General features: G+C 44.1%; 3 protein-coding genes and 1 long non-coding RNA gene across 7 annotated transcripts; 1 reads left to right on the plus strand and 3 right to left on the minus strand.

Moving 5' to 3' along the window:
• Positions 1 to 14,255: 14,255 nt before the first annotated feature.
• LOC116330497 lies at positions 14,256 to 16,533 on the minus strand. 2 transcript variants are annotated; one of them, XR_005608381.1, is made up of 3 exons: positions 16,292 to 16,533; positions 14,963 to 15,488; positions 14,256 to 14,868 (listed from the first exon to the last, which is right to left on the minus strand). It is a non-coding gene; the product is annotated as an uncharacterized LOC116330497 (long non-coding RNA). The 2 variants fall into 2 exon arrangements; XR_004200240.2 differs by lacking the exon at positions 16,292 to 16,533 and having other exon boundaries at positions 14,963 to 15,847.
• A 931-nt stretch (positions 16,534 to 17,464) lies between these two features.
• zbtb1 (zinc finger and BTB domain containing 1) lies at positions 17,465 to 28,276 on the minus strand. The gene is made up of 2 exons (XM_031752839.2): positions 27,848 to 28,276; positions 17,465 to 21,867 (listed from the first exon to the last, which is right to left on the minus strand). Exons 1-2 carry the CDS (start codon positions 28,015 to 28,017, stop codon positions 19,845 to 19,847), a joined length of 2,193 nt encoding a protein of 730 aa, XP_031608699.2. The 5' UTR covers positions 28,018 to 28,276; the 3' UTR covers positions 17,465 to 19,844.
• Positions 28,277 to 28,800: 524 nt separating this feature from the next.
• On the plus strand, positions 28,801 to 33,625 carry zbtb25 (zinc finger and BTB domain containing 25). 3 transcript variants are annotated; one of them, XM_039599336.1, is made up of 3 exons: positions 28,801 to 29,027; positions 30,765 to 30,945; positions 32,244 to 33,625. In XM_039599336.1, exons 2-3 carry the CDS (start codon positions 30,773 to 30,775, stop codon positions 33,424 to 33,426), a joined length of 1,356 nt encoding a protein of 451 aa, XP_039455270.1. In that variant the 5' UTR covers positions 28,801 to 29,027; positions 30,765 to 30,772; the 3' UTR covers positions 33,427 to 33,625. The 3 variants fall into 3 exon arrangements, with proteins under 3 accessions (XP_039455270.1, XP_031608700.1, XP_039455271.1); XM_031752840.2 differs by lacking the exon at positions 28,801 to 29,027 and adding an exon at positions 29,512 to 29,580; XM_039599337.1 differs by lacking the exon at positions 28,801 to 29,027 and adding an exon at positions 29,587 to 29,681.
• A 9,089-nt stretch (positions 33,626 to 42,714) lies between these two features.
• LOC116330499 (C-1-tetrahydrofolate synthase, cytoplasmic-like) lies at positions 42,715 to 49,559 on the minus strand. The gene is made up of 12 exons (XM_039598422.1): positions 49,511 to 49,559; positions 47,284 to 47,386; positions 47,118 to 47,202; positions 46,296 to 46,355; positions 46,154 to 46,207; positions 45,929 to 46,065; positions 45,720 to 45,820; positions 45,201 to 45,337; positions 44,919 to 45,030; positions 44,538 to 44,665; positions 43,695 to 43,759; positions 42,715 to 43,490 (listed from the first exon to the last, which is right to left on the minus strand). Exons 2-11 carry the CDS (start codon positions 47,382 to 47,384, stop codon positions 43,712 to 43,714), a joined length of 963 nt encoding a protein of 320 aa, XP_039454356.1. The 5' UTR covers positions 47,385 to 47,386; positions 49,511 to 49,559; the 3' UTR covers positions 42,715 to 43,490; positions 43,695 to 43,711.
• Between the last annotated feature and the right edge of the window lie 21,713 nt (positions 49,560 to 71,272).

Raw genomic sequence — 71,272 nt, forward strand, 5'->3', positions numbered from 1 at the left:
CAACAGTAAGGAATATACTTTTTTCTCACATGTTCATCACTCCTACTCTCGTCTGGATTATTTTTTGGTCAGCAGCTCACTGCTGAGTGACATTTCAGACACTGAGATTCACCCTATAGCTGTCAGCGATCATGCTCCTGTATCTTTAACACTAATGCACAAGAATAATACTACGCCAAGTAAAAACTGGAGATTTAATACATCACTGCTTAAAGATGAAGACTTTATTAAATATTTTAAAAAAGAGTGGACTTCATATTTAGACTTTAATGACACTCCCGGAACATCGGCTTCTCTGTTTTATGGGAAGCAGGGAAAGCTGTGATGAGAGGTAAAATAATTTCTTTCTCATCACATAAAAAAGAAAAAGAAAACAAAAATATTCAGGAATTAGAAAAAACCATCAAATCACTAGAAGAAGCCTACGCGTCCCACCAAGATCAGGAAACACTGAACAAAATACGCAAAACAAAACTAGAATTAAATGAAATAATTGATAAAAAAACAAAATTCTTAGTACAAAGACTACGTTTACAAAATTATGAACATAGTAATAAATCCGGTCAATTTCTAGCAAACCAGCTAAAAATAAATAAAGAAAAACAACTATATGTGCTGTTCAAGATTCATCTGGGAACACAATATATGACCCGAAACAAATAAACAACATTTTCAGGGATTTCTATAAAAGTTGTATTCACCACAAATAAACCCATCTAAAAGGAAATTGATCAGTTTTTAGACAACATAACTCTCCCAAAATTATTAGACTCTCAAGCAATGGCACTGGATTCGCCACTGACATCAGGTGAACTCCAGGAAGCCCTGATAAGTATGCCCAATAATAAGGCTCCAGGTCCAGACGGCTTTCCTGCAGAATTCTACAAAGAATTCTGGACGATTCTAGCACCAGTTTTTTACAGAACGTTGTTGGAAATCAAAGAAAATGGCAGACTTCCATCAAATATGAATTCTGCAAACATTAATCTCCTGCTAAAACCAGGCAAAGACCCTGTATATCCCTCAAGCTATCGTCCAATATCCCTTATAAATGTAGACCTCAAAATAATCTGCAAAGCCCTCTCAAAAAGATTAGAGAAAATAACCCCCCTCTTAATTCATCCTGACCAAACTGGTTTCATAAAAGGTAGGCACTCATCAACAAATACACGTAGATTACTTAATTTGATAGACTACTCATACAGTAAAAACCTTGAAACTACTATATTTTCTTTAGATGCAGAAAAAGCGTTTGACAGAGTTAACTGGAAATTTCTATTTGCAACTTTACACAAATTTGGTTTTGGATCTTCTTTCATCAACTGGTTAAAAATATTATATAATTCCCCAACAGCTTGTGTCAGAACCAATGACCAGACATCCTCCAGCTTCTGTCTCCTGAGGGGCACCAGGCAGGGATGCCCACTCTCCCCTTCACTGTTTGCAATTTTTATCGAACCACTAGCAGCAGCAATTAGACAGAATTCAGTAATTAAGGGCATAAAATGCAAGAACGTGGAACATAAAATCAGCCTTTATGCGGATGATGTGTTACTCTTTCTCCAAAATTCACAAACCAATATCTCTGGGGTGATTGAACTGATAAACTCTTTTGCAAGAATATCAGATTACTCAATTAACTGGTCAAAATCTACAGTCCTTCCGATTAATTGCTCCTTCCATAATTCCTCTTCTACTCCACTGCAATTGGGAAATATAAAATATTTAGGTATTAATGTTTCCCCCAAGCTTGCAGATCTAACTAAATTAAACCATATCCCACATTTAAAGAAAGTAGAAGGTGATCTGGCTAGGTGGAAATGTCTACCCATATCACTCATGGGAAGGGTTGCCGCTATAAAAATGATGGTATTACCAAAAATAAATTATTTATTCTCAATGATCCCAACTAAACCCGCCGCATAAGATTGGTTCAGATCTCTAGATTCATATATGTCCAAATTCCTTTGGAAAAATAAGCCCCCACGTATAAGCTTAAAAACATTACAAAAGACCAAGGATAAAGGAGGATTAGAACTACCTAACTTTCAGCACTACTTCTTAGCCAACAGGCTTCAGTTTATCTCAGGATGGCAAAACATACCCTCTTAGATGAACCTTGGCTAGATGTAGAACAAGCACTTTGCAATAATCTAGAGATTTCAGATCTACCATTTATCAGCTCAAACATCCAACGACATGAATGCTTCAAAAGCATCAACATCAGCTCTTCTCTGACAGCATGGTGGGAGTTTCTGAAGTTGACAGAGTCTTCATTAATCCCATGCAAACGTACACCTATCTGGAACAACCCTGACATATTACAAAACAATAATATGATAAACTTTTCAGATTGGAGTGGTAAAGGAATCAAATATTTAGAACATATACTAGAAGGAACAGAATTTATTTCATTTGACAGACTAGTTACACAATATGGGATCAACAAGAAAAGATTTTTAGAATATCAGCAAATTAAATCCATAGTAAAAAAGAGATTTAAACCAGGTCAAGTTGAACTACAAACACCACCAAGTGTGGTTCAATTTCTTACTCTTAAAACCCCCAAATTACTGTCCAAAATATACAGAATGCTTTCTAAAACAGATGAATCAATATCACTTCCTATTGCAAAATGGGAAGCGGATTTATCAGTTAACTTAGACCAAAACTTCTGGTCTCAGATTTGCTTAACAACCTTTCATCTAATTAGAAACCCCAGTCTTCAATTAATTCAATACAAAATACTACATAGAGTGCACTATACAGGTTATCGGATGTTCAAGATGGGCTTTACGTCTACCAACAACTCACACTGCCAAACCAATTCACCGGACAATTATATCCACGCTCTTTGGTTCTGTCCACCAGTTCAGAAGTTTTGGCGCGAGATATGTGAAGACTTATCAAAGTGTCTGAAATGTAACATTCCAACTTCCCCTTTAGTGTGTTTGTTGGGCAGCTTAGATAATGTCACTACGGAAAAGAATATAGCCCATATGGTTTCACTGCCCTATGCATAGCCAAGAAAACAGTCCTCATGAACTGGAAAAATAAAAATAATCTTAATTCTAACCAATATAGAAATTATCTATTAGATTACATTAGTCTAGATACAGCCTCTGCCACCACATCAGATCAATTGCTCTGGGCTCCTTTGATCAGCTCCATCACCTAGTGGGGATGGGGGGTCATAGTTTGGTCCCACCTTCACTGTTGTGATGGGTGTGGGGTAGGGACAGGCTTAGGGCATCGGGGGTTCCCAGGAGCATCTTCCTTGGGGGCTCAACCGGGGTAGCGGTCATGGCCAATTAAGGGCTCTGTTGGCTCTTGGGTGACGGTTTCCTCGTGGCTGCGTGCAGCAGGGCTAGGGGAGGGTCTGTGCTGACGGACGTGGGTTACTGACCTGGTAGCCTGGCTGCCCCTGGGTGGGTCCGGGACGGGCGTGAGGTTCTGGGGGCGCTCCGTCTCTGGGCTGGGGCCCTGGCCGGGCCTCAGGGGCTTGGGTCCTGGTCGGTGTGTTGCCGGGGTTGTGGGCGGGTGGGTGTATGGGGGCCCGGTCCTGGCGCAGGGTGCCGCCCGGTGCATCGAGCCACCTGGGGGCTCTTCAACTGGTGGGGAGGTTGTCACATCTTGCAGGAGCTTTCCTCTCTTCAGGAACTCTCTCTGCAGGAGGGGAGATACAGGAGAGGTGGAGGAAGATCTCAGCCTGGGCGTCTATTGTCTTGTGTAGTCTGGAAGATGAGTGGATGATGGGGTGGGTGCAGTTTTTTCTCTGTGGTGGGGTCGGGTGGACTGTCCCGGGCTCTGTGGGGCAGGCGGCGCTGCTGCACTGGGCCCCGGTCCGGATGGGCCTGGGCCCCCTTTCCTGGCGGGTTGCAGAGTATGGGGGTGCCTACTGGGGTCAGCGGGGAGCTGGCCCCAGGAGGGGTCACTGCCCCTCCTTCCTTCCCTCCCCATCTCCAGCTGCCTCCCTCTTCCCGCTCCACCACAATCACCCACACATGCAGGGCCTTGGAGTAGGGGTGTGTCACCAGGGTGCAGAGGAGGCATCCCCCCCCCTCTGTCCCCTTCTGGCTGCCTCTGCCTCAATTTTATCCCACAACTTAGACATTCACATTACACTCTCATTACACATACATATAGGATCTTGGGGGTGGGCACGCCACACAGAATCCAAATTACCATCAGGGTGTACACCTCACCCCTGGCGTCGTTGCCCACCTCTCAATTTTAAATACATGTAGACATTGAGGTCTAGCAGGAGGGGCTATGCGCTTACCTGCTGCTCTGGCAGGTAGCTCCATGCCCTCCTGGGTTTTAAATGCACCTTAGAACACACATACATCAACACTACATATGAGCGGGTGGAGGGAGGTTTGAGTCTTCACACACCCCCGTTCTCTGCGGCCTGCTGGAGCGGGGGGCTAGGAGGAGGAGTTGGCCGTCCGACTGGGGTCTGGAATGTGGGGCCTCCCTACTGCTGCGGAGTCAGGGCGGTCTGCTTCTCCCCACCGCAGGGAAAAGGGAAACACCACCTGGGTCTGGGTGCAGTTTTCCCCTCCAGGGGCAGGGGTACCCAGACCCGGTTCTTAGAGTACGCTTGGAGAGAGTGATTGTGTGTACAGCGTCTCTTTATGTCTGTCTCCACGTTGGTTGAGTGTGGAATAATTGCTTATGAGAGCATGAGGGTGGGAATGGATGTTTGTATCTGTGTGTGCCTGTATGTCTGTGTCTATATGTCAGGTTGGGTATCAGACGCCACCTCTCTGGGGACATCTCAGGCCCTCCAAGGTTTGGAGGCCTATCTCCCCCCACCACTTCCCCTGCCGGTGGCGGACGCCGTCAGACATCGGTGCATTGGTGGTTCTCTGTGTCTGGGGGTGGGCGCCCAGGTACACACCGGCTCACTCCTTGGCGGCTGCTTAGTGGGGCCTGTAGCCTGGGGCTCGCTCGGGCCACTTCGGAGGCGGGGTGCCCTCGGCCTCTCGGCCCGGGGCTCGGTCACTCAGGCACAGCTGGCTGCCAGCGGAGCTCACGGGCACGTCACTGCAACCCCCCCTGGCTTCTGCTCCGCGGCTGCTGAGTGACCCCTCATCTGGGACTCTCCTCAGCTCTTTCTGGGATAGTGACGCGGCTGCCCCTCTGTTGGTCTTCCTTGGTCTCTTGTGTTCTGGGGGCCTCTGGACGTCTGGAGTTTTGATCTCCTCCATACCTGCGTCATGCCCTGGAGGACGGGGCAGTGGCCCCCCACACCCTCTAGCAGATCATTACATGAAGGAACCTTTTAAAAAAAACAAGCGCGTCCATTCTCACAGGTGTACACACAGGTGATCACACACAAACTACACCCTTTTTGGCTCTTACCTCAAAGCACACTGTGCGCTGTCGATCTTACATACTGCACAATAATGTTTAATATTTAGTATTTACTGTCATATTCCCACAGATCATTGTGATGTTGTTTATTACTCTCGTTTTCTTCTGCTTGCTTTCTTCTTTCTTTCTCAACAGGTGATCCAGGTGATCGATATATGTATTTTTGTCTGCTTATTCTGTTGGTTTTGGTTTTGCCCTTTTTCCCCGTCCCTCTTCCCCGCTGTTTTTCTTTCCCTCTTTCTTTCTCCCCTTTCCTTCCCCCAGTCAAGTCTGTCCCGTATTCAGCAAGTGAAAATAAAATAAACAATAAAAGGTGAATCAAATGGACCATTACAGCAAGGCTGGGATGGTCCATTTGCTAAAGTAAATCCGTTGGGCATCTTTCTTCGCCTTTAGACAATAATTCTGATGGCAAAAGAACCAAACGGGACAGGTTAAAAAAAAACAAAAAAAACAAGAAAATGTGGTGTGGACTCATTACTATTTTTCAACACAGACGGTTGTGCTGCTGATTGGCTGAGGAAGAATAAATAGTCAAGGTAAACCAATCGCATGATCAATTTAAGATGACATAGAAACAAGATCTTGTCAACCCAAAACAACCCCGATTCTCCATTTTTGTATTAAAAGTGTGGACTTCAAACTATATACTAGTTTTTAAATTGTGTTGATAGGCTATGTAAAACCAGAGTTATGAAAACAAATATATGCAAAGTTTTTTCCTGAATACTATTGTTGTTTATATTTACTGCTGGAAAAAACGGTAAATCAAATAAAAGAAATAATAATAAGGCATCATGGCATTTTGTTGTTTAGAAAGGCGGGGAAGTTTTATGAGTGATGGCAGCAAGAGCGAGAGAACAAAAGAGAGAGAGAGAGAGAGAAAGTTTTGAGAGGTGAGAGAATTGTAACTTTTAGCGTGTTTGGAGTTTAAAGTTAGTGTGTTGTGTTGTGAAGTTAGTGAGTAGTGTAGTCAATAGTTTTGTTGTGTTTATCAGAACAATGAGGCGACTGCTGAATGTCACAGGTGCTGCCAAAAAGCCACCTAAGTCAGATTACAGTGTAAACACTGTCTCCAGGTTAAAAACAGGAGTGATACACCTCCTGCTGCCAGGCCTGCAGGTATCAGGCTTGTGATGTGCTCCGTTTTGTTACTGTGACCAAGTGGTTAACAAAGGTATTATATAAAAATAATAAAATGACGACGCCACCTAGGAGAATTTCACCCTGAGGAAATATAAAATCTTCTTAAAAAACAGAAAAGGTCACCCAGGTTCAAGGATGCACCACTGCCACGCAGTGGCTCCAATATGGAGATGCCTTTATTTGTATTTATGAAAATAAAAACAAAGAATAAAACAATGAAAGCTGACTGTGGCACAGCCTATCCTATAACAGTGTCCTAGATTAAATAAATACATACTTTGAACGGGGACTTACCAGTAGCTGCAGAACAAAACAAAACCACACAAAAAATCTACAGTCTATTCACAGTCTGTACAACAAAGGAAGTGTGGAACCACCACCAAGCGTCCCATAGCCACTGCTGTGTCCTCAGTTCACTGTAATAAAAACAAAACACAACATGTTAAAAGTCAAAGAAAAGCTCTAAAAGGACTCGGAGCACCAAGCTCAGGAGACGATATACACTTCAAATTTTAATAAAACAAGGAACCACACACACACTTCAAACAAAATACACAGACTGAAGAGCTTGCACCACTCGAATGAAGAGTGGCCTGTGCTGGTTATGGTTGTTAAAATCTTGATCGTGGTCCTGTACAGCTCCCCACGAAGCTGGAGCTAGCCAGCTGGATAGGTACAGATATCTCAGCCAACCAGCATGCTAAGAGGCTAAGAGCACATTAGTACAAGCAACAGTCCACAATAAAACTAAATAAAACAAGGCAAGCTATAAAAAAATAAAACCAACAAAGTGAAAACCAAGCAGGACAAGACAGCAGCTCCATCAAGGATGAGACCCAAAATTGGGCCAAAACACAAACTGCTGAGGAGAGGTTTAAAGCAGCAATCAGACCCCCAGGACTGAAGCTGCTATACTTATTTTGCTGATAATACTCCAACTACCTCTCTCCACGACAGCTGGAGTAAAAAATGGATAAAACGGTCACGCTGTGACTATTATGCAGCTCGATCGAAACCACTGGATTTATCCTGAAGATATGCCAGCGTATAAGGCAAGGCAGGAGGCAAAGGAGGAATGAACGGGAGAAAAGCCTGCTTAGCCTTTTACTGGCAGGCGCCATCCTGGAATTAACGTGCAGGTGTGTTCCCAGTCAATCTAACTTAACTAGCCATGTGACAAACAGAGAGCAAGAGCAGGAGAGAGCGAGGACGGTAGAGTGAGCGAGAGAAAAGGGCAGTGGCAAGCAAGTAGCTCATCTGGCTACTTTGTTGTTTAACATCATGCTTTCTGCAGAGAGACATCCCTGCAGGCAGACACCTGTACGACCAATATGCCACAGCTATGAGTTAACGGCAGCGCCGATCAGAGGAGTACTGCGGCTGGTTTAACTGAAGGTCGACAGTATTGCCTCGAGTGCTGGTAACATCATGCAGATAGAATATTGGACCTCCAGGTCAAAAACAGGAAGTGAAGTCAGGAGATTTTGGTTTTTGATTGAAATGATTTTGATTCAGAGGTGTTAACTCAAAGCGGGGCCACCTACACCATCAATACCACCACTGACCAGGGGCGATTTTAGCCCATTTTGGGGGGTGCTGAAGCACCCCCAAAGATTTCTTACTTTTTTGATAATATTTACTGTTTTTGTGACACACTACTAAAAATATAAAAAGCATACAGTACTTGGTTGAGACGTAACATTTCAACAACAAAAGTATAGATAACCCCCCCTCCCCTCCCAAAATGGTTTGTTCCAGCTCGCCTCTCCCCTACTCTGAGACGCAGCAGAGCGGAGGTGTAAGTACCTGGCTGAAAACAGGACATATTAGCTACATTTAACCTGCAGTTACTCTTTATATAGTTAGGTAGTGTTGGGATTCAGAGATTCTTTTATTGCTACGATATAATCTGCCTTATGATGAATGCATTAATAACATGGTTTACAGTATTATTTTATCAGTAATATTCCTTACAGGGTTCATATTGCATTGAATATGTTTGTCATCACATTCATTCTATTCACAGGTAGAGTTCATTTTATACACATTGCATATCTGTGCTTGTTTAGAGTTGATGTTCCATCCAAGAGGGTTTTAAGCTTCACTGGTGAGAGTGTCCAGGTGATACATGTTGAGGGAAGATGAGAACATAGCAGGTTAATTGCATGCATGCTTACAATACACATATTAATCTAGTAGCAGGCCTGAGCGAAGGCCCAAGTGTCTTCTGCTTTTCTTTGAGACCTGCGCCAATTCTGTCTACTTAGTGATTGATGACGAGGGTCCATTATTAGCTCTTAGAGACCCTGAAGCTTGAAGTTTATTACCTTAAAAGTAGAGCTGGGCGATATAAGATTTTTTCATATCACGATATGTTTTTTTCATTTCAGGCGATAACGATATATATCACGATATAAGCCAAATAACTATATTTGTAAGATTTAAATGTGCCGTTGCTCACAAGTAAAATGTGAAATAATTAGCAGCTTGTTTTAATTAAAATATTTATTTCCCATAATAAGTTCAACAGGGTAGATGTACTTAAGGAACATGAGACTTCAGTTTCAGGTAAAGGCAAATATTGTAAACTACACAAAAGGCAGCCGCTAAAGCGTTTAAGTTTCAAAATAGAACAAACAAAACAGACCACTAAATTGTCAATTCCACTTAGAAACAAAATTTTAATTCTAAAAATAAATCTTAGGTCGTTTTACAGAAGAACAGACAAAATTGACTAACTTTTGTCAATATCAAATAAACTGAGAACTAAAAGGAAATTCTCAGGCTACGTCCACACGTACACGGGTATTTTTGAAAACGGAGATTTTCCGTTTTCGTTTTAAAAAATAATCCCGTCCACACGTAAACGCAGAAATGAAGGAAAACGCTGCTAGGAACATGCCAAAGCAACAGGTGGCGATATATTCCTAACCGTGTAGAAATGTTGGCCAATCAGAAGTCTAGAAGCCTCGGTAGGAAATAGTAAACAAAGATGGGGCATAGAAACAGAACCGAGTCGTATGTGTGGAGGGACAGTAACTATGTGTGTATATGTAAGCATTTAAACACTGCAGAGAGTACAATTAACAGTAACAGTATAGTAGAAATTCATTTCACCGAAACAATAACGTGGCGCACAGTGTGACGTCAAAAAAGGCGCACACCTTTGACGCTGCGTTTTCTCCGTTTTTCTTGTCCACACGTAAATGCAAAAACGGAGTTTTTGAAAATATCCACCCTGGCAGGCGTTTTTAGAAATCTCCATTTTCAGTGACTGAAAACGCCGTTTACGTGTGGACGAAAGGTGCAAACGCATAGAAAAATCTGCGTTTTCAAAAATACCCGGGTACGTGTGGACGTAGCATCAATCTCTCCTTGTTGTATAGCTTAGCTTTTCAAACAGTTTTAACAGTTACTTTAGTCTGACAAAAGCCGAATGACGAATTAGCGCTTTCAGTCAGAGATTGAGCATGCACCGCTTTATTGTATATCCAGACTTGCTTTCGGCACAATTTACAGTGCGTGCTACTCTGTTTTTGTCAGACTTGAAATAGCGAAATACCTTCACACTACGGAACTTCTGTGGCCCTTCCGTTTGACAATCTCTCCAGCATTGGAACCATCATCTGTTTTTTCTTCGGTAACCTTCGCTCACGCTCTCGGTTGATTTTTCTCTAGTCGGCAAACTCATTTCCTTCATTACCTGGGCGGCCCGGCTGCAAAAACAAATACACATGTGCGCCTTGGCGCTTGTGCTGTACGTAACAAGTCATGTGACGTGACGCTGCGGCTGTGATTGGTTCGGCTCTGCGCTACTTAATTTGGATTGGCTGTTCTTTTTTCTTTTTTTAAGAGGACAAGAGAGATGAGGTCTATCGCAATAGTTTAATTTTTCTATCGAGAAAAAGTTATTTCGCAATACATATCGTTATCGTTTTATCGCCCAGCTCTACTTAAAAGGCAAGTGTTAGAGAAAAGAGAAGTTACATGTCTGTTTATAGTTATTAGAGATGTACAAGATGTACCCTTGTCTGTAAATAATGACTGTACACAATGTATTTTTGACCTGTATTTACGTGTATGTGTGGGCGTTAATTTTCTATGCTATAAAACCAGCATTCAATGTATTTTTGTCAGAGGAAGACATATGCTGATGGTTCCTCTCCTGTGTTAATAAACTCATCGTTTGATTGCACTTGTCTGGTGCCTCCGTCGTTTGTTGTCTGGTCTGCAGTTGATCGATCTCGCTTCAGTAGACCAGTAGATTAAATGATTTCTAATCAGTTGCTTAAATCGCTCTGTGATTAGGCATCCACACTGAGCTCTGACATCTGTACAAATAGCGCTGTTCCTGAAGTCACACTGTGGTATTTTGGTAAATGCAGATTTATTTCTCTCAGTCCTGCAAACAGTAGACCATGTTTCATTTTAGCGAAAAACATTACACCCCGGTAACCTGCAGTGTTGAAAACTTGTTTTACGACGATGTTTGCTACCCTACAATCCGTCCTGCTCTGTAGTAAAATCAGCGACATTTGACTGTCCTGTTGTTCCCATTGAAATGTATATAGCCTATTTAAAATCTAAAACTTAAAATTGTCCGTAGCCTACTGTTGTTACCACTGTCCTGTTTGAAATGGATACTAACTAGCTAACTGACTGAATGCCCATTAACCTTATAACTCCTGTTGTGTGGTGTGTGTGTGTGTTTGTGTACAGAGAGACAGCCAGGTTCATAATGGATATAAGGAAGTTTTTTTCAAAAAAAGGTGCAACATTCAGGTAAAAGTTTAAGATCAAATGATCCCTCAATAAAGGATAATGTTGGATCAGTGTTTCAATATTTATATCTTTTATTAGATGTTCATGTGGTTTGGTTATTTGCCTTTTGGTTGAAAGTACACTAAGAGAGGACTTTTCATTAGTGATCTTAATAGTATTTTTTTCATATTAACGTAATTTTTTCATCTAATTGAATACAATCTATTTGTGTATGATTGTCATTCCAAAGAGGGAGAGAGGAAAGAGGGGAACGTGAGGAGAAAGTACAAGGTCAGGAAGAACCAGGTAAGAAAACAGACAGGGAATAGTGACAGGCAAAACAGAAACTGTTAAACTGACAAAGAGAAAAAACCTGATTTTACTCATACAGTCTAGAAGTTGTGTTCTCCCTATATTAAAGCTGCTATACAACTGGGTTGAAACATTTTTGACCCTCTTTAACAACATTCCAACATAACATTATCAATGATTGGGGAGATTAAAATTAATGATATATTTTTATGTGGTTCAGCCACAACTCTACTAAAACCTCAGGCAGTAATAGGTAGGCCAACTTTTAGACCGTCCAGTTGTCTGTATGACTGCCACAGTACGTACATCACATTTGCACACTATCAGAAAGTGCCAAACACTGCCCTGGTGAGTGAGGAGCTGAGGAGGAGTGAGGAGTGAGGAGCTGTAACAAGAAGCAGAGTGCTCTGTTTATATTCTAAAAATGTTTTAAGCTAGCTTGTTTCAAAGATTCTGTACTGCAGCTTTAAATGTTTTCCAAAACCACACATAAATTACCTTATCAGTGTTTCTCAAACTTTTTACAGTGTGCACCACCTGAGATAATGTCAAGCTCTCCCAAGTACCACTATGAAAGCATGAAACTCATAAATCTTACAACACAAAATTAGTATTATTAAATTAGTCAAATTTGTATCTGCAGTAAAGATTTTTTCATACATTGCCTGTGGTAGAATGTATACAAAGTTGCCTCCATTTTTATATTTTTTTATTAATATTTTGTAATGATTTATTCATAATAACTTATTCTGTTTTGGGAGTATTTTTTATGTATCTGTATTATATTATACATACTCATTAAAAGTGAATCTCTGGCCAAAAAATGCACTCAATTTACTTTTTACTCACTATGAGCATCATTCATTATTCTCCCCCAGTAATTAAGGTTAGGATATGTATCTTTTTTTATTCCAATCCATTCTTCTTTTGCAGCATTTAAATAAACTTTATCAGATTTGATGATTTTGTTACAGACTTTTCAAAAAAGTGTTTTGTTTTTCTTTCACAAATGTGGGGATTAAATTGTGTTAAAATGTACACAACAGTGATGTCATGTTTTGAGATGAGGACCCAGGCAGAGAGACTTGATGAATTTAAGAATCTTATGATTTAATAAAGAAATTTGCAGACTTGCACAGAGATGGTAAAATTATGATGACTGATAACGGAGACGAAGACAACAGACGGCGAGGACAGGGAGGAACAGGGGTTTAAATGCACCAAGGAGACAGTCATAGAGAACTCGGGACAACTGGAGACATTTAAGGATGCAGGGACTAACAGAGACAGGGAAGAAGTCTCATCGTGACGTGTAAAGTTTATTTTGCCTGGCTGGGCAGCTCTCTGGGTGCTCAGCACCCCAAAAGCTCTGATCCTAGAATCACCCATGCCACTGACCGTCCATATTAGCTGTGCTGCACTGCTTTTGTTAATGCTGGTTTTACAAACTATAAAACAATGACATTTAATATTAGAATAACATCTGTACTGTTTGAAATCCACGTAAAACACATCAGTGGTATTTTATTGGTGCTGTTTGAATCACTCTCACACACAGTTTTCCAGCTGCTAACTTCATTCATGCAGCGTTAGAGTTGAACAGATTTAGAAGGAGTGTTTGTTTTTATTTACACTAATAAATGAGTAACATTAAAGTTTTAGAAACAACTTTACTGATTTAAAATGTCCTGTTGATCAGTCTCATGATGAACCTTGATGTCTCTTTCATGGTCAGTTTTTTGAGTAGAAGAAGATTGATTTGTTTCATTAAACTAAAACCTATGAAAATACCATAATCATTCAGATCAACAGAAACATTAGAAAGCTGGAGTCTCTCTGTGGGCAGACCAGTGTTGGAGTCCACAGTCATCTCCTCTCTGGTCAGAGCACCAGATTACAGATTCATCCACTTCCTGTAAGCAGACTGTCGTTATTGGACATCAGGCTGAGCTCTCAACAACCAGTTGCACAGTGAAGCCCTGAGCTTTACATCGTGCAGCAGCAGGTGAACAACCCGTGAGACAGTCTCATTGTTCCGTCTTATTTTGGATCAAACAGGTGTTTGCTGGGAAGGTCTATGCCGTCCGCTCACCTCTTTCCTGCACATGTTGTCTTCACCACCATGTTTGTGCCAAGGCTGAGTGACCTAAGCATCTCTGCTGGCTGAGGTTGTGTTGTGCCAGTGCACCTCGGCCATCTTAGATCATGTGTCTGTGTCTGCAGCAGGTTTTTCCTCAACGGGTCTAAAGATCAGCTCCATAAATGACTTTCTGTTTGTTTGCAAAACCTGATCATTAGCCCCATCAAAACCGAGAAACCTCTGTGTGGCAGCCATCTTTTTTGGGGTCAAGACAGCAAACAGAATCTGAAGGTTTGTGATTGTTGTCACAAAGCCGAGAATTCAAAGCAGAGATGCGCCATCAGATTCCCGAGCTCCTGGAATCCTATGTGGAGACAGACTTCTTGTTTGACAGGAAGTAGGAGAGGCCGCACGTTTTCATGCTTCAGTTAATGACCTGAAAATCCTGTTTTCGGCTTCCTGTTTGCAGGACTGAGAGAAATAATCTGCATTTACCAAAATACCACAGTGTGACTTCAGGAACAGCGCTATTTGTACAGCTGTCAGAGCTCAATGTGGATGCCTAATCACAGAGCGATTTAAGCAACTGATTAGAAATCATTTAATATTTGTTTACAGGAAATAAACTCTAATTAAATGAAAGTTACAGTGACTCACTGCACCACCATGTGATACAAGGTGGAATTACAGAAAAGAACAGGCTGAAGCAGCTGGTGGTAGTTAATCAAGTTAACTCAGATCAGCTGGAGAGAAAGACCCTAAATTAACATCAGTGGTACTGAGAGCAGCTGTAGATAATGTTACATCTGTGCAAATGTTTGGGACAGATTAAAACAGTTTGATGATGCCCTCAGGTGCATGACTGTCATCACTGACAAATGAAAACAATGTAACCTGATTTATTTCATTCTGTTACAGAAAATAAAGAATGAAACAAAAATAAAAACAGCAGAAGGTTTGTATCAAATCCAGCTCAGCATTTCCAAACATCGAGGTTTTTACATCTGCATCAACACGTGTGTGTCTGCAGAGTCCCAGCAGACATGTGACGGACACAGGTCCTCCTCAGACTCACCTGACCACACACTCAGGTGTAGTCAGGTCAGGTGAGTTGCACCTGTGACACGTTCATCGCCCACCTCTTGAACTGTGGTGTAACATGGCCCGGCGGCAGAGGCGGAGAGCGCCACCTGCAGTCAGAAACAATAAAGTGAAAACTGTGCTGCCACATTAGAAACACATCTGTGTGATGTCACATTCCTGTTGTCGCTCTGTCACACTGACCTCTGCATTCAGCTTCCTTCTCTTCACATCGTCATACACGTGTAACGTCAGCAGCTCGCAGGTCTTCTTGTGATCTCAACCTGCACTTGAGCCACAGCACAGACCACCAACCCTCTCTGCTCGAGGGCTAGCGTCTGGAACTGATCTGGGACTCGACTCCTCAGCAAGTGACGCAGTGTGTTTGTCACATTCAGACTGACCCAAAGACCTGACCTCTAACAGCCAGCAGCTGACCTTTGACCTCCAACATGCAGCTGGATCATAAACTATTGTGACTCAGTCAAACCTCAGGGAGGCACTGTGAGAGTCAAAATGCAGGTTCTGCTTTCATTCTGGTGTCTGCAGAGGTCCAGCCCACAAAGCAGATCTTCAGTCTATCAGTCCTCCTGCAGCTCCCCCGTGTGGACAGACGCTGAACCACAATTTTTCATAAAGTGTGACCGGCGGCATCAGCCTCACAGCTTCCTGTAGAGCGCAGGTGTCAAACTCGAGGGCCAGTGTCCTGAAACTTTTAAATGTGTCCCTGCTGCAACACACCAGAATAAAATTAGTAGGTCATTAGCAAGACTATAGAACATGACTGCATGCTGAGCAGGCAATTCAGGCCATGTCCACACTAATACGTTTTCGTTTGAAAACATCTTTTTCTCTCCGTTTCGGCCTTTCGTCCACACTGAGAGGGTTGAAAATGCTCTCCAAACTGGATACATTTGAAAATGCCATTTTCACTTTGCAGTGTGGACAGCAAACCCAGAGCCTTTTCGAAAACAATGACACATTTTAGTTGTGATGCAGTCCTGTGACCAATTAAACTAAGATAGCGGAGGGCATTACACAGCAGTTGTTTTGGTTGCTCTCAATTTTGACAGCCCTATTAAAGATTAATATCAGTTTGTACATGCTCCAGATAGCTTTTCTTCCAATTCTTTAATTCTCAATTGCTTTTGCAACTTTGTACTTTTGTGTCACTTGCAGCAACAACTCCACCTCATTGTTAGTCCATTTAAAAAACTTGACATTTTGCCGTGACGTTTCAAAGAGCCGGAAAGTAAATAAACAGCAGACAGAAATGAGGTAGGTCAAATTGTCTTGCATTTCACGCATGCGCAGTACTAGAACGTAAGCGTTTTCGGCCGTTTCAATGTGGACGCACAACTCTGTGAAAACAACAGTGTGGATGCAGTGTTTTCAGACGCAAACAGTTTTCAAATTTATCCGGGCTAGTGTAGACGTAGCCTCAGCCATTTGATTCATGTTAAAGCAGCTCATAAGTAAATGAACATGGTGCAATAAAAGTACTTTTAGAAGTACAATTTTTCAAAAACTCACATTTATTTAAATCAGGGGTCTCCAACTCCAGGCCTCGAGGGCCGGTGTCCTGCAGGTTTTAGATGTTTCCTTAACCCAACACAGCTGATTCAAATGGCGAAATTACCTCCTCAATATTTCTTGTAGTTTTCCAAAGACCTGGTAATGAACTAATCATTTGATTCAGGTGTGTTGACCCAGGGTGATATCTAAAACCTGCAGGACACTGGCCCTCGAGGCCAGGAATTGGAGACCCCTGATTTAAATTAACTTGAGTAGGGTTGGGGGTTGCCACCTCAGCATGCAGTCAAGGCTTGCTAATAACCTACTAATTTTAATCAGGTGTGTCGCAGGGACACATGGAAAACTTTCAGGACATCGGCCCTCGAGTTTGACACCTGTGCTTTACAGGAAGCTGTGAGGCTGATGTTGAGGACTGGAGTTTGACACCTGTGCTGCAGTGGAACATTACAGACCCTCTTCTTGTGGATATTTTAATGCAAACAGAGACAGTCTGGATTCAACATTTTCAGATTCAAAGGTGATCTGATGGTGGAGATGGACATCTGCGGCCTCTTGTTGATGACATTCTGATCAAACGTTATTTTAATGTCTCATCTTCAGAATCTTTAGAAAAATTAAAACAAGTATTTCTGAGTGAGATGCAGTTTCCTGGAAATATTTCAAAATGAAAGCCTCACTAAACACTCAATTTGAAACACAGGAAGTGCTGAGGTTGCATGATCAACATCAATAAAAACCTTCAAAATGAGAGTGATTATATTCCAATCAAATAGGAAGGTCAGCTGAATCTCTGAGCCCATGTGACTGAAAAACATTTATGTGGACCGTTTAAACACAAACACCGGACCTGTTTCCCGCTGACCTTCAGTCAGAAACGATCACCGTTGACAAACCAATAATCAATAACAGCTGCTTCTTCTATGGTATCCTGTCAGGAAACCACAGAAGAAACAGCTGCAGGTGATCTCTGTGAGAAATGTGAGCATCAGTCCAAACATCAGCTGATCGATCAGCTGATCCTCCCTCAGGCCTGACATTAAAAACTTCATGAAGCAGAGAAAAGATGAAGCTGCAGCTTGAGGAGGAGGTGGTGGTGAAGAGAGCTGGTTGTGAGTAAGTAACACTGAGCCTTCATCCTCTGTGGGATGGAAACAAAGGCTCCACCCACACTCAGGTTCACTCGGTTTATTAAGAGTCGTGGTCACAAACAGAAAAACAATCCAAGAAGAAGAACAAACAGCTGACATCGTTAGCTTTACTTAAGACGACATTCGTTTACATCTGGGGTCACCAGGTGGACCCGCCACCTTGGTCAGATCCACACGGTCCCGACCTGAGCCAGCTTAAACTGGTCTGAACTGGTGAGGCGTTAAAGGGGCGGGTCCCTGACTTCTGTTAGTGCTGATTAGGTGAAAGTTGAATTAGTTTGAGTTCAGCTGGAGTTTGTTTGGTTTCAGGTCTTAGTCCACAGGAAACAGTCTCACTGTGAGCCAATGAGAAGACGAGGGGGTAAGGGCTGATTGTCCGAGCAGCCGCAGAATCATTTCGTGGAGCTCATTCTGATTGGTTCTGATAGTCTAATTAAGTCAAGCCTGTAACGACTGGTTGGTTCTGAGCAGCTGGATCTGGTCCGATCCCGTACTGCTGGCGCCGCGATGGCAAGTGAACACTTCGAGAGACTCGTAAGGCATCACAGGAAGTCTGAGGGTAAGAGTCGAGGTGACTGTTTCTAGTGTTTAGTTGTTGGATTTTTCATTGGCCGGTTCAGTCTGAGGGCAGTTGTGACCTTCCGTGCTGGCCCGCCCCTCACACATCGCCGTGAGTTTGACAGAAGGGACGGAGTGTTACAGTAAAGGCACCAATCACAGAGCGCGTGGGACGATGACAGAGTAAGGAAGTCGTAACAGGCTTTAGTATTTTGGGAAACATCCAAGCATGAGGGAGCGCACCCTCGCAAACAGGAAGTTCTCTCCACGCAGGCCACAGGGGGCGCCGTTTCAGCAGACATACTAATTTGTATTTCCTCTGGAGATCACACTGCGAGCAGCACGAGCGCCGACCGTGGGCGTGGGCGGAGCTTCGACTGACTCTTTTTAATCAGTCAGTATAACATTTTTAGGTTGTGATGACATCAGCGGAGCGTGCGCGTGCTGAACCTGAACACTACGATCTGTGGAGGTCTGCAAGTCCTCCGCTTGGCCCACTGGACGGAAACGCTACGGTCGACTTGTTCAGACCTGAGCTGTAACGGGTGGAGTGGAGGGTGGTGCCTCCTCTACGCGACTGCGAGATTCCTGCTCTTTGATACGAGCAGCTGATTGGCCATCACAGCTGTCAGACAATATCATACATGCGATTATAACTTAATAAAAACTATAAAAACGATCAGCGCGTCAGCTGAGAGCGTGATTGGCCGTGCAGGTACCAGCTGACGGCGCGTCGCCTTCATGGTTTGTTTAGAAAACAGAGCAGCTGCGTCCTGACCTGCAGCCAGTTTCAGGTAACGTTTTAAAACAGAAGCTCAGAAATCTGTGGAGCCACCACAGCTCACACCGGCCTGTGACGGGGCCAGTTTCATCTGGTCATCTGACTGGTGGGTTTCTGTGCATTACTTTTGGACCTGAGACGTGATTAAAGCTCAGAGAAGGCCACATGACCACATCGGTTTGAGGCCGCGATTTGAACCGTGCACTCTGTGAGTTGGAATTTAAGGCAGCATAGCGCCTCATTGCTCTGAAAATCACGCAAGGGCAGTTTTGAGTTTCAGCTCATATTTAAACATTTAAAAAAAGAACAACAGGAAACGTGACCTCTGTGCGACCAATCATATTTTACTATGGGTTCAATTATTTGTAATCTTTGTTTCCTGGCATGTAATTCGTTGGGCGGCTCGTTTTGGCCTTTTAATTTTCTCAGGGGTTAATCTCACAGAGTGCCACGAGGCGACTGCTGTTGTGACTGTGTGCCGTATAATAAGTGTTTGCGTATAATGAAGTTCAACTGAATTGGAGGATAAAACAACTGTTCACGCTCTAAACAGCTTGCATTGCTTTGTCTGGTGTTATAAAACAAACACACCCCTCCCTCCAGAAAAAGGTCTGCCTCTTTCACCACCAAGTTCAGCTCCAATATGGCAGACAGAACCATCCTGTCACGCATGGTGACTATACCATCGTCATGGAGAGAGGCAGGCTGTAGGTGGAGCCTGTGTGCCACCGCCCACCTCCCACTCTCCATGTACCGACACCTAGCAGTCTGCTTCTAGGCGGCATGCTGTTTGCTATTTATTCTAACACGAGGCTTCCTGCCTCAGGTGTGCCTCACGTATCTACCAACCCACCAGCTTCCTGTTGCGCAAAGCCTCGAGCGGACAGAAGTCACTAAGGCGCTGCTGGACCCGCAGCTCGCCGCTCGCAGTGTGACGCCTGGTTAGTTTGCATACGGCTTCAAAGTGCAGTTCAGTCTTTTTGGTGTTCAAGTGCATTCTTTGTTCTCACATTTATGGCTTCTTAGTAACAGACTTGTGGACGCGGCAGCGGCGCCGGCGCCGTTATAGTCTCTTGGTGTGTTTGGAGTTATAGTGGCTCCGCATGTCTTTGCGCAAGCGGAACTTCTCACCGCACACGCCACAGATGTACAGGTGGACGTCCATGTGCTTCTCCAGCTGTTCGCCACCCGGGAAGATCTGGAAGCACACCTGGCAGATGGTTTCCCCAGCTGACAGGTGGGAGATCATGTGACGCACATGGTCGTGTTTGAGGAAGGTCCCCTGGTCGCACACGGGGCACACGTAGCGCGCCATACCTTTATGCATGTCAGTGTGGAGGCGGAGTTGGCGCTCACGCAGGAACTGCTTGCCACAGGTCTGGCAGGTGAACTGCTTTTCCTTGGTGTGGACGGTGTAGTGCTCACGCAGGTGGCAGCGCTGGTAGAAGCCTTTGCCGCAGATGCTGCAGAAGTGTTTGCGGCGGTGGTCGGGCTCGCCGCCTTCCTCCAGCATGGTGGGCCGGAACAGCTCCTGGTCGTGGCAGGATAGAGCGTGCTCCAGCGCTAGGCTCTCGTTCTGGAACAGCAGGCCGCAGTGCGGGCACGCCAGGTCGGCCGCCTCCAGTAGCCCCTCCTCCATCCCGTGCGGCTCCTCCAGCAGGGACGCCTCATCCTCGCCATGGGAGTCCGACTCGGCTCCGTGGGATTCACCGCAGCGCTCGGCGTGCTCCTGCAGCTGCCGGCCTTTGATCAACACCTGGCCGCACCTGCCGCAGGCACATATGTGCCCCATGTGGTTAGACAGGTAGTGCGCGGACTTGTCCTCCTCCAATAACAGAGCGCCGCACACCTCGCAGGGCGTGCCATCAGCATCCTGCTTCTCGTCTTTGACCTTCCGGAGCTTGGCGGGGATGCCGGAATCGTTGCCTTCGAAAGGCTCGCTGCTGTTTTCCAAACCGGAGACACCGGGCTCGGGCTCGCGGTCCGATGGCATCTTGTCCCTCAGCGCTGCGTCACCAAAGCGAGCACTAAAATCTCTGGCGGCGTGCTCACCGACACGGACCACCTCAATCTCAGGGAACATGCTCTCTTCTGGTTCGGTCTTGATGCTCCTGGTGGACCCAGCCTCGCCGTCTGGTCCGCCTGGGACTGACCGGGCAGTCTTGGCCTCAGGCCAGTCGTCCTCGCCTTTACAGATGACCCGGTGCTCCTCCACGCTCTCTGAGGCGGAGCTCTCTGCTTTACTTGAGTCGTTGTCACCCTCAGTGTTGCCTCGGGGTGGGTGGAAGGCTTTGCGGTTGGTACAGGTGAGGATATGCTCGATTAGAAGCTTCTCGCAGCTGAACACGAAGCCACAGTCATCACAGGTGTACGTGCGACCGAACCTAGGGCGGTCCTTGAGAGTTGAACTCCTGCCGCCCGACCGCTTCCTCAGGTCACACGGCTGCTCACCTGCTCCGTCTGAAACTGGCGCCGCCACAATCAGAGGAGTGGTTGCCGCCTCTTCAGTCGTGGCTGGCCTGCCAACTGCAGCAGGAACGGCCGGACGCCCCGTGCTGCTCGTGACGGCCTTCGGCAGACGCTCCCCTTCAGGTGCCGCGGGCCGCTGCTGCTCGTACATGCGCACACCAAACATCATCTTCCCGCCAGCAGGCCCAGCGGAGGAGCTGGATGAGGAGGAGGAGGAGGCAGAGGCAGAGGAGGACGGCGTGATATTGGAGCTCCTGATGTCCCTGAGGTCCTCCAGCGAGTCGGGGATGTAGTACATCTGCAGGTATGCCATGGACGCTTTCAGCTCCTCAAACTCATAACTGCCCACGACGATGCGCCCGAGGTACATGAGCTGCAGGATGAGGTCGAAGCACTCAGCACTGATCTGCATGTTACTCAGGTCCAGGCGGCCCGCCCCCTGCTGGTCCCGGATGAACATCATCCTGAAGTAGGAGCTGCAGGCCGCCAGCACCGCCTTGTGAGCCCGGAAGTAGATGTCGCCGATGGCAATGAGACAGTCGCACAGGAAGCCCCACTCGCGCTGGTTGTTGAGTTGCTGGAGGACGTGATCGCTGTGGCTCGGCCTCGCCATCGCCCTGTGGACAACAGAGGAAGACAGAGTCAGAATTTATGAAGCAGCAAGGTTGTCTGCGGTCGACTTTCATAACGTGTGAGCCGGCACTCGGCAAGGAGACAGGACAGTCGGGCCTGATATGATTCATCAACAACTCTGACTTTAATCAGAGCCACAAGTTCACACACCGAGCACGCTCAGATCAGCTTCCAGCTTCACTCAGAGCACTGCAGTTAGTGCTGGGCGATATGGAAAAAATATTTATCACGATATGAATTATTTTATATCACGATAACTAGTGCTGGGCGATATGACGATATATATGGTGTGGACGATAGAAAAGTGTCTATCGTGCCATTTGTCTTCTATCATTTCTAACCCTAATTTTATAAATTATTACATAAAATATATAAATAACCCTATACAACTGTTCGGAGCAGGCACATTGCATTTTGCATAACTATTTTTAAATCCCTGTAGAACTGGAACCACGTAAGGTAGCGCAATATTTTTTTTTTTTTTGCATATGAAACCGTAGGAGTTGTACTTACATCTTATTCCATTAGCTTGTCCTAGGTCATGGTTTCCTTCCACTTTGCAAAAATTAAAAAGCACTTCCAGCAACAAAAACATAATATTCCAGAAACACGCTTTGCCGATCCGATCAGCTGTTCATAACACTTCCTAAGTTGGAATAACTCAGCGCGAACTATCGCATGCCTGTGTCGAAACCGGAGTAGCGTCATTTTCGTATAAAATGTAGTTTTACCTTCAAAGCCTATGTTGGTGTTTTTAAAAGTCATGTTTGACTTTATGCTTTTTCTATGTCGTTTCTGGGATGCTTAGAAGTCAAATTACACTGTTGAAATAGTTTATTTTGATGCACATGCTGTTTTTTTGCAAATTTGCATTTATTTATTTTCATTTTCCTGTAGTATCTCAAAAATAAAACTATGAAGACACTCAAAATAAATTTCTCGTGGTTGGAAACTATTTTGTGCAACTTTTTGTATTTACAGTTTTGAGGATAAGCCCCTTAAATTTCTCTAACTAGAAATATATGTAAAAAACAAAACAAAAACCATTTTCAATTTTTTTGTAGTTTATTGCACTTTTTTGCAATTTATGTAGTTACTATGGACTTAATGCATACATATTATTAAAATTTGGACTATAACGGTTGTATTGATGTATAGCAACTTGAAATGCTCCCACAAATGGCACTACAGCATGTAAAATGTAAAGATAAGCTCTGGCGGACTTGGTTCTATGGTAGGTCTTACAGGGTTAAATAGCCTGTGGCAAATATATTAGTGTTGTCTTCTCACTATACATACTCTGTTTTCTCTTGCATAAAGTTAAAAGTATAAAAAAATGATATTTTTGATATGATATTTGCGACATGCTTTACGGTAACTCAAAACAAAGACTGCACCCTCTCCACTCGCTGTTTACAGACTGCATACTTTCCAGATGGCCACAGGTCAGGTGGTATATCGTGATATATATTGTTATCGTGATATAAAATAATTCATATCGTGAAAAATATTTTTTCCATATCGCCCAGCACTAACGATAACGATATATATCACGATATACCACCTGACCTGTGGTCATCTGGAAAGTATGCAGTCTGTAAACAGCGAGTGGAGAGGGTGCAGTCTTTGTTTTGAGTTACCGTAAAGCATGTCACAAATCCGGGTCCACGTAAAGCAGCACCATGTCGCAAAACCACAAGACGGAGTTTCTTTGCGAAAAATATCATTTTTTTATACTTTTGACTTTATGCAAGAGAAAACAGAGTATGTATAGTGAGAAGACAACACTAATATATTTGCCACAGGCTATTTAACCCTTTAAAACCTACCATAGAACCAAGTCCGCCAGATCTTATCTTTACATTTTACATGCTGTAGTGCCATTTGTGGGAGCATTTCAAGTTGCTATACATCAATACAACCGTTATAGCCCAAATTTTAATAATATGTATGCATTAAGTCCATAGTAACTACATAAATTGCAAAGTGCAATGAACTACAAAAAAATAGAAAATCGTTTTTGTTTTGTTTTTTACATATATTTCTAGTTAGAGAAATTTAAGGGGCTTATCCCTCAAAACTGTAAATACAAAATAGTTGCACAAAATAGTTTCCTACCACGAGAAATTTATTTTGATTGTCTTCATAGTTTTATTTTTGAGATAAACTAATTTTTATATACTACAGGAAAAATGAAAATAAATATTATAATGCAAATTTCCAAAAAAACAGCATGTGCATCAAAATAAACTATTTCCAACAGTGTAATTTGACTTCTAAGCATCCCAGAAACGATACAGAAAAGCATAAAGTCAAACATGACTTTTAAAAACACCAACATAGGCTTTGAAGGTAAAAAACTACATTTTCCGCGAAAATGACGTCACTTACGGTTTCGGACAGGTAATGGCAGACATGCGATAGTTTGCGCTGATTTATATTCCAACGTAGGAAGTGTTATGAACAGCTGATCGGATCGGCAAAGCGTGTTTCTGGAATATTATGTTTTTGTTGCTGGAAGTGCTTTTTATGCAAATTTTGCAAAGCTATATGTGGAAGGAAACCGTGACCTAGGGCAAGCTAATGGAATAAGATGTAAGTACAACTCCTACGGTTTCATATGCAAAAAAAATTATTGCGCTACCTTACGTGGTTCCAGTTCTACAGGGATTTAAAAATAGTTATGCAAAACGGAGTGTGCCTGCTCCGACCGGTTGTAAAGGGTTAATGATATATTTTATGTAATAATTTATAAAATTAGGGTTAGAAACGATAGAAACGATAGAAGACAAATGGCACGATAGACACTTTTCTATTGTCCACACGATATATATCGTCATATCGCCCAGCACTAACTGCAGTGATGAATCAGTGTTTACTTCTCAGGAACACACTGCTCAGATTTAACATGCAGGCACACACACACACACACACAGGATGGCAGGTTTACTTCTCACCTTTCTAAACTCGCTGTGGGGGAGGATGCTTCACCTCCCGTTGGCTATTCTCACAGGAAGTGACACCCCCCCACACCTTCCCTGTTATGTGACAGATGCGTTTGTGCTGCAGGACAAGTATACCTGTACACACCCCAAGTTACTGCCTAAATAAAGGTCCACCCTGGCCCCAGCAACATCTGGAGAGTTCACAGCAGATGTCCTGTGGACCAGGTTACAGTAAACTGTGAGCCAGATGTGCCTGACACACCCAACAAATCTGGATCTTTAAGGTGGACTCTGCAGGAAACTGCAGATGCAGGGCACGTCTGGGCCAAACCGCTCTCTGAGAGAGTTCTCTGCTTGCTGGTTACCCGAGCCCTCATCGGCGGGTCTGCGCCAATAACATCTGCAGCGATGCCAGATGCGGGCGGAGCTAAAAACAGGTTTCTGTGCTGCAGGAGAAAACTGGTCGCATGCTGTTTTCAGCACCGTGAAGTGAACCCGGTCCTGTTCTTCAGAACTGGAGCTTTTTGTTAGACATGTACCTTCACTGCCCCACCTCCCCCTGCCCCGCTGCTGCTTGGAGACACTGAAACCCATCAGAAGATGTCACTTCCTGTGTCAAAATGGCATGTAATCAGAGCAAGACGTTTCCTCCCGTCACCTGAGCTGAACAATGATTCACATCTGATTGGATTCACTTAAAATTTTGACATGTTTTTATTTTCAGCGATGTTGTCCCGTCTGCGTGAACTGAGCTGCCATCCCTCCCCGGTTCCACTGATGGTTCGCCTGGCTGTGCTCACAGGTAAAGTTCACACAGAGTACACTTTTGACCAGCTTAAGTTTTCTGTCTTTGTGTCATGTCAGCTGATCCCACAGCGCCTCAGAGCGTCGCGCCTGGTAAGAGATCAGTGGCGAAGTAGCATCACTGCCCGTGTGTGTGTGTGTGTGTGTGTGTGTGTGTGAGTGTGTGAGAAAGAGTCCTGAAAGCCATAGCAGCAGAACAACATAAAACCAGCTGTGCGGGAGCTCACCTGCCTCAGATGCAATCAGAAGACTCGCCTCTTTCAGATTTTTAAACATTTAGTGTCAGCTGACCACCATCAGTCACGTGTTTCTGCGTTAAATCTACGCCATAGCGTGACGAATCCTGACAAATGCAACTACACATCGACGCAGCCCATGATGAGTGTGATCGGTGCAGCCGTTTCCAACTTCTTCTGCCTCATACAATTCCTGATTCAAGAAAATCGACTGGCAAAATCTCCAGCGCCAACTAGTGCCCTGCATCTCCGTGCTCTACATCTATTAGGCTGCAGAGCGCCTAATAGATACATGAATCATGCTTCACTGCGACAGCAAGGCAAGAACACTCAGCGGTCCTCTGGATATCGGTGGTGGCCTTGCAAACTGACACATGACTTCAGGAAGTGAGGTCATCATGTGAGATCAACGAGCCAAAATGTTCCAGTAGAATATGAATTGATGAGAGTCTGACTCCATTACAGACGGTCAAGTGACTGATTTCCAAACTGAGTTCTGCCTCTCAGACGAGGCTTGGGATGGCATTGTATTCTGAAATGGATGGGCTCTTTGATCACATGACGTGACGTAAGATCAGTTCAGAGTTCGGGGCGGTCCCGCTGATTTAAAGCCAAAACTGAGCTCCTCCAACAAAACCTACAAGAAACCTAATCCTGCAAACGGATGACACAGACATAGAATGCACCTCCACACGAGTCCCCAGACACCGCTACCTACACGCCATGTGACAGTAAGAGCCAGCAGTGGAGTGAGCTTGTGATGAGGTTACACAGTGGGAAAGCAGGACTTTGATCAGCTGTTAAAGATGTGACGGCGCCGTGCAGCTGCTGCAGTTACATTAAATTACGGAATGACCTTTTTATATCCCATCATAAACTTCATCATCATCACCATCACACTTTTCCAGAAATACGCAGATATGATTTTAAGAATACCTTAAAATGTTCAGGCTGGTTAAATCCTCAGTTTCTAATCACAGCCCAGCTCAGAGTTTATGATTTTAAATGCTGACACATTGTTTTTTCCCCACTTTCAGGTCAATTGTGATATGCAGTTTTTCACGAGTTGTTAATAAGAAGAGTATGCCTTAATCATGTTATTACCAGAACAAGTCATTTACACTCTGATCAGCTGGTTGCTGTTCACAGGAAGGTCTCAGGGCTCAATTTATCAGCCGACACGTGACAGTCTAGGTTCATATCTGATGTGTCTGCTGTCAGGTGTGTTTGAGCTTTGTGAGGTTAAAGGTCACAGGTCAGAAACCTACCTACTCTACTGATCAGTAATCAATAAAAATAATAATGTGATCACTGTGAAGGGTGGATAAAATAAATCTGGCCTCTGTCACCAGACTCCACTGTAAAAACCACTCAAATCAGAGCCCCCATCCTGTTTACTCTAAGTCCCCTCCGGGCCCGCAGGCACGCGGTGCGGGCTGTCAGTCACCGGCAGACAGGCCGCGAAGGAGCCACCGAGGTGGGAGCGAGCCCGTGGAGAGACCGGAGGGAGAGGCCGGCCACACCGCCGAGCTAAAATGGAGATTACAGCTCGGCAGAGATTAGCTGCTCCAAGCTAACCCCTGTTAGCGTGGTCCACACCGGAAGTTACGGTGATCGCTCCTCCAAAATGAAAACACAAAGCGTGACGAGGAGTGAGCGAGACCACCGTCAAGGCACCGCGTGCATCACAGCGCGTCTCAGTGACAGTCAGACACTCCCCGAGGGACCGTCAGTGAACCCGGAGCTCCTCCGGATGCTTCAAAGCTCAAAACTATTCGTTACGACTTATATTTTGAAAGTAGCCACCGGATGTGATGCGAATAAAACCGGGCGTTTACTGAGCGCTCTCTCTCCCGCAAACAGCCCCGCCGCCCCCGCACTGCCACCCGCATTCAGCACCGAGAGCAGGCCGCGAGCATTTCCTTCACCGCCTGCCGCCCAGGCGGCCACGAAGCCCGGGCACGGGCCCGTCCACTCACCGTGGGTCCCGGAGGCCGGCGGAGGGGCTGCTGCTGTGGGGTTCCCGGGCTCCGAAGGGTCCTCCGCGGACGGTTTGCTGTGGAGACGAAGGAGCAGCCTCTTCTTCTTCTTCTCCTCCCGCAGGATGAAAGCACTTCCGCAAAGCCCGCCGCGCCGTCAAGCCGCACATAGCGAGGAAGTCCAAATAAGGAACTTCCGGTCAGAGTGGGGCCCTTCAAAATAAAGTTAAATAAAGTTTTAACGTTTCAAAAATAAGTTTCTGCCTTGATGGTTCGTTTAAACTCCGTGCAACTAAGCTGACACCATGGGAACGTGTGGGAATGTGTCGCACAGTGAAAATAAAAAAAAAAAGTAAAATGAAAAACTGTATCTGCTCAACCCACCAGCCACACACAGAAAACCTGCATCACAGATACTGAAGTTGTAATAAAAAATTTACGAACTTTAACCCAGCGGGACATGTTTAACTGCAACAAGCAGCAGTTCACAGGTGGGCATTAAATCATAATAAATATACGTTTCTGGCTTGGACGGGGCCTTTCACAGTTAAATAAATAGTGTCAGAATTTTGTCTTCATTGAAAACGACCACAGGAAACAAAGTCTGCTTTTATTTTGAAAATAATAACCGGAAGAACTTATTTTTATTAATGTATTTTAATGTATTTTATGTATTTCTGTCTTATATTACTGTGAAGCACTTTGTGGTTTTTATCCTGTGAAAAGTGCTATATAAATAAATTGAATTGAATTGAATTGAATTTGTTTTCTCTGTCGTTTGTAGGCTTGCGTGAGGCCTCCCGCCACCCACATTCAGTCAGAGAGCAGCAAGGAGGTCTCACTCTGAGCTGAGCAGGAGACTCCGCCTGAAGAAGCAGCAACGTCTCACTCTGTTTCGTCCACCCATCAATCATATACGAGGTGGCCCATACCTGAACGATCTCATCACTGCAGCTGCAGCACCAGTCCGTCTGTTTCAAAGTAGCCTGCGATCTGGAGGCAGCACCTGATGAAGCCAACAGTACCACATCATCTGCAAAATTCAGAGACAAGATGCTGGCAACGCCCAGATAATCTGCCCATCATCGGTGACAAAGGGCGTCCTATGCGGAGCCCAGCACCCACCGTGTCCCACTCACTGCCAGGAATGTGGACCACACCTCACAGCATACCCGCTGTGGTCAGTAATAATCAGTACTGCTGATCATCTCAGTGAACACCAGCCTAAGAAAACATATTTACACAGGTTATGAGTCACTTCAGTCACCAACCGAGGTACAGTGGCCCAGCTGTGAAACAGCCAGGTGTACACATATGTGCCTTAAACTCAGATTACTTTGAGAATACTCTGAGTTTCAGATTAGACGGAATATGATGGGGTTTAGTCCCTGAGCTGCAGAGCTGAGGCGTGTTTGTGAGTCTGTCTGCTGCACGGTGTCGGTGTGTGTTGTGTCACGTGATCGTGCCCCCTGCACGGTGTCGGGGTCTTATGCTGCTGGCTGACAGCCTCTGATCGGTTTCACTTTTTTTTCAGAAAATTATTGATGGCACGATGACGTCATCTTTCCTGCTCCGCGTTTATTAAATTACTGATCAGCCTTCGAACGTTTCTGACGGCTCACGTGACCGCCCCATTTGACCCATGTTCTCGCGAGAGGTGACGCGGCTCGTCGCGAGATCCTCTGCAGCAACAAATCGGCTCCGATTCTGAAGACGATCTGCTCGTTTCTGCGGTAAGGCGCTCATTAACGGCGCGCGTGCAGGACCCGCGCGAACACGGGATTGCCGGGCGGTGGGAGCGTGAACACGCGCCCGTGTGCGCGTGTGTGCGGAGGTGATGAGGACGTGCGTGTGGTGAATGAGATGAAGGATGGAGGATGCTGCGCGGCGGCGGGCGCGGCGGCACGTGCACGCGCAGAGCTGGTGTGTGACTGGGTCGCGCGGGTGTCCGGTTTCCGGTGTGGTCGGGTCAGTTCGATGTGAACACCCCGCCCCTCCCCGTGCATGCGTACGTGTGTGTCAGGTGCAGGTGACCTTCACTGAGGTCAGAGGTGGCGTCTCCAAGTAAGCCTGACAGACTTAATGTGACGTCACAGGGTTAAACGACACCTTAAGTTTTTCAGGTCTGAATGTGAAACCCTGCTCTGTGTTTGTGTGTCTGTGTGCCTGTGTGTGTGAAAGTGTGCATGTGTGTGTGATTTGTGTTTCTGAGTGTGTGTGCGTGTGTGTGTGAGAGAGTTGCTGAAGATAAGATAACTCTTTATTGTCATTGCACACTCATACCTTGTACAATAGTACAATGAAATTGGAAACTCCCACGTCAGCACAACTAAAGACAACACAGTTACTTAAAGTGGATTTTTTTTCAAAGTGCAAGGAACCCAGACAGTGGCATGCGTGCGCCCCTGTAGGAGCTGCAGTTCCTCTGATGTCCCCCAGACGCTCCAGCAGTGAGCGGTAGAAGAGGCTCCTCCTCAAACAGAGGAGCTTCATCAGCTCTTTTAGTGAATGAACCTGCACCCACGCTCTGTTCTACAACATCGACCAACCACAGTGCACGAGAATCAGGAGGGCTCTACCTTGTGGCGTTATTCAGCACTTACACGTTAAGTACTTACTGAGCTAAAGCAACAGGATTATCGGTAACACAGCAGCAGCAATGAACTTGACCGACTAGAGATATATATATCATCTTCTATCACCACAGCTGCTCCTCTGCTTCGGTGTCACAGTGAAGTTCCTCCAACCTTCTCTGAATTTCTTCAAGACATCCTCCATCCTGTCGCACATTAATAAGTGTGTATGTTAAATGTATGCGTGTGTGCAGTGATGATGGAGGTCAGAGTGTGTGAGGAACCACAAACCGCCCAGACTGAAGTCCGAGTGTGAACTTGTTGGGCTCGGGTTTGTGTTTCAGACGGGGTCATGGAGGTGTCGTCGCACAGCCTCTTCCTGCTGCAGCAGCTCAACGTGCAGAGGGAATTCGGTTTCCTGTGTGACTGCACCGTTGCCATTGGAAACGTCTACTTCAAAGCTCACCGCGCTGTGCTGGCCGCCTTCTCCAACTACTTCAAGATGATCTTCATCCACCAGTCCAGGTGAGGGGTGGAACAGCGGCGTTTGAACTCTGTACCTGAGTAGAAGTTAGTTATACACCTGTGCTTTGGGTCATCACACAAGTACAGACAGTATAAAAATGGGCATGTTTTCTGAGAACCTGAATTCTTTTAAATCCCCATCAGGTGGTGACTCCTCTGATGCTCGAATCCTTTGTCCTGATAAATTTGTTGGCTTCCTCAACCAGCTTGGGTTCCAGGTCAGAGAGGAGGATTATCTAGGGCAGGGGTCCCTAATCCCACTCCACAAGGGCCGGTGTCCCTGCGAGTTTTAGATGTGTCCTTGATCCATCACAGCTGATTTACATGGATACATTACCTTGACATGTCTTGAAGTTCTCCAGAGGCCTGGTAATGAACTAATCCTGTGATTCAGGTGTGTTGACCCAGGGTGAGATTTAAAACCTGCAGGGACACCGGCTCTCGTGGACTGGGATTGGGGACCCCTGATCTAGGGCGTGCTAAACGTACGTTCTTCAGTCAGATCTGCCGTTTGCTGTCATTGTGACGGGAGTGATGAAAAGGACTTCACTAACCAGCCGGTGACAGTCTCTGCGTCGATCTTGTCATGAAAACGTTACCAGACGACCTGCTGTTAGCCAGCTAGCTGTGAGTTAGCAGTGCAGCATGAATCCAAAGAGGGTTCGCTTGTCTGAAACCATGCAGCTGCAAATAGTTCAGCCTAGGGAGTTTGGATGAACTGGCCAACCTTATCCATTAAAGACAGGATTCTACTGCTTGTTGGCAGGCGCGTTAGTGTTAGCTAAGATTAGCCATGAGAAAGACAGCTCAGGATTGGATTTGCTCTCCACAACCAAACCGAATGTTAGCGTTAACTACAAACTTGGAGCTTGACTGGTCAACCAGTGGCTAGCTGTCAGCTACAAACAGATGCACTGTGAGGACATGTGAGGACAGTTTATTTGGCCTTAGCTTTTAGATGAACAGCGGTGTGTTTGATTTATAACACAACAAAAAAATAATGAATGAAATTTAATGTTTTATCCCAATTATTTTGTTTTCATAATTTTTAAGAAACAATCAAAAGGTAATTAAAATCCAAATATGATTGATCAGCCCTAAAATGTGTTTAAGGCTAGAATAATGCTGAAGGCTTGTACCGGTGTTTGTTCCTTTATTCCAGGATCTGGATCCTGTGATCCAGAATAGAGGGACAAAACTTTGGTCCAAACCTTCAGGAGAATATCGGTCCAAAACATCAGGATGCACATGCTGTTTTTTTTCCGAGGTGCTGACCTCATGTCTCTCTGTGTCCCCAGCGAGTGTATAAAGATCCAGCCCACGGACATCCAGCCGGACGTCTTCAGCTATCTTCTGCACATCATGTACACCGGTATGTGTCCCAAACAGCCGGTGGACCACAGCCGGCTGCAGGAGGGCATTAAGTTCCTTCACGCCTACCAGCTGTGCCGCAAAACTGGAGAGGGTGCTGCTGAGACTGCCAACAACGTGGTCCGCATGTCCAACCTCTATGGCATTCAGATCTCTTCCCAGCTGGCCAGCAAGGAGGGACCCGGAGTCCCCAAGACCACCACGGTGTCCCGCGGGGCCGAGGATGGGCGATCCTCTGACCGAGGGGCCCGGTCTCACTCCCAGCTGTCCCTTGCTGTCGGACTCGAGGGGGTATCGTCGGACCATCAGGCCTCAGCGCTACGTTGCTCTGTGGCATCCGGAGACGATTCTGACATCTCAACTACCCGTGTCAAGCAGGAACGCTTAGAGGAGGAGGAGGACGGTGAGGAGGGTCCAGGTGCAGGGTCTCCAATTCAGGACAGCAGTCCCATTCAGGGCCTCCTGTTCAAAGACCGGCCGCTAGTGCTGCTCTGTCCCCGCTGTGGAGAGCGCTGCTCCTCCCCAGAGGGCCTGCGGGAGCACCTATTTAGCCACGCCCTTGACCCCGCCCGTCTCATGGAGGGGCTGTCACAGGGTGGTGAGCTGGATGCCGGCCTAGAGGAGGGTCCTCCAGGAGCCCAGGAGCAGCTGGATGCAGGATGTTTAGAGGAAGCACTGAGACAGAGCCAGGCGCTAGCCAACCAGCTGGCTGCTGAGCTGAGGCGGAGCCGAGGAGGTGGTGGGAGCGGAGGAGGGGGGAGTAGCCCCGCCCCCTCCCTGCACTCACGCAAACGTAAGATCGCCTGCGCTGTCTGCAGCTTACGCTTTTCCCACAAGAGCCAGCTGCAGGAGCACATGTACACCCACACAGGCAAGCCGTCCCGCTACCACCGCTACAACCGCCTCTGCAGCCAGCTCTTCCAGGCCTCCGCCCACTTCTGCGACAGTGCTGCTGAGCCTGGGGGAGGGGCTGGGGGTGGATCCTCAGTGGGCACCCCCATAGCTCTCTCTGAGGAGCCCAACAGGGACACTCAGGACAATGGCAGTTCCTGCTACTCCCTGGACTCTGAGATCTCCCAGGAGAGTGTGGACGGCGTTCCGGTCGAGTGATGCCATCTGTTATGAGGGATGTGATTGGACGGAATAGTAATTTCCGCAGGTGGTGGTGTTCTGAGTGTTTGATCTGTACCTGTTTGGGAGTAGGGATGGGTATCGTTTAGGTTTTATCCGATACCGGTGCCAAACCGGTACTTTTGAAACGGTGCCGGTGCTTAAACGGTGCTCAAACCGGTGCTTAAAGAATGGAGAACACAAAATTGGTCCAAAAACCTCTCATGTTCAGCTGTTTTTTTTGTAAAAAGATAACAATGTTAGCCTTTTCTGCAGCTATAGGGCATATATGGCATCACTCTTGGCTGGAAGCAGTGCTTAATCAATGGAAAAAACACAAACTTTGTCCAAAAACCTCTCATGTTTAACTGTTTTCCACTTTTTCTTTGGGCTACCTTTTTGGCCAGGGTGAAGGGAGCATCTGCCATCAATCAAGAAGACAGCTGCATGTAACTACGACGGTGTTTGCTAGTTCACCTTACATGCATTAATGTAATAATGTGGTTAGCCTACTCAACGTTACACACGAACAACATGAAGCTACTCACGCAGAGAAGAACGGCTGCTGCTGCCATCATCATCCGTCATCATTTCTGCTACGCTGACAGGGCTAGGGGCCAGGACTCTCTATTGGGGGGATGTTGCTAACTCCGGGTCCGATAACAGGCACCACACCCGCAGTAGATGTGCAGTGTGAGGTCTCACAGCAAGCTATCAAACACGGCTTATTTCTCGGCTTTAAAAAAACCGCTATGCGTCGCCAGGTGTTTCATCAGATTTGAGGTGTTACCTCCTTTGACAGTATCACAATATCAGCTTAAAGCACTTGTTGCAGGCTGCTGAGTTTGCATCTTTTGCTGTGAAGTACAGCCAGACTTTTGATCGCCCGCCTTGGGCATTTTAATCTGTAGCTCTGCTCTAAAAGAACGTACGTACCTGGCCCCGCCTACTATCCTCGGAAACGTAAAATGATTGGCTAGAATTGGCTCAGGGGAAAAAAAAGCACCGAAATAAAGCACCGAAATGTGCGCTGCTTTTCGGTCTGGTTACTACCGTTTATGTCAGCACCGGTGCCATCATGGCACCGGACACCGGTACCCATCCCTATTTGGGAGTGTCTGTGTTTAATCCAGTGATGTGGTCATGAGGTGCTGAGGTCAGGAGGTCGGACTGTTTGATGCTCAGAAACATCAGCAAAACCAGACTGATTGATGATTAATGATTAATTGATTGGGAACTGTTTCTCTGGTTTGAAACATTTGCTGATTTGTGCATGTTGAGCAAGTTTCTGGATTCTGATTACATGATTCATTGATTAATCAGCAGATTAATCAGAGATTAATGATACATCAGTACTTTGACTAATGTCACTTCCTGTCATTCATGTCACTGCTTTGTGTTTCCTTCTCTGAAATTGAGCCAGCAGAGACTCTAAACCTGAAAGCAGCCAACACTGAAGCCCATCCGAGTCTGAGAGGACTGTGAGGAAGAGGAGACAGTGAGCACTGTGATGTCAGAGCGATCTGTGATGTCACAACCTTTCTGTGGATGCACTAACATGCGCAAACTACAAAAAGTGAACTACACAGATTTCTGTCATTTGGTGTCAGAGTGTCGTATATACAAGGTGTAATCTACAAGTTATCAGAACAGGTCTAAACCAAAAACTGGATCTCACGTTCAGGATCATCTTCCCCTGGTTTTTGGATCTCTCAGTGGAAATCCTGTCAGTTCACCTTCCAGTTTTATTTTTTACCCACGTTTTCTTTCCCTCCATCTTGCCACACAGGATTAGGACTAAAATTTACAGCAGTAAACCCTCTCGGTGACAAATAACGAGTAAGCGCCGTACACCTTACATGTAAAGTTTGAGTTAGTCTTTTGTCAACGTTCATCGTCAGAGAGCACAAGGCTTCTTGTTTCTGTCCTTTTAGTGTTGTCCACAAAGAAACAAAACTAAAGTACAGACTTCAGTAAATAACACTGTATGGCTAAACGTATTCACTCGTCTGCATATGACTAATAAGTCATAGTTCCTTCACTAGAACTAAGGGGCAGAGTCCAAGTCCTGAAAAGCACACCCACACCATAATCTGCCCCACTAAGCTTTACATTTGTCCTGGTAACCACCGAACCTAGACTCATCCATCAGAGTGTCAGATGGAGAAGCGTGATTGGTCACTCCGGAGAACATGTCTCCACTGCTCTAGAAGTCAGTGGCATTGTGCTTTACTCCACTGCATGTGATGCCTTCATTGCCCTTTGTGATGTACGGCTTAAGATACAAATGGTCACCATGGAAACCCATTCCATAAAGGTCTCTAATCTGAAGGCCACATGAAGTCTGTAGTGGTTGACTCTGCAGGAAGTTGGCGACCTCTGCGCGCTCTGTGCCTCAGCATCGGCAGAAAGTTTATCACCACAGAGTTACAAATGTTATCAGATGGAATACAACAAAAACATGCAGATCAGAACACGCAGGAAACACAAGACGGCATCCAGGTTAGGACGAACAGATCCCTTTGGAGGAGCTTGAAACGTTCAGGTTTTGCTTCTGAAGGTTTTCCAATGACTGAGTCCTGCTACACAGAGCTTTGAGAAGATTCAGAGTACCCTGAAAACGAGTGACATCCTCAGAGGATTGAATGAATATCTGCCAGTGCAGTGAATTTACACCCACCCAACAGCCAACAGGACGAGGAGAAGAAGGCAGCAGCTGCAGAAACGTACTGGCAGAAATGACCTGAAGCCACTTGGGTTCTCGGAGCTCTAGAGGTTCGATAGTGAAGCCCGGGAGGATGACCTGTCATTGAGATTAGCCGGAGTTAAACCAGGTTTTTATTGGACCTCTTCGCTGAAGCTGCTCACACCCGCTAACCTCAGTCTGCAGGACCAAAGACATAGAGGCAGAGCTCACAGTTCAGGTCAAAGCACGACCTAACGTCAGTCATCATCTGCCAAACTGAGCAGATCTGAAAACTCTTAAGTTCATCCTGTCTCTGTTCTGCTTTGCTTTAGTTTCTGCTAAACACGAGCTTACACCGAGGTAAAAATTAGTCCCTGTAGAAAAATCTCTGATTGAGGTGTTGCCCCTCAGTAGGCTTCAAGAAGCGGTCCAATCAGGATGAAGTGAGCTTAAACAGGCGCTCAGACACAGATGGGAGGGTTGCACTGAGGGTGTTCTTACATGGAGTCGGGATTAAAAAGCAGCTGATGGTTTAACTTCATTTAAAGGATCATTCCACAGTTTCTTCCATCTGACTCAAACAAAGGCAAGCACAAAAAAAGACAGAAAGGACGGGTGGGAAAATAAACGTTTCCCAATCTGTGGGTCAGGACTCTCGCTGGGTCCCAGCCTACGCCCACAGGGGCACATTTTTTATTTACATTTTTAAATAAAGTTTTAAAAATATTCAATCTTTTTTATATTTATCATAAAACTGTGAAAAATCTTTAAAACAAATAAAAGCCAAGAGAAAAGCATGATCTGAATCTTATTTTTAAAAAGTTACTGTCAGAGTTTGAAATATTTTGTTGGAATACCCTATTAAATTTTACATTTTATTTTGAAATGGTTACACTCCTATACGTTCTAAACTTTTTATTTTGAAGGAGTCATAGTTTATTGCATTTTAAATACCTTTATTTTGAAGGAGTTACATTCTGTTGGATTTAAACCTTTTATTTTGAGGGATTTGAAGTTAGTTTATTTTAAACATTATTTTGAAGGAGCCAGTCTGTTATATTTTTAATTTATTAATTAATTAATTTTTTATTTTTGAAGGAATTATACACTGTTGCATTTGAATCTTTTTATTTTGCAGTGGTCCTATCTTGTATTTTAAACCTCTTATTTTGAAGAAATCAATATGTTCTATGCTAAACTTATTTTGAAAGAGCACCAATCTTGCATTTTAAACCTCTTATTGTGATGGGGCAATAGTCTTGCATTTTAAACCCTTTACTTTGAAGGAGTTACACTCTTGCATTTTAAACCTCTTATTTTGAAGGAGTTGATCTCAATTCCATTGTAAACCTTTTACTTTGAAAGTTTCCACCGGCCAGAGGGAAATTGGTGGTTCATCCCAGGTCTCTGCTGTTCCTTTCTGTGTCACATGACCAGCGCTCATTGATGATGAGGTGTTAATGATTATTGATCATGTGTGTGACTGTCGTGCCGTCGTCTTATTTCTGTGTTTCGCTGTAAAAAAATAAACAGGAAGTTCAGTGTCAAAATGTTTTTGTAAACGCATCTGTTTTTCATGGGTAGAACAATAACGTTTTGTAAATAAATGTTTTTTTCACCAATCAGATCGAACCCCTGCTGTTGTTTCAACATGTAGATGTACATGCGTATGCACACGTGTATGCCCTTCATTTTTTTTTATTATTGATTTTGAAACAGGTTTTAATCGGCTCGGCGTGGATGTTGCTGGGTTGCACCGCAGCATGCGACACACTTCAGCTGTTAGCTGTTAGCAGCGCCCAAATGTGCATCAGCACGATGGGAAAATGCCCGGTATGCCAGATTTTCAGTCCAGCCCTGGTACCGATCAACCAATACTGAAATTATTGATTAACCAGAGTAACCTGTTGGTGACATCAGCTTTTTATCACAGAGGTGATTATTGATAAGTTAGCTGCGTACTGATTGATTGCTGATCCATCTGCAGAAGAGCATTCTTTGTGCCCTGCCAGAATCTGACCTGCAGGAGTCAACAGAGAGCTGAGCAGCTAGGTGAGCAGAGAGGTATTGCAGGAAAATTCAGACTCCAGTTTAACTGCTTTGACTTGAGGATTTAAAAATCAAAATGATTCAAAATAGATTTTTCATCAGTACGCATCGTCACGGGGTCAAAGGTGATGCCACAGATTTGATCACACTCCTCACTGTCAGCGTGAGTCCACGAGATACACTCTGTTTCCCACAATGCTTTGCCTCAGTGCAGGACTGGATGAACATTCCCGACAGTCTCTTGGCACTCACCTGTTGGGCGATCTGATTGGTCAGCGTGCTGTTGCTTAGGGACAGATGGATGTATTTTTACCCTCCATCACCATAGAAACAAAGGCTTCAGTTTCTTCTTCACACATTTAAAAATAGACTCGGAGGACAGAGAGCCTGCGGCAGATCAATAATTGATCAAGGATCAATGATGCGGTGCCACGGTGTGACTGAAACGAGTCAGAACAGCTGATGGACTCGACGACTTTGCTCTGCTGCTGTTTGGAGATGGTGACCTCTCGCCTGAGCCTTAGATATCAATCACAACTGAAACACTGATCAATCAATCAATCCCTTAAACAGAGTGAGCATCTTCTCATGTTTAAAATCAGTATTTCTCCTTTCAATTCATCTTTTCATCGTTATTTCCTGTTTTATTTTTAAATTACTCACCTTATTTCATTCGGTCCAGGTCCACCTTCTGCCACACCTGTGCACGAACAGGTGTGGCTTTGCGCTTTCTGCAGGTTCCTCATTAAAGTTTCTTGTTCAGGATTAGTGCAGATTGCTAATTACAGATAAAATGCTGAGCTTTGATTGGTCTTTTCTTCCCATCATCATCAAACACAGATGAACATTCGTGTTTGTAACAGGAAGTACTTCAGAAGGAGTACATCCTGTCAAAATTAAGCAGTTTGAAAACAGTTCTAGGAGCATTTTAACAGTTTGAAATCACAAAAAGCTGATGAAACGTGTTTGTAATGAGCAGGAAACACGTGGACTCTGACCTTGGATGTTTTTAAGTGTGATGTTGTTCAGATCTCCATGGTTTCTGTCATTTCCAAGGTGTTGGTGCTGCTGCTCTAAAATCATCAGCTGACTGAAACGTTTAAAGAGTCAAACTCTGCTGCCATTAAGTGAAATTGGATGTGACAGTGATGTTACTCTGCTGTCACGTTTCATCAAGTCTTCGTGCTTCGTTAAACCTTTATTTATTTACTGTATCAGATTCCTGAAGAACCAGTGTCACACTAGTAACTGTAACTGTAATGTGATTACAGTAAGGTGTAACAGCCGTGCTTCTACGGTGGTGTGTTTCGGTGTTGAATGTCCGGCAGATTTTCGGAGAAGTAGAAGGAAACACGTATGTTGTATTCTACACACAGAAAGGGTTTTAGGGAAGAGGACGCAGCGCCACACCTGCAGTTCCTCTGGTTTCCAGCAAAGGCAGGGCTGAGTCACGCGTACAGCCTGAAACAAACTGATTGGTCTCTTTCCTCGTTCATAACACCTGTAAGGAGGGAGGATGTTTCTATGACTCACCTGTTTAAGAGTTGTGTGTTTATTGAAAACTTTATTGACACTGTGTCTGTGGACAAACACGTGCAGGCATCGTTACACAGAGCTATTTGGTGATTGGACCTCCTGATGACACAAACCTGATTACAGGACACGAAAGCTTCTGTTTCTTTCCCCCTCCCCCCGCCCGCGTACCACCGCTTTATCGAAGAAGCAATTTGTGTAAAAGAAAAAAACATCAGTCAGTGTGGTTGCTATGGAAACTGGGGAGGCGCAGCGCTGGTGGCAGCGAGAAGAGAGATGAGCTCAGTGTTTCCTGACGACTCCAAGAGAAACAGATCCGATCAGCAGGAAGCACCCAGGTGAGAACTCATCTGTTCATTCATCATGTTCATTCATGTTCATACCTGCCTGATGATGTCATCAATTCATGCCTGATGATGTCATCAGCCAGCAGGTGGTTTCCATTAGAGGAAGAGGAAGTTTATTTTGGAGGCAGCAGGTTATTGAAGAGTGATCAGCTGACTGGAACTTCCTGTCATGATGTAAACACTTGGAGTCTGAGGCCAACTGGAAGTGTTTGTGAGGGTGTACCTGAGCTGCACTGACCCACCTCAAGCAGGTGATGATGGCTGAACTCCTCAGAGGTGTTGGTGAGCCAGAGGAGCAGCAGGACAGCTCCTCACAGGCCTTCTTCTTGTCCCCTTGGTTTCATGGGACAGACTTGTTTTTTCACCTTCACCCCACTCAGCTGTGATGGACAGTTAACCCCAGCAGCACAGCGTCTCAGCTGTTACTCAGTTATTGATCTTTAAAATAATTTAATTTCCCCAAATACTGACTATATAATCAAGTTCAGGATTCAGTGTGTCTGTTTGTGCGTCTGAGTGTTTATGTGTGTCTGTGTGTGACTTTAATAACCTGCTGTTCATGAATCTATGTGCAGGGTTTGACAGAGGCCTTCAGGAAACATTTTCCTTCAATGGCGATGAAGGGTGGGGAGAACGTGCGGCGGGCGGAGAGCGACAGCCTGAAAAGGAAGCTAAGGGACCTGCTGCTGCTGGGAAAAACCCGGAGCAGGAGTGAGGGAGAGGAGCCACCGGAGGAGGTGGAAAATAAAACCACGGCAAGACATTCAGACGCCGCAGTTGAAAGAGGAGTTGAGCTCAAAGAAGGCAGTGGCATGGAGGGAGAGGCTCCGCCCACAGGAACCTGCAGGGGGCACTGCAGAAACAGGAGGAGGTGCAGGTGGTGGAGGAGGTTCTCCTCGGAGCTCATTTGCATCAGAAGGATGAAGAAAAAAGTCGAGAAACGACCAGGGGAGCAGCAGCAGGATTCAGAGGTGGAGCCTCAGTTACAGGACAAGAGAGCTAAAAAGAGGGCATGGCCAAAGTTCAGGAAGTCCAGGAATTCATCATACCAGCAGAGGGAGGAGGTGCAGGGGGAGGCCCAGAAAAGGCTGCACAGGTTCTTCATTAGAGGAGGAAATAGGCGCCCACAGGAAGACATGGTGGCGGTGGGAGTGGCTCAGACAGACACTGTTCAGGCGACTGTCATAGTGGAGACTAGTGTGGAGGCGGCGCAGGATCAATGTGCAACTGGGAGTCCAGGAGAACCAGCAGCAGGAGAAATGTATGAGGAGGTGAAGGAAGGTCGACCAGAGACCTTCCAAAAAGTTGGTGAGGTCGATGACATCACCGTGGGAAGACCACTCGAGGTTTTCACTGACTCTGCGGACGCTGGGCCATTTCTCCATAAGGAGTTTCAGAGCTCGTTCCAGAGCTCCTCCTCCTCCCTTCAGGCACCGGCAAATGGTCTGTTCATTCGAATTGAGCTCTGCCCCCAGGAGAAGGAGGAGGAGGAGGAGTGCTGGGAGGGCAGCTCTTCCTCACAGAACCACCTCCTCCTCCACCTCCTTGATTTTGGCCACAGCGAGCGGCAGCTGCTTCAGATGGCTCACACGCTGGTCCGAGCCGCCGTGAATGCTGCTGTGGATCAGCTGACCAGAGAACTGCAGAGCACCGCGAACTGTGTCCACCGAGACCACGCTTGAGGAGGCAGAGATAGGGAAGAGGCGCTGCAGTGAGTGTCTGCGCAGAACTATATGTCATTTGGAGAACAAACTGGAGCTAAAAGATGACACGAACACGCTGACAAGCCACGATGGATCACGTGAAGGAGGAGATCAACAACTCCAGGAAGGGATCAACATCTGAAGGAGGAGATCAACAGCTGAATGATCATACAGAGTCCGATGTTTTTCTCTGGATCAGCTGATAAAGGTTAACTTTGTGCCTGAGAGTCACAACTTAGGGCTTATTGATGTTCTATCACCAACTTAGGCTCTGCTCATGAATTATTGATCTGTATAAAGTCACATGTTCTGTTTTTCAGTCGTGGTGATGGTTTAAATCAATAGATCTTCCTCCTCTTAGAGACTTTGCTCCTCTTCTTAAAGCCACAGTTTAGGAATGATTGCTACAAGGAAAGAACAATCACAGAAAAGAGGTGTAAAAAAAGAGGGCATGGCCAAAGGTCAAGACCAGCTGATGTAATGAGCTCAGGTGCAGACAGGTAAGTGTTTGAATCAGAAAGCAGACTGAGAGAAAGAAAATGATATTTAGAGGTCAGAGCAGCTGGAAGTGACATCACAAAACCTAAACAGCAGAGACCAATGAGCTGAACTCTGTACTGAAGGTCAGATGATGAACTCTTTGGTTTCTTTCATGAGGACATAAACATATAACCATTCTCACCATGTGAACTCAAGGCTCTCGCTGATGTTCTGTTTTCTGTGCATAGAAAAGATGAATGGAGCTCCTTAAACTTGCACTCATGTGCTACCGATCTGTGAGTCTCTGCTCTCAGCTCCGAGTCAAACAGGAAGTTTATTTTGGAGATTTTGGTCCCGTCCGTCAAATTTGGGGAGAGATGACAAACATTATGGTGTGCAGTGTTTCTCGCCGTCATCCATGTTTTATATGCAGTCAGATGTTTTTGTTCTTCGGGTTTGTGTCTCTAATAAAAATAACAGAATGTATAAATGAGTTTGAATGCTTAACTTTATTGAACACTTCAAAGTACAAAGTACAATTAGAAGGTAATTTTCAGATTTACACGTTATTTACATGATGAAACCTCAGACACGTGTTCTAATAAAATAATATTAATGATCCTTTCTGCCAATAACCAATACATTGACCCTTCATAGATCTCTGATTAGTCTGCCTGACTTCAGTTGCCAGCAGAAAGCAGCTGACTGTTTCCATGACAACAACCTCTGATCCCTGAGTAAACAGAACTGCTGATGATTTTGAAGGTGAACATGTGAAGGTAACACATTGCATTCAAGAATGTTCATATGAAGCCTAATTGAGTCAAAGCTGCAGCTTTTCACAATGAAAGCCCCACAAAGTTCTTATCCATCACTTCTTTTAAACTGAAAGTACAGAAACTGTTACTGTCAGAGATTTTTTATATAAGGTAAAAGATTTTTACTATTTAAAAATCAAAGTGACAAAAGGATGAAAATAAATAAATGCTAGGCATGTCCTTACACCTGCTTTAATACTGCAGGAGAGCGCAGCATCCACGGCTTCATCGAGCTCAGTGCGTCTGAACTCTGAGATCCTGCTGGAGTCACAGTAAAGCTTTGACAGATGTTAGAAATCTCTCAGATCAGGAAACACATTACAGAAAAAAATTAAGACAAAAGAAAAAATACGGACGAGTTCAGCCTCTGAAACAGGAAGTGTTTCTGCTTTCATTATGACGATGTCATCTCTGTGTATGAGCTGTTCACCTGTCCACACCTGTCTGCCTGCAGGGATACAAACAAAGTGCAGAACCCAAACAAAAACACATTTAATCATTTATACCTGTACAGTTTTTTTGGTTGCAGAGTGTCCTTCAGTGACAAAAACTCTGATGTCATCGGAGTTTAAGCTGATCATGACAATAAATCAATTCTGATAAATTTAGTGGAAACCCTGGATGGAATTTGAGAGTTTGAGCCAAGTTTTACCCGTCAGTGTCGATGTTTCACCTCCTCAACTTCAGGAGGAAGCGCTGAGCACTTTGCACCGTATTCTGAAAGAAAGAAAAACCACAATAGGGACCGATTAACCGTCAACCCTGCCAACACTCCCAATCCTCCGGCTTTACGACCACCCCCATTTTCACTGTGTCTCCTCTGAAACTCCTCAGATTTGTGTGTTTGTTTCCCAAGTTGCTGTTTACAGTTTCAGCTGAGATCCAGATCAGCCGATATGCAGACATATCTGTCTGCATATCTGACTGTTTAAATCTTTATCTGACCTATTAAATCTTAGACCATCAGGCTCCATGTTTTCTACTGTTTTCACGTTGTTCTGCACATACAGCATGCAGTCAGTGTGCCAGTCACTGACTTAAAGCTGAAAGTCTACACTTCAACTATATCTGAGTTGTTTCCTTTAAAATTAATTAATTATTTGTGGTAATGTACAGAACCACAATTAGAAAAAAAAATCTCTGTCCAAATATTTATGGCCCTGACTGTATTTAATAAAATGTTTAGAGGCTTCAAACACTCTGTCCACTTTATTTTAGCTGTTCTGATAAACATCTGAATTCTTCACATGTTAAAAAGCTGTGTTCTGATTGGATGACAGAGCTCTTATGAGGAGATCATTTAACCTGTTTAAGTTTTTATCTTTCATGCATCTAAAATGATTTGACTTCATTTGAATTTGATAAAAAAAAAAATATAAGTATGTAATGCTCAAAACTAAAAGAGTAAAATTTCATGACCTTGAAAAAGAAAACAAAAATAAAAACATAAAAAGATAAATAAATAAAATAAAATAAAATAAAATAAAATAAATACCTCCATGAGCATGGCCACCGTCATTGGCCCCACCCCTCCTGGAACAGGTGTGATGTATCCTGCTCTCTGACTGGCGGAGGAGTAGTGAACGTCTCCAACCACTCGCTTACCACTGGGCTTTGTCTCATCTGTTGCAGGGGTCAAAGGTCACAGAGTGAATCATTTTAAAGAATTGCAGTTTAAAAGCTCAGAGCTAAACTTGGTCATTGTTTTATATTTTCCACTGCAGATCATTTTAGGATTGATTCACTCGCAGGATTGTTTCCACTCAGCTGGGGTTCCTGTGGAAACAATCCTGCTTCTGATTGGTTAAAATAAAAGAAGAAAAAAAAGCTGGTGGCTGGAAAAAGGAAGTCAATAAGCGTTAGGGGACACTGATACCGGGGACATGGTTAATTCCACAGTCGATGACCACGGCACCCTCCTTCACCCACTCTCCTCTCACCATCTCTGCTCTGCCAGCCCCCACCACTAGGATATCAGCCCTGCCCACCTGCAGACAGGAAACACATAATCAGACGCAAGAAGTGTTTGAATGATGGAGGCAGTCTGTTCTGTTTGATTTTAAAGGTGATCTTGTTTGAATTTTCACTTTTTCATTTTGCTTCTTTTAGGTTAGCTTTTATTCATTTCATGATTCATTTTGTGTCTGCATGTTGTTACCTGCTCAGGTAGGTCAGGTGTCTTTGAGTGGCAGGTGGTCACAGTGGCGTGGTTCCACAGCAGCAGGTCGTGCATCGGAGCGCCAACGATTTTACTGCGACCAATAACCACAGCGTGCTTCCCCGCCACAGACATGCCTGCACAGGTACAGGAAGTCACAGGCAAATGTTTTTTACTGGAACTGTCAGTGATGATGTTTGTATGTCAGATGAACAACAAACACATGATTTTAGATTTACAATCATGTGGTTACAATCATGTGTCTGCAGCAGGTCTTTACACATAACTACCGTTTATCCCCAGGAGACGCATCCACTGCTTTCAACGAGTGAAACAATGTTCCCAGTGTTCCCAATGTTCTGAATGTTCTCAGTTTTGCCAATGGTCCCAGCTTTCTGAATGTTCTCAGAATTCCCAATGTTCCCAAAGTTCTGAATGTTCTCAGTATTCTCAGTGTTCCCAGCAGTCTGAATGTTCTCAGAATTCCCAATGTTCCCAGTGTTCCCAGTGTGCTGCTACCTGTCTGTCTGATGAGCTCCATGCAGCCGTTGGGGGTGCATGGGATGAAGCAGTCGTTCAGATCTCCTCGAGACAGTTTACCTGCATTAATGCAGCTCAGCCTGCGCACACACACACACACACACACACACACACACACACACACACACACACACACAGTTAGTGATGAGTGTTTGGTGATGAACACAGGAAGTGATGCGCTCACTGACCCGTCTATGTCTTTTTGCGGGGACACGGTGTTGGTGATGAGCTCGGTGTCGATGCGGTTGGTGGAGTCCAGTGGCAGCTGCACGATTAGACCGTGTACGCACACGTTCTCGTTCACAGATATGATGCTGTGCAGCACCTGCAGCGCGACAGAAAACAAAAACCGATCAGACCTTCGATCACGTCATGGAGAAAAGATGATGACAATGAAGATGATGCATGAAGACCTCGTCCTGCGTGGTTGTGTTCGGCAGCCGGATGTGTTTGGCTTCAATTCCAATCTGCAGGAAACAAAGTGAAGCTGCATCAGCCCACAGTGTGTGTGTGTGTGTGTGTGTGTGTGTGTGTGTGTGCGTGTGTGTTGGTCACCTCAGCTGCAGCCTTCAGTTTGGTGCTGATGTACAGGTTAGAGTCGTCTCTGTCTCCCACCTGTGGCACACACAGACAGTTAAAAATAGCCATCCTGCAGGTCCTTCTCATTCTCTGATGTGTTTGTCTCCTGGAGGATCCTGAGCTGCTCCCTTACTCCTCCTCTGGAGCTCAGGAGTCATCCTGATCGTGCTCTGAGCTCCTGCCTTGCCTCAATATGGGTTCGAAGGGAAAAATGCAGCGCGACTTCTTTGCAGCTTTTTATTTTTACATAATTCGCGTTTTTAATTTTACTGACTGAACTTCTTTGATTGGTGGTCGCTCGTTTTTGTCCCCTCGGGTTAAACTGCTGTAAGATTTTGGAGGTTTGTCCCATTTTTCACAAATAGACTGAAAATCATGGCCATGCACTCAGCAGTCACAGGTGTTTCTAATGTTCTGTCATTTATATCATTGAGGTGCACACGTCACCTGGTCACTGCTCTGCCGTAAACAGAAACGAGATGGGAGGCGGCCACATGTCTGTGCGTTTGTGTGAGAGGACCAGGAGCTCCAGCCTGAGCTGGGAGTGGAGGTCAAAGTTCAGCTGACTGGTTTCATCTGGTCACAAACACTAAAACAAAACTGCTTTTTGTCGCCAGGTGACAACAAGTGTGCACAGGTAAACTGCAGAGAGCAGCCCTGGGTAAAGGTCTAGTAAAGTCTAGTCTGAGTTATGACGGCGGAGCTCAGAGAACGACCTGATCAGGTCACTGTGAGGTCATTAGAAAAAATCGGTTTGAAGTATCGCTCCATCCAGATGGGGGCACTTCAGTCTCTCACCTGCAGAACCACCAGGCCCGGTCTGAACCCGGAGAACTGATTCGTCATCTTCTCCACCTCCTTTTTCAGTCTCTCCCTCACCATTCTGCACACACAGCCGCAGGGCTGGGGTCAAAGGTCAGACAGTTAACGGACTCCGACGCCGTTCTGGTGGGTTCAGACTTACTTGGACATTTTGTTTCCAGAGATGACGGTTGCTATGGAGCGCAGGCTTCTTTGGTAACCGGTGGCCCTGACACCGAGCGAGTGGGCGGCCAAGGACAACATGACTAAAAGAGAGAGCAAGAGAAAGAAAGAGCTTCAGCTGACTGAGGAGGATCAATAATATGGCTGAAAACATCTGGAAACATCTGGAAATGTGAGGGGTGATAGGCAAACCAAGCTTTAGGGACTTTGATCAGCTGTGACTGCGATGCATAGAATTCACAAGGTCAGAAACCTTCCTGAGAAAAAAGACCTGCAGACGTTTTTACGTTTCATGTCTTTATCATCTCTGAACGTTTATCCGGCTCAGACTGGATGTGACCCAACCGATACACACGAGCTCATGACATCAACATTAAATGTTCTCTTATTTCCTGTTAGGACGATAGCACTCAGAGAGGCCGACGACACAAAACAACCCAACAGTGAAACGAGCAAACTTAAAGTCAAACATGCACAAAATGCCAGCAGGGGCCTCGGACGGACCCAAAGCAAGAGAAAGCTCTGATATCACGAGAGGCAGCTCCAGGGAGGACAGGGTTAATAACTGCAGCCCTCTCCCACAAACTACGTGTTTAACTGTTTCCCTTTATCTTCGTCCTCATTATCATCAGCACAAAGTAAGCAGAGACTGAAAAGCGGAGAAAGACAGAGTGACAGTGTCTGAATCTGTGCTGGCTTCAAACTGCAGAATCTTTACTCTTTCTGAACTTTAATGAAGCATAAAAAGCTTCATTAAAGGTTTGGAGGGTTGTTTAAAGTTCACTGTCAGCACTCGCAGCTGCTTTTCTAACCTCACAGTGAAGCTCACATGTTAATGATTACAGCCGCTCTGCAGAGAAGAATTAAACCAAGACTTGTGCAGCTTCACACAAACACACACTCCTCTGCAGCACCGCCACGTTCACCTCCAGCAGCTGGACGTTTTCCAAGATTCCCGAAACTTCAGGAAACTTCAGGAAACTTCAGGCAACCTCAGGCAACTTCAGGAAAGCTGCATAAGCACAAAGAGGAGCTGAAAGAGCAGCAGCTTCATACCTGAGAGGCAGAGCAGAGGCAGTGACAAACAGCTGCAGCAGATGTTTCCGTCTCTGTGGAGCTTCTGTCAAAGTAAGGAAGCCCAGCAGTGACAAAAATACTCTGTGAGGAGGGAGAGAGGCAGCCACAGCATCTGACAGGAGTTAATTATTGACTGAACGGGTATCGCTTATTGATCGATCAGACTGAGCTGGGTATGTGGACAGCTGCACACTTCCCCTCATCTCACCTCGGTCTCCAGGGGCTATGCTCATGTAGGTCCTTACTTGCCTGAGTTACCTGCACACCTGTCCACATGCTCAGAGTGCATGCTAGCTCAACTCGATTTTCTGAGCAGGAGTCCACTGATCATGTAGTGTGTGGGTCACAGTCAGGAGCAAAGCCCAAATCTCACACGATGTAAAGTCTTTGTGCTTTTAAACACACAAAAAAAGTAATCTGATCATTGTTCCATTTCCTGAGCTGAGTATAACATGTGATTAACTAAAAGGTAACAGAGCTTTTGTTTTGGTATAGTCAGTTTATGTGACTTATCCTATGACAAAAAAGAAATAGTTATATAAGTCAATGATTTTGAATAATCAGAAAAAATAAAAGAAATATGATCTCTCCTTCCTGCCCACACTGGGACCACAGTGACTGTTAATTTTATTCATGTTATTTTATTTACTATAAGTATTTGATCACAGAAACATTCATGGTGGCCGTACACTTACAGCTGTGGTTTAACAGTTCACCTCCAGTATTTCAACACAACTACACCTTTCACATGTATTACTAAAACATAATAACAGTGGTAAAGATAATAGTAACTTTTTTGTTCCAGCTCCACAGATGTGAGCTGTGTTTGTTCCTCTGTTACAAAAACCTAAAATAAAAACATTTCAGTCACTCAGAATTTCTGACACTTCCATGTAGGTTACCTACGTGGAAGTGTCAGAAATTCTGGGCCTGTGTGAGAATGTGTGTGTGTATGAGGTATTACTGCTTAGAACTGAATCAAACCGGCCAGGAGAACCAGATTGATACTGGGACGGTGGACCAAAGGTCAAACCGCAGGAACCAGGAAGGACAGCCCACACTGCTTTCAGCCAATTAGATGGCAGCCTGTCAGGGAGGAGGAGGAGGAGGAGGGACTTGGTTTTACTTACGTGGAGCCACTCTGCCGCATTTTCCAGCATTCTTCTGACGCTGGGTTGCTCAGAGGACATGGTGCTGTGGTGCTTTCTGGGAAATGTAGTATAAAAGGAAAAGTGAAGAAAGGCTCACAGAGCTGAGAGACCTAACCTGCAGATTCTGCTTTCAGGGCCAAAGATGATCAAATCCAAAACACAACCCATCAAAAAACCTTAATATACGCTAGCATCAGTGTTTCTGATGAGCTGTCAGAGCCGGACCTTTAAATCTATCTGCATCAAAAAACAAAGACAGAAGAAGACACAAGAAGAGACAAAAAGACAGAAGAGGACACAACGCACTGGATGAATTTATCAGTTTTATAAGTCATGAAATTGACAATAAGTTGGAAATTTCACAGTTTTAGCTAAAGAAACTGAACCTCACTGCAGCTGATAAAACTGTGCTGCTTACAAAACGTGGCAAAGATGACAAATCTCCATGACAACAAACAACAGCCTGAGCTTCACACCATCACATGATGTCAGCAGGCCTGGACTGAGGAAAAAGTCTAGGCCAGGGGTGTCCAAACTTTTTTCACTGAGGGCCACATACATAAAAATATAGGAGGGGCTGGGCCACTTACTAGAAATTAGGTATATAACCTTAACTGTAGTGTATTAAAGTTAGAAAAATCATTTAAAAGTGGTCAAATGTGTTATATTGTTGAATATAATTAAAGACAAAACTGCCTTCATCACAGCTTTCCATAAATGGATCTTTATTGATTTATTCAGAAAAAGCTTTGGTAGCTCATTCTCAGAACAGCAGCCTCAGATTTCTTCTTGGACAGAAGATTTACAGTACAGAGAAAAAACAATAAAGGGGAAAATAGGACGGGTACATTTCAAGCTTGTTATTTAAGTTCTTAGGCTTAGCAACACACCTATTAACGTTCGTTTGAAACGGTTATCAACATTAACAGACTGAACTGGACTTAATAACAGGAGTCCATATAATTTTAGTAAATTATTCTGGTGAGTATCAGCTGCGCTGGGTATGTAAATCGGGCCATCCAGCTGCGGTGCTCATCGTACGCCACTCGTGCCAAAAATCCGGACAAATGTCACTTGATCAAGGAGCAGATCTGCATCAGATGAGATCAGCTGACTTTGCGTGTGCGTGCGCTGTGCACAGTGGTGTGTACTCTGTGTGTTAACAAGAAAAACGCATATAAGAAAGTGGTGCGCAAAAGCAGGGTAGTGACAGAATTGATGCGCATTATTGATACTTGAAGCATGTGTACCTGCACATGCATGCATATTAACACACGGGTACTGTGGAATATATTTTTTACTCACCTAAAGTGCTCGTGCTCTCGTCCCAAAAAAATTAGCAGCTGTGCGGTGTCTGTGGCATCAGTGCTCGGATCGCATGCGATGGAGTAAAAATCAAAAGCACAGCTTTATCAAACAGTTGCAGTTTAATGTTGGCTGACAAGTCTTCAGTGCGTCGCACAACTGTATTTCTGGACATGCTGACGTTGTTGAAGTCCTGCACTTTTTTCGGGCACATTATTTCGGTGACTTTAACGAGGCAGCGTTTTATGAGGTCTCCATCTGAAAAAGGCTTGCCATGTCTTGCGATGAGTTGGGCGACCTCATAGCTGGTTATTGTAGCCTTTTCCTGGACAATTTGAGCACGAAAAAAATACTGTTGCTGACCCCGCAGGATAGCTACCCTTTGCTTTAATTTCTGCTCTCGCTCAGCACCAGTGTAGGATGCATAGGCCTGATGTTTGGTTTCATAATGACGTCGTACATTATACTCTTTCATAACTGCCACAGTTTCAGTGCAGATCAAACAGACACACCTCCCCTTTAATTCTTTGAAGAAATATTCACTCTCCCACCGTGTCTGAAATTTTCTGCACTCACTTTCTACCTTTCGCTTCTTTGGTTCTGCCATATTTGGTAACTTGGGGTAAATTTCTTCTGTGATTGTCCTTTTTGGTAGAGCAACTGCCTTGATCATCAGTAGCTCCCCCTGGTGTTAAAACTAAGAAGTGCAATACACTCAAGCAAAAGTTGAAGTGCGGGCCATTTTCTATTCTATTTATAAAATTACTTGAGGGCCAATTAAAAATGGACGGACTTTGGACACCCCTGGTCTAGGCGGATCACCACGACCAGTCAAAAACAAAGATGTGCAGCAGCTTAAATGATGGATTCAGGGTCACCTGATTCAGCACTAACTATATGCTTTAGCAAAAAGGAAAGTGTGAACCCTAATCTTAAAAGTAGAGATAGTGTCTGTCTTCAGAATCCAAACTGGAAGCTGGTTCCACAGAAGATGGACCTGAAAACTGAAGATGTTTCTGAAAGTGCTGCAGTAAAGTTAAAAAGGATATAATTGAACCACTGTTATCTGCTGCCCACACGGAGCAGCTGCCTGAAATATTCTCCGCAGAAGTCGATTATCTTATTAATAATTTTGACTTCTTCACTGTGAACAACTCTGGATGCTGTAGCTGCTGTGAAAAAGTGTAACCGGTGTGTTCCTGCGTTGTGTCTGACAATGAAAGGTAAAAGAAACAAAGACCTCCAAGTCATTAACTTGCCCACTCCAGCTCCTACAACCAAATGCAAACAGTAGGGAAGAGGGTTGGCTCAACCCACCACAACTCCCAAGCTAGCAAGAATTATCTATTCATGCTAGCATACACTGTCCTCATAACACATATGTGACACACACGTACTACACATTTACATTTACAGCATCTAGCAAAGACAGGCACAATGATAACAATAATTGAACTAAATACACACAATCAGAAATATCAGGGTGGCTAAATATACATTATATGTGTGTTGTACAGTGTCTGTTAAGAAATGACACCCACCTCTCTCACAGGGGAATTGTAGAAAAGGGGAGAGGCCAAAGGGGTACACTGTATTTATAGGGTTGCACCAAAGAAGAAGAAGAACAATGAGGAGGGGCTCCAACTGATAATGAACATTCCTACAGGCTTTAAGGTCCTAAAAGTCAGGTATAACAGGAACAGTTTAGGGTCTAGAACACATTTTGTGTAATTATAACAATATATAATTTATGGCCCGGTTACAAAAGCAATCTTTATACAAACTGAGGTTATTGTACTTGGCCCTGAAAATCTTAAAAATATGGTACCTAAGCAGATTCTTACTCTGGATGGCATTACCTTGGCCTCCAGTAACACTGTGAGGAACCTTGGAGTCATTTTTGACCAGGATATGTTTTTCAATGCACATATTAAACAAAATGTAGGACTGCTTCCTTCCATTTGTGGATAATCTTCCTGAGAACTGAGGAAAAATGAATCTTCCCATTGAACTTTTGTTTTTAAATTTCACCCAAACACCTGAGATATTGATGGAAAGCTAGGATGTCCTCTATTTAGTACACCGGGACTTGGTAAGGTCGCTCTAATAAGACAAAAGATATAGACTGAAAACAAAAGTAGAGGGTGTTACAGAGGACAATGAATAGGGTGTTTCTCAGAAGGATTAGAAATGTCCTATCTCAGAGTGAAAAACTAGTTCATGCATTTATTACTTATAGGCTGGACTACTGTAATTCAATATTATGAGGATGTCCTAAAATCTCCCTGAAAAACCTTCAGCTGATCCTAAATGCTGCATTTTCCTGTCTCAGTTTGAAATCATCTGAAATTGCAGTGCAACGATGCGTTGGATTTCATGTGAAGCAGATGATTGGGCGTAAGCGGTTCTAGGCTGTCGGGGCTGTTGAAGTTATCTATAGTCAGGGGTCTGCTATTGACTATAGCCATGACTTTGTAGAATAAAGTCCGTAATGAAGCATCATTGAGTCTGTCATGAGCCAGTGACAGAGTGGTATTCAGCACACTTCTGACGGTCTTTATCTGACGTTCCCACACACCCCCTGCGTGACTAGCGTGGGGTGCGTTCATCACAAAGTCACATCGTTTTTCAGACAAGTATGTATTTAGTCTCTGAGTGTCTAGCTCATTTAACGCTGCTTTAAACTCATTCTGAGCACCAACAAACTTTGTTCCCTAGTCACATTGGATGTGTCGAACTGCACCTCTGATTGAAATGAAACATCTTAATGCATTAATAAATGCATCAGTGGACAAGTCCTCTAAGAACTTGATGTGAATGGCGAGAGAACAAAAGCAAGTAAATAAGAGTTCATACCGTTTGTGTTGTTTTCTTCCCTCTGTTGTCACAAATGGACCAAAACAGTCCATGCCAGCAGTTTTATTTCCTGTTCATACATTTGACTTGGTACATGTCAAATGATCACAAGTTCAGCATTTTTCTGTTCACTCACTGTAGCTGATGCATTTGACTTGATATGTCTAGCCCTTCTTATGAGATGTACTACAGAGTTGATTGCTGATTCCAGGATGAGAACTTAGAAGTTCAGCAAGACTCACAGTGTCTGTGACTTTAGTTAACATTGTCTGTACTTTTCTGACTTCTGGATCTTCTATGGTCAGTTCCAGCTTGACAGGTTGTGCTGTGGGCAGTTCATTTTTCCACAAAAAGGCGGGGCCCGTGAACCAGATAGTCTTATTTAACTCATTGACAGTTACACCTCTTGAAGCACTGTCAGCTGGATTCAGTTCTGATGGCACGTAAAACCATTGCTGAGGGCCTGTACTTTTCCTGCTCCTCTGGACCCTGTTAGCTACAACCCACATAGCCGACAGGTCTGGCCCGGATCTGGTGTCAAGCCGGCACTGCTGGCTGACTTCTGGCATGGTAAGTGGTATGTCATCCAGATATGGGCCAGGCCTGTGATGGCATGCCACATCTGGCCCTATTATGGTTTCGTTTATGTGGCCCGGGCTCATAGAAAACAGGTCTGCAACAGATCCGGCATCAAGCTGGCACTTCTGACAGACTGGTGTCGTGGCAGTGTTTATGTCAACCAGATGTGGGCCAGATCTGGCAATGATGGCACTATGTATGTTCCTATTTTAATTAGAAGACCCAAATGCCATGTTGCAAAACTATACTGCTATGGTAGCCAATGTTTCAAATGCAGGTTTGACAGGTTTGTGAGTGTACACTTTATCCAAAACCTAGTGAGGGTTTACTCACATTTCCCACTGGGTGGCTGTAGCTCAGGAGGTAGAGCAGGTCACCTACTTATCTGAAGGTTAGTGGTTTCATCCCTGGCTCCTCCAGTCTGCATGTCAAGAGTATGAATGCAGTTAGGAAACACTCAGTTAAGAGAAAGTTTGTGAATGTGGCATGTTGTATAGAGCACTTTGAATAATCTGGGAGAGTAGAAAAGCACTATATAAGAATCAGTCCATTCACTGTCTGAATAGAGTTTTGTCATGTTACTTTTGCACTATTATGTTCCAGCACGTTGTTATTACATGGCTTGATTAAGGTACACATTCGGCTGACATTTGAGCCAGAGCTGAAACTGTTCTGGGCCAGCACAGGACCACCAGTGTGTCTGCAACTGCAACGTATTTTCCAGATGTGTAACGTATTTTTTTGTTTGTTTGTTTTGTTTTACATGAGCCTCGGGTGAGAGGGGAAGGAGGATTTTCTTTTTTTTCTTTTTTTTTTCTTTTTTGTTTTATCTCTGTGCTTTATTTCTATGTATAATCGCAATGTTTTCATTTGCATTGTGACCACAATTTGTGTAAAGCGAATAAATAATTAAAAAAAAATATATTAAAAAAAACAGCAGTTGGATCCAAGCACCGAGAGATTTTTAAAAGCTAATTGTTATAGTATGCAAACACATAATCAACACATCACTAAGGATTTAGTGATGTGTTGATCGTACTTGAATAAAAGTGCCTTTTTGAATCTTGCCTGTTACGTTGACCTGTAGGATGCGTATAAAAAAGCTCCAGTGTTCATCTGGACGTTGTTGGTGGGAGAAATGTTTCGTCCTCATCAAGGTGACTTCCTCTCAGCTGTCTGGGATCCACACATGGGCCAGTACAGAACCACCAGTGTGTCTGCAACTGGCCTTACGCTGGTCCATGTGTGGGCCACCTCTGGCAAACCAGATGTGGGCCACCAATGGGCCATCATTCTTTGCGGTATTTGGGCCAGATCCAAGCCATACCAATTTTGCTATGTGGGAAAGGTGTGGATACGACGTGCATCATTGTTTATGTAGCCCAGCACCAACTTTGAATCAGTCCAGAAATACTCCTTTGCACTATAACACAGCTCTTCCTGTAACATGTTGCTGACTGAGACTGAAACTACAGCTGCTGTTAGTTCAAGTCTGGGGATTGTGGTCAGTTTAGTTGGAGAAACTCGAGCTTTTGCTATTACCAGGGAGCACTGAATTTCACCTTTAGCGTTTTTTGCCCTCAGATAGCTACATTGTCCATAACCACTTGAGCTCGCATCTGAAAAGGGGTGCAACTCTATTTCTTTAGATTCACCAAAGTTAGAAGGCAGGTAACAGCGAGGTATGTTTAGCTTGTCTAGATTTACACGTTGCCAACTCACTCACCTTGGCTTGAGTGCATTACTTAGAGGGTTGTCCCTACCTGACACCATGCTGACACATTTCTTGCAAGATTTTCTTTCCATTCAGCACATATGGCACTTAAAATCCAAGTCTGTTGTAGATCGACGCGACGGTGGAGAGAATGCCTCTGGATGTGGCTGGCTGGACTTTCAGTGTGTTGTCAAATTTGAAACAGTCCTTTTCAATGTTCCACTGGATGCCTAGTGCTCTTTCTTGTGGCATGTCTTGGAACGTCAAGTCTCTTATGTTAATGTTTACAGCACATTCTGATGGAGGGATACTTTGTAAAACAGATTATTAGAAACAAACTTTTTGAGACGCAGGTTACCTTTGCTGCAGATTTCTCTGGCCTCTTGTGCCAACTGTATTGCTTCTTCCACGTGTTAGTGCTCTTAACTAGGGCTGGGCCATATTATAACATTCACGGTAATACCGGTACAATGTTAGGCAACGATAAGAAAATGAAATATCGCGATAGAATATGGGTAAAACGCGCATGCGCAATGCCTTTGTTTTCATACATACATGGCCGAAAAAGCACGGCGGCAACGGAGAATGAGAAGGGGGAAAGTGGATTGTTGAGTGAAACAGATGAACCAGAATTGGTTTGTAAAAAATGGTGCAACTTCAGTGATGTGGAACTGGTTTGGTGTTTGTCCGTCAGATACACAACAAAGCACTTTTTTTTTTTGTAGAACATGCAAGCAGGCCGTCGTTATTGCCGTATTTGTCGGACTAAGGTGCTCGTAAATCTGGGAGTAACCTGGGTCCTAAATAGATGTGGGTTTTAATAATCGATTCATCGATTAAAATCGATTCTGGCTTGGATAACGTGAAATCGATTCATTAGAATCCTGAATCGATTTTTTAATATAAATTTATTTTGCCCGAAACGCCAGAATCTCAGGTGAAACCTCACAAAATTTCAACAACCACCAAACAGCTAAGACAGTAAATGAGAGCAGGTACACGGATTCTGCACAAGGACGTAAACACACAGCGCGGACCCGCGGATCAGAATCAGTGAGATGTCGCCTTTCTCACCCGACGGGCGCTGCCGCGGACGGCAATCACTTTCTGGCAGACAATCACTTTTTGGCACAACAACTGCACGGACACGGTCGGGGCTGAAAGCCAACAGCTCGCTGATTCTGATGTTTCGGCTGGTCCGCGCTTTGTGTTCACGCCCTTTTTGCACTGATTCTAAAGCTGTTAGTTTTATCTCTCTCCAAACAATATTGACTGAACCAGCAGCAAAAGAAGATCCAAACTACACTTCGCATAAACATCGTCATGAAATCACTTTTACTGTTTTGCTTCCACCATGATAAAATCACACTTCATGCACAGCTCTCTCTCTCTCTCTGTACTTCAAGAACAGTTTCCCGTCTAAAAATCTGTTTTCTGCATTATTCGCTTGCTTGTTACGCACAAGTCTACTGTTGTTTACAGCGGTGTCGGCCGTCGGCCGCTTTTTTTTTTTCGTTTACATACTTCCGAAAAGAAAACCTAATTTCTGCCGTTCAATACTGAACAAATTTAAACTTTTTAAAATTATGCAAAATGCAAAACGCTTAGCCGTGTCTCTAATAAAACCGCTGTAATGTCAGAGGTAACGTTCATATGTTGATTAATGGTTTTCTTTCGTTTTTGATGTACTGCAGAATATTTTTATAAAATCCCAGGCCAGGAAAACCACCTTCATGTTTTTCTGTGTTTTATCTTCAGCTACTTTGACACAAAGGCATCTGCTGTGACGCTCACACCTTTGATAAAGTCTTGTGTGTGTCAGCTTCCTTTTTATAGATACAAAAGTATGTAAATGTACTGATCTGAATAATAATATTTCTGACTGTCAAAATTTCCCAGATTCAAATTGAATTTAATTGAATCGAATCGAATTGAATCGAATCGTGGATCGAATCGATTCGGGACCTTGCGAATCGGAAACGAATCGATTCTAGAAATCAGTGACGATACCCAGCCCTAGTCCTAAACTCCGTCCTCTTCAGGTCCCGAAGTCAAACGAACACTGCAGCATCACTGAGAGTTAAAAACTGTCTAAATTCTTTCATCTTTAATAAAACGATCAGCATTGCTGCTTTACCAGGTGTAACTATAAAGTTTAACATCCAGGCATCCATGAAAACCGAATTTATTACATTTAACGGAGTTAGAAGTTAGCAGGAAGTTAGCGGAAGTTAGCACGCTAGTTTCGCTAGTTACCTAAGCATGATATAGCATGTTCTGACAGAGAGATTTCTGAAAAAAATCTAAAAAAATAGGGTTACCGAAGTTGGGTTGGCTCAGTGGTTCCCAAAGTTTTTTTGCCGGGCCCCCCTTTGTTTACAAGAAAAATGTTCGCGCCCCCCCCCACACGCGCACGCACGCACGCACGCACGCACATCCTCCAACCACACACACCCATATTTTGCTCCACTGCGGTTTATTTCACACCTCAAACATTTAGTAAAAAAAATTAAGCAAATACAAGTAATCTGCAATAAATTACAGGTAGTAATAAAATAAACTACTAACTCTTTCACGTTACGTCCACACCTACACGGGTATTTTTGAAAGCGCAGCTGTTTCGTCCACACGTAAACGGCATTTCGAATCACCGAAAACTGAGATTTTTTAAAACTCCTTTTTTGCGTTTACGGGTGGACGAGGAATACAGCGTTCATCACGCAACGTCAAAGGTATGTGCCTTTTTTCACGTCACGCTGTGCGCCACGTTATTGTTTACGTGAAATGAATTGCAGAATGGCAGATAGAGACAAAATACTGTTTATCTGACTGTCTGCAGGTTTTAGATGCTTACATATACTCACGCAGTTACTGTCCCTCCATTTAGAAAGGCAGAGGTGTCACGGTGTAATTATTATACGTGTAGTTGTTTTTTTTTTCCCTGTGTAATAATATTCAACATTGCTATCAATACATTTTTCAAAAAATGCCTCTCTGTGCAAAATGGGTTCAAAAACATAAACAGCTGTGGGATACTGTTTGTCTGTGATTTGAAGAGCCCAGCGCTGCTCCCGACACAGGGAAAACCAATTCTGCAGGGGAGACCTACCTCAGCACTTGTGCAGGTGAAGCCAAAGGGAAGATATGCTTCACCATATTTTCTAGTCTTTGGCTTAGAATGAAGTTGGTTTGGAAACATATTCAGCAATGCTTCATCTCCTGCTTTGCGTTTCTGTGGCCGCCCTGTGCTAGCAGTGTCCAACCGTTTTGTTTCCCCCCCTCTTTCATGCTGCGCCCCCCTGCAGGGCCCCACACTTTGGGAAGGTCTGGGTTAGCTGGTATATAATGATGTGCTATGTGATCGCTAGCGAAACAGCTATGTTAGCATAACATAAACAGTGAAGCTGGAGGATGAACGCTAACACTTTTCCACTCGATAAAAGTGGAAACGTGAAGGTTCCTGATGGTTAGAGACAAATGGGTGCGAGTGACAGTGCTCTTTGGCTAAATACTTCAGTCCGTAATTTGCACAGCCTGGAGATGATGCCGCACCGAACAGGTGTACCTTCATTCTGTATGTTTGAGGTTGTGTGCTTGTATCACCGTTTTTCCACCAGAGGAAAGGTAGATAGTCCCGGTCCCTCTCACTGATGTGAAACTGCTGGAACATCTTTTCTATATCACACATTAAGGCAATAGGTGGCGCTGTCACTTGGTGTTCGCTCGCTCTGCGGTAGAGTATCACTTCCTGTTCCTGCTCAGTGGTGTTTCTGAGTAGCTTATCTGCTTAGCAATTTAATTAAAAACTTTTAAATACATTCTTTTTTTCATAGTATAATCTTCACGTGCTTCATCCGAACCACACTTTCTGTGTACTCACTACCTAATTTATAGCCAAAGTATTCACTCACTGTCTCTACTATTTCGCTAGCTTAGCTTAGCTCTTAGCCGACTCGTTAGCACCATGGCTACTTCACCTGTCCCTCTTGCGCTTTCCTGCTCATTGTGTCAGATGTTTAGCTACTCCTCGGCCTCCTTTAGCAGTAATGATGCCTGTAACAAATATATACATATTTGCAGCTCTGGAGGCCAGGATTACTGAATTGGAGACTCGGCTTCGCACCCTTCATTCACCCGTAGCTAGCCAGGCCCATGTAGCTGGTGCAGCCGAAGATAGCGTAGGCCCCGCTAGCTGTTCCCCGGCAGACCTCAAGCAGCTGGGGAAAGAGGGCGGCTGGGTGACGGTGAGGAGGAAGCATAGTCCTAAACAGAAGCCCCAGGTACACCACCAACCTGTTCATGTGTCTAACCATTTTTCCCCACTCGGCGACACACCTGCCGGGGGTCAAACTCTGGTAATTGGTGATTCTGTTCTCAGACATGTGAAGCTAGAGACACCGGCAACCATAGTCAATTGTCTTCCAGGGGCCAGAGCAGGCGACATTGAAGGAAACTTAAAACTGCTGGCTAAGGGTAAACGTAAATTCAGTAAAATCATAATTCATGTCGGCAGTAATGACACCCGGTTACACCAATCGGAGGTCACTAAAATCAATATTGAATCGGTGTGTAACTTTGCCAAAACAATGTAGGACTCTGTAGTTTTCTCTGCTCCCCTCCCCAATCAGACCAGGAGTGACATGTTTAGCCGCATGTTCTCCTTAAATTGCTGGCTGTCTGAGTGGTGTCCCAGAAACAATGTGGGCTTCATAGATAATTGGCAAACCTTCTGGAGGAAACCTGGTCTTGTTAGGAGAGACGGCATCCATCCCACTTTGGATGGAGCAGCTCTCATTTCTAGAAATATGGACAAATTTATTAAACCCCCCAAAATATGACTATCCAGAGTTGGGACCAGGAAGCAGAGTTGCAGTCTTACACGCCTCTCTGCAGCTTCTCTCCTCCTGCTACCCCCCAAAAACCCATCTCCTTTGAGACTGTGTCAGCTCCCAAACAGACAAAAAACAAACTAAAAACCAGCAATAAAGAACTTAAACATAAAAAATCACAAAGAAAGAACAATACAGTATCCACATCTGAACCAAAGAGTAAAACAGTGAAATGTGGATTATTAAATATTAGGTCTCTCTCCTCCAAGTCTCTGTTAGTACATGAAGTGTAAATTATTTATTTCATTTTATGCAGGTTAAATGTCGCATCTGTTCTGCGGCGCTTTCTTACACAAACAAAAGCACCTCCTCAATGTTTAGGCATTACAGAGCCAAACATGAAAATGAGGAGACAAACACACCGAGAATGAACACAGGTCGGCCTATATTGACACTGAACAGCTTTATCATCATTTTTTTTTATTATTAATATGTGTTTTATTATTTTGAAATCAAGCATCTAGGAAGACTGTTCTGGACCAGGCAGTCCTGAATTTTATTATAAGGGACTGCCAACCCTTAGTATTGTGGAGAGTGTCGGAGAGAAACATTCCAAGATCAGAGAATCCTTTAAGGTACTGGGGGAATAGGAAGACATCTTATCTGAACCTTTTCCACCTGGCTTTACAGTTTTTGTGTACCCCAGCTACATCTGTGCCTGTGAGTTTTCCAAAGCTGGGGAAATGGTGTCAAAAAAATGCAATAGACTGAATGCAAAAACATTGGATAAACGTATTTTTCTGAATAGAATTTTATAATAAACTCTGAGTCAAATGGGTAATATTACATTCACAATACTTTCATTTTAATTTTCACTTAGTGTCATTCACAATATATTTTATAGATGTCTACAGTATTTGAAATGTAAAAGATATAAAATGATTCCATGGAAAGTACAATACCTTACAGTGTACAAGTATGACTAGGTCATTGAATCAGTGTCTGTTGTGAGTCTCAAGTAAGTTGCCTGCAATGATATTTAAGGTCCAGCAGGTGTCAGTATGGAGCAAAACAGCAACACTGTGTCGACACAGTATCAATACAGTTTGGGGACAGGGGCGGATCTAGAGAAAAATTTTGGGGGTGGCATGAGGGTGGCATGGAGATCAGATAGGGTGGCAAAGTCGAAGCCATTTCTTTACACATTTGCAGGTGCTACATTTTCTAATACATGCCATATATAGTGTCAAAATACAGCAATTTTTGTTTAAAATAACGTAGTCTAACATTCTTTTTGGCATTAGCCGAAACAACTAAATATTTCAGTAAATTAAAAAATATTTTGGATTTTATGTACTGTATAGCCTATACAACAAATAAGCACATATCCCAATAAGTACAAAATCCAGAAACCTACACAATACAAGATGGATTAAGTTGGACTTGTATTTTTAATTAAGTTTCACACGCTTTTTATGTTGGAAATACATTCAAAAGTGTATTACATCCTTACATTTACAGCAAAAGGTCAGAAATCTGCACTTTACAAAAAAACACTGAACAAAATAATATGAAAAAAACATTTTTCACCATCAGGATTCACTAGTCAAGTACTTAAAGTTTATTTTTCATTACATTAGGCCACGTTGAAGAATATTGTGTCTACAACAGCTGAATGCGGCGATTTCCATGTTGATGAGCAAACCATCTGACAAACTCATCCAAATCCAATGCTTTTGTGCGTTTGGACTCAATACTGAGTATAGACAGATTGGACAGTCTTTCCTCTGTCATAGTTGATCGTAAATAGTTTTTAATCATCCTCAAAGCAGAAAAGGTCCTTTCACAAGATGCACTGCTGACAGGCAACACTACAGCTATTTTGCACAGCCGGAACAGTTCAAAAAACACATCATTATATGACTCCAAGAAACTCACAAATTGTAGGAGAGTGGTAGGAACTGTTTCATCACTCTTTGCAAGTCTAAGACTCGCCTAATCTGAGGTACTTCATGCTTCAGATCATCAGTATTGGAGTCATAAGCACGGGCAAGAAGTAGTACATCCTCCTCTCTCAAAAATGTGCCACTTGATGGATTTAATGCCTGAACACCTTTCATAATATTACAGTTCAGCCTAGAAAAGCGTCTTTCCATTTCTCCCATCATACAATCTATAACTGGATAGAATACTTGGATTCTGAACATTTGTTTGCTGTCTGGGTCTTGTTACGAGTCCGAAATTGAGGACGAGAGTAAAACAATCATGGTCCAGAAGAGGTCGATCAAACAATTGATTTTTAATGAATACACGCAGCGTGGGGAGACGTACACTGGAAACCATCAGTTGTAAATCCCCACCCAAAAATACACTTCAGATTGCTTTTATAACATCAGGGTATTGTGACGCCCCCTCATGCGTTTACAAGCACATAATTTGCATCTTAAGAACATTATTTGCCCCTTGTACAGACAATGATCTATTCTAAGAAATAAATGCAGACACAGAAGTTCCCCTTTCTGGCATCCTCTTTCAAATATGGTGATGATCTCAGGCCTTTGAGGTCCCCATGGACTTGTCTTCCTCTTTGCGTCACCTGTTGCTAGGCAAACTCAAATGCAACAAGAAGCTGAATACATTCAGGCCTTCACTCAGCTACTATTTTACTGTAACAATATACTCAGCATATGAGTTTTGATATATATATTTAACTCAATCATTTTAAAGTGGTTATAACTGCACCTGTAATAAACATGTTAATATTTGATTATGATAACCTCTGTAATACCAATTATAACATAATGCCAGCAACTTCAATAAATGCTTGGATGAAATGATAATTAATGCAATGATAAAGATGATGGTTATATACAGTTCAGCAGTAAACTAATTTCTTTAAATCTTACAGTCTGCATGCTGTCCAAGGGTAGAAGTAACAAGAGAATCATGAAGTTTTCTTGCTTTCTGTATTGATCGTTTAGGGATGTGTTGGGTTGAAATGCCACTTTTTTCACATGTTTCTACAATATCAATCCACAGGTCATCAAAAAAGGATTCAGTTCGGTAATAAACCATTGTCTCCTTAAGCGATTCAACTAGGTTTATAGCCTTAGACAGGTCAACAGTTTTGGACTGAAGCATTTCTGATAACATATTAGAATCACTCAATACTTTTCTGAAGAGTGCAAGGCATCCAACAAAATTCAGATCCATTTGAACCAGAATGCCCTTTGCTTCTACAGCTCTTTGTGCATTGTTCTCTGATGAGATCTCTTCTAGTACACGCAAAATTGCAGGCAACCTGTCCATGATATTGCGACATGCTATATGTCTAGAAGACCAACGTGTATCACTAAGGCGCTGCAGTTCTCTTGGTACCCCATGAAACATTTCCTGCTGCACTGTCAGCCATTTCTGATGGACGTAAGATCCAGATATGAATGTGTATAATCGTTCTAGCAAAGAAAAGAAATTTCCTGCATCAGGCACACTTTGGACTGCATCTACTATGACAAGGTTTAAGCAGTGGGCACTACAGTGAATGTAGAAAGCATACTTTGCCACCTCCTTTATCCTAGCTTGTACACCAGAATGCGACCCACTCATCACAGATGCTCCATCATACCCTTGGCCAACAAGGTTCTGTCTGTAGTCCAGCCCATGTTTTTCTAAACAGCCAATAATCTTGCTGGTCAGCCCAGCAGCATCCAGTCTGTCTGCCTCTTGAAACCCTAAGAAACTCTCTTGTATTGCACCATTATAGTAGTATCTAACTATAAAAGAAATTTGCTCTGATTTACTGACATCTTTAGTCTCATCTACAATGACTGAAAATTGTGCACTGTCTTTAACTTCTCGCATGATCTCCTCAGCAACCATTGCAGCCAAACATGAAACAATTTCATTCTGGATGGTTTTACTGGTGTACAAAGCATTTTTGGCTTGTTGTTCCAGTCTCCTTTTAACCACAGGATCATGATTGCCTACCATGTTCAACATTTCTAGGAAAATGCCCCTTTTATTTGAGTCAGCAGACTCCCTGTGTCCACGTTGAGCTATATTTTCTGTAGCAGTCAAGATTAGAATTTCTGCTATAGTCTTAACGTAAGTCTGGTTTTCAAGCACTTGTTTCTGGCGATGGTCATCCATTGCAGTCATCAGTTTCATTTTTTTCACTCATTTTTTTATTCTCTGCCCAAGCAATCATTGCTGTTTTATGACTTTGAGACTTTGCATGACAACAGAACCCACTGTCTTTAAACATTGCTTTCTTCCAATTACGATATCCAACACCTGAAGTAAACACACTTTTGGGAGCATCAGGAAGAGAGAAATGCCGGCAAGCAAAGCAATAACAAGAGTCTCTACTCTGGGAATATTCCAACCAAGGGTGTATTTTGTACCATTCTGGATGGAAGCTCCTCCTGCTGCATCCTTGATAAGTCTTAGGAAAACTCAGATGTGACTGTGTTGGATATGTCTAAAAATCACATACAAAACACAAAATATTGCATGAGCTTCAACTGTGTTTTGAAAAACCTATTTGCTCAAATAATCTGATATGCACGAATTAATTAATTAGATTTGTATTGCAACATAGTGCTAATGCATATTTAATATGATTAAACCATTGCTGTAATTTAGTTTTACATGTTAGTTATATATTTTATTTTTCTACATTTATGCAAATTCAGATAGACATCTTACCATGGGGATCGCTTTGAATAAGCACAGAGAACTCAGGCTGTCTCTCCTTCCCTCTGCTGTCTGACCCCATCACCTTCTCTGCTTTGGACCATATTTCTTCTTCCTCTGCTGCTGCTTGCCCTGGTTCAGCTTCTAGCCCTGGCCCAGCTTCTAGCCCTTTGTCTCCCTGATCTCTCCTCTTTGTGTGGAAGAAACTAGTGATGTCACCCTTTCTCTTCATACCTCTCAGTAGTGTCTGAAATTATGCAAATGCAGATTTAATACGAAGGCCCTTTCACAAAATCAGTGCGAATATTTAATGCATTAAAATTATTTTTCAGACCCGCCTGCTGACGCAGGCGTTCTGCCCCGACCGTGTTATTTCACTGGACGAATTTGCGCATATAATTCAAACCGATTTTTCAGATGTTTCGGATCCGAATACACAAATCAGACCAATCAGATCAATGCATTTGGCAACAATGCATTGGGAAACCGTGATACAGCTTCAACACCAGGATCAAACGATAATATTATCCCTGCTGTTGTCTTTTCTGAGAAACGGATGAACCACAATCTTCATTTCCCACTTTTCTCGTTTACGAAGATTAGCACCAGCTCATCAAGGCTTCATATCAACTTCATTTTTCAATTTTTTTAGACAGTTTTATGAGGATAAATTATCCGCAAAAGCGCAAGCATTCGATGTGCATATATAGGTTATACATCAACTTTTCAAGTTGATGATAATCGCACTCAGACTTACTGCCGTTTTTACGCAACGCGTTCGATGTAATGGCCTTTACCGTTAATATTAAAACTAAAATGCACTTGATTACCCAAATTAAAGTTTATCTTACGATTTGTGCACTTTTTTTCACGGTATGCAATAGCACAAAACAACATTAAATAATAAACATTAAGTACAGGAAAATTACCAGTGAATGTACAGAAATATAAACCTTGTTTTTCATGATTAATAACACTTACCTTTTATGAGATTCCCAGAGAATACAAATCAATAGTCTGAGTTGAAATCTGAATGCTGCGCGCGGTGTTCATTCAAAATGTCCCCTTGCACCAATCAGAGCATAGCGTTGGTAGCTATTGACAACACGTTGGAGGAGCTGTGGGCTGAACCATTTTTTTAGGAGGCAAGGGGGGATTGTGCAATCAATTCAGTTAGTTTTAAACTTCATGCTCAGTACATATTGAAGCTAGCTTGATCGAAGCATTAATACTATCGTATTTTAATAAACAACATTGTCATATGCAAAACTAGGGTGGCACTTGGGGTGGCAAGGGCTTATTTTAGGGTGGCAGTTGCCACCCCATGCCACCCTTCTAGATCCGCCCCTGTTTGGGGAATGTGCTGAAACGCTTCACGAGGCCTCATCTACCCATCACTACATTAGCTCCTATCAATGGTAAACACATTACACTACCAATACAAACAAAGGCAGGTTAATACTCACTTATCATTCACACACTCGTTCCCCCAGGAATCAGTGCACCCCCTCCGGACCAACACTGCTCATCCGACATTAAACTGCCCACCTTACTAACCGGATGATGTCACTAGACGGTGGGCTGGCCCAAACTGACAGAAGACTGAATATTAAATGAACTTATATAAACTTATAAACTCCAATAAAACTATTCTATGAACTTTGGGGCCTTTTATACAACAGAAATAGGCGCGCACATCACGCAGAGCACCTCAGGTAAGGCAGCAACGACTCCACCACATCAACAAGATAGAGCAAATGCAAATCAGCAATCGAGTCAGCAAAACTCATTCTATTCCACTGGAAGTCTGATAAGGCTCCTTCATACATACAATGGTTAAAGGAGGTGCTTTTCTTTTTACCACTGGAAAAACTTAGATACAAAGTTTTCTCATCACAACAAAAATTCTCTGTGACTTGGAACCCATTTATTGACTATATAAAAACGTATTTTCCAGATGTGTAACATATTTTTTTGTTTGTTTGTTTTGTTTTGTTTTTGTTTTGTTTTACATGAGCCTCGGGTGGGGTGGGGGGTTCTTTTTTGTTTTATCTCTGTGCTTTATTTCTATGTATAATCGCAATGTTTTCATTTGTATTGTGACCACAACTTGTGTAAAGTGAATAAATAAAAGTGCCTTTTTGAATATTGCCTGCTACGTTGACCTGTAGGATGCGTATAAAAAGCTCCAGTGTTCATCTGGACGTTGTCGGTGGGAGAAATGTTTCGTCCTCATCCAGGTGACTTCCTCTAAGCTGTCTGGGATCTCCTTACCCTGTTGACTGAGCCTGCATCATGACGCTCCAGTGTAGCACTTTGTGGCTGATATTTAAAACAACAAGAATCATAAAGATGTTTCCTGTTTCAGAGATCAATGGTTCCTTCTCCACTGAAAACACTGTTAGAGCCATTTTAGATTTTTTGGTGCTATTGTAACTTCTCAGCACAAGAGGGAGTAGTAACATCTCCACACACGTTTAATCCAGGTTCAAAGGTGCTCAGGTGTTAATGAGCCTGGCATCTCAACAAAACGGAATATGGAGGCTGTAGTGAAGTGAATAAATGATACATCATTTTATTTCAGTGAAGTGGTGTGTGTGTGTGTGTGAAGTGATGACTGTGAGTAGAGAGTATTCGAGTATTGTACTGCATTACATTACTCCAGTACTTCTTCTGCAGACGATTTAATCTAATCTGTGACGCTTTTAAGATTCATCCATTCACCCACTCCACCTGTCGGTGTGGCAGGTCTCACCTGCAGGTACTGGAGAGCCGCCGAAGCTCGTTTTTCCATGGAGCACACTGCCAACATCTGACACTCAGTCAACATCTGACGCCGTTACTCCACTGGCAGTAACAGCGTTGGGATAAACACGGGGATGTTTCAAAGTTCTGAGAAAAGATTCTTGTTACTGATCCTGATCAGACAGTCAGCTGCTTCCTGTTTCCCATCTGAGCCAACAGCAGGAAGCTGGAGCTCTACAGGTCAGTTATTTACTCAGACCCTGGAGGGTCAGAGGTCACTGAACTTGCAGAGCTGACTCACCTTTAAAGAATGCCTCAGATCATTTCTGTGACCTGGCACAGGTGAACACACCTGTCAGGTGTATCAGAGCTTCCTGCTGCTGTTTCACTGCACATGTTATTTAATATAAATGTATTTTGATGCCATGAGGTGACCTCAGACGTTACAGCGTCCAAGGTCACCTGTAACTGCCTCACTGCAACACATGATCAATACAGTATTGGTATTCCAGTGGAAACTGTTTACTGATTTTATATGAAGGAAACAAGGAAGAAATTTATCAGAGGTGTGAGTGAGTTCATGGGTGAAGATATGTCTGCAGTGATGGACTGAGTTTCAGGGAGGAGAGCTGAGCTGAGCTCCAAGGGTTCAAGGAGCACTGATCAGGAGTATTGCTCATGTATTGATCTATTTCCACGGAGCTTCCTCTCGTTCTGATGGCATGTTTTCTTTTCTTTTCCTGTCGTCATGGTGATCTCACGCCCTGCAGCAGAATGAAGTCTGGCTGCTTCGGCTGATCTAAGCTTCATTCCTGTCATTCCTAACGTTCCCCCTCCAGCACGTCAGGAGCAGGTCTGATGATCTGCCGTCTGATTGGCTCACAGGTCACAGGTGAGATGAAACTGTTTTCCTGGCTGAAACTCAGGTCCAGCAGGTGTGACTCACCTGTTCGATGCACCTGATAATCAGCAGGTGAGACAAAGAGAAGGAATGCAGCCCAGCAGCAGGCCGCCTCACTTCCTGTTCACCTGGATGAGATGGGAAGGCCTCAACTGATTACACTTTAACTTCACTCTGCTGAGCAGCCAAAAGAAAACAAAATAAAAATGTCTGAAAACGTTAAAGAAAAAAAACTGAAATAAACAGAATAAATCCTTCAAACGAACACAAACAATCACAACTGCTTTATGGTCATTGGTTTCACGTCGGCCCGGGCATCGAACCGTAGACCTCTCACTTCTCAGGCAACAGAATCAGCTCATTTACCATCAGTCAGGTGAGACACAGCTGGATCAGTTGACTCTGAAGCAGCTCTTACTTACACTGCTGGGGGCTTCCCATAATGCAGCTTTGCTCTGCTCCTCTGTCTGTATGTGGGGGTCTGGGGGTGATCCTGGGTCTGTTGGAGGTCTCTTCCTGTTTACAGAGAGTCCTTCCTTCCCACTTTCTCAAACTTGGACACAGCTCATGGCCAATGCAGCCATGTCAGCAGGTGAAGGGACCTTGCCTGGGCCATGCTGGTCTTGCACCTGCCTGCCCACCCGTGTGACCTGCTGTGAGAGCAGGATGCGAGCGAAACGAGTAAAAATCCACCATACTCTCCAGCACATTCATCAAACGTGATGCCAGCGCACTCCTTTCGCCTTCAGGACAGGAACCCACCCATCTGTGTTAGAAAAATACTGAACTTTGACTCTCTACTGACAGTCTCCTGGGTACCACCTCACCAGGAGGAGATCCCGGAGGAGGAGGCCGGGAGACGGAGGTCTGAGCCTCTCTGGACGGACGGAGGTACTGTTATGAAAGTGCTGTGACGCTTGACCCCTCACTGAAAAATAATAGAGCGTAAGCACACATCTCTGACCTCTGAGAGCCAGCATGTTATGTGACACGGAGTGGGCCTGGGTTCATGTCTGAATTGTTCGGTGGCGTTAAACGAGAACTTCAGTGTGTCAGGAACGGATTTGCTGTAAATAAAGCTCAGAGAGTTTGAATGAAACGCGGAGGTGAACAAACTGGTGGAGCAGGAGCGTCTGGGTGTTTTCACGTGAAGCAGCTCGCCATATCACCTGTCCAGGCAGGTAACCTCCTCCTGCCGGTCGGGCCGGTTGCGCCTTCATTCCTCGCTGGAGTTTAAAAGGTGAAGACACAGGCTCAGGGCGCCACACCGCCGCCTGCTCGTCCTCTCTGGTGCAGTGGTTCTAGATAGTTCAACAGTACAGCATACGTTTGTGAAATGTTTAGGACCACTTGATCAGAGCAAGGAACTCACAGCTGGGAACATCTTCAGGGACTCAGAGCAACACCCGAAGTCCTCGTCCTGTTTCCTGCAAGCCGGACGCACCTAAGCTGTGACAGGTAGAAAGGGGTGAGGCTAAAGGTGGGGTTTCTGGGATAATTCCAGGTGTTTGATCTTTGAAGGCTGTTTACATCCACAACTTTTATTTATCTTTTAAATGATGTCTTGATGTTTGTGAGCTTCGTCAGCCAATCAGATTGCAGCTTTGACTTTTTCTGGATAAAAGCTTCTTCCTGTTCGACATGTAAAACTCGGTGTCACAAGAAACCCAACGTTTCCCTCGAGTCTTGGTTTGGAGATCTCACCCTCCGTGGGCCTCCGTGCACGCCAACCAATCAGATTACACGTTCTTCCCATGTTGTTGAAAATGAAGAATAACTGTAACAGATGTAGACTGCAAAGTAGAAAAGTAATCACAGCAATGTCAGAATCATTGAATCATTGAAGAAACATTTTTATCTGAATGCTCTGCTCTAATATGAATATCTAAACATGTCTGAGCTCCTCTTGTAAACACTTCTGTGAGCTTCCTGCTGAACATTAAGTGTGTGCATCTGTTTGCTTTGTCATTTCCTGTTGTGAATAAAGTGCTTTACCACTATAAAAGCTTTGTGTGAATCACTGCGCCATCCCGGCCCGAGCCTCTCCATTGACTCGTCGTGACGATTCAATCTGGTTTGTACAAAAACACAGTCTCATGACAAGAAGGACATCGTCA

The sequence above is a fragment of the Oreochromis aureus genome, linkage group 15 (genome assembly GCF_013358895.1).
Source record: "Oreochromis aureus strain Israel breed Guangdong linkage group 15, ZZ_aureus, whole genome shotgun sequence".
Lineage (NCBI taxonomy): Eukaryota > Metazoa > Chordata > Actinopteri > Cichliformes > Cichlidae > Oreochromis > Oreochromis aureus.

What these genes read in the sequence shown, in the direction of transcription:
- LOC116330499 (XM_039598422.1), bottom strand. Translation starts at nt 47,384, where the DNA reads ATGTTGTCCTTGGCCGCCCACTCGCTCGGTGTCAGGGCCACCGGTTAC. An exon ending in AACTGAAGGCTGCAGCTGAG is followed by an intron (nt 46,208 to 46,295) that starts GTGACCAACACA and finishes TGTTTCCTGCAG; the next exon opens with ATTGGAATTGAAGCCAAACA. An exon ending in CCGCAAAAAGACATAGACGG is followed by an intron (nt 45,821 to 45,928) that starts GTCAGTGAGCGC and finishes GTGTGTGCGCAG; the next exon opens with GCTGAGCTGCATTAATGCAG.
- zbtb25 (XM_039599336.1), top strand. Translation starts at nt 30,773, where the DNA reads ATGGAGGTGTCGTCGCACAGCCTCTTCCTGCTGCAGCAGCTCAACGTG. An exon ending in ATCTTCATCCACCAGTCCAG is followed by an intron (nt 30,946 to 32,243) that starts GTGAGGGGTGGA and finishes CTGTGTCCCCAG; the next exon opens with CGAGTGTATAAAGATCCAGC.
- zbtb1 (XM_031752839.2), bottom strand. Translation starts at nt 28,017, where the DNA reads ATGTGCGGCTTGACGGCGCGGCGGGCTTTGCGGAAGTGCTTTCATCCT. An exon ending in GCCGGCCTCCGGGACCCACG is followed by an intron (nt 21,868 to 27,847) that starts GTGAGTGGACGG and finishes TGTTGTCCACAG; the next exon opens with GGCGATGGCGAGGCCGAGCC.